This window comes from Colobus angolensis, unplaced genomic scaffold (genome assembly GCF_000951035.1).
Source record: "Colobus angolensis palliatus isolate OR3802 unplaced genomic scaffold, Cang.pa_1.0 Scaffold270, whole genome shotgun sequence".
In the NCBI taxonomy this organism is placed as follows: Eukaryota; Metazoa; Chordata; class Mammalia; order Primates; family Cercopithecidae; genus Colobus; species Colobus angolensis.
In genome coordinates this window covers 2231356-2295445 of record NW_012115933.1, presented here as the reverse complement: position 1 = coordinate 2295445, position 64090 = coordinate 2231356, and the positions used below count along the sequence as shown (strand labels likewise).

Sequence of the window (64090 nt, the reverse complement as noted above, 5' to 3'; positions counted from 1 at the left end):
AATAAAAAAAAAAAAAAAGAAAAGGCAACCTACATAATGGGAGAAAATATTTACAAACTATATACCTAAAAAGGATTTAACAACCAAAATACATAAGGAGCTCCTATAACTGAATATCAACAAATAAAATAAAATAAAAATTCATCAATTAAAAAATAGGCAGAGGACAAAACTAAAAATTACTGATTAAAAAACAGGCCAAGGACTTGAATAGCCTTTTCTCTAAAGACAAACAAATGGCCACTAAACATACAAAAAGATGCTCAACATCACTAATCATCAAGAAATGACAAATTAGGACCATAATGAGATATTACCTCACATCTGTTAGGATGGCTAATATTAAAAAAAAAAAAAAAAAAAAAAAAAAACAAGTATTGGTGAGAATGTAAAGCAAAGGAGACCTTTTCACATTGTTAGTAGCAATGTAAAGTGGTACACTGTTACGGAAAACAACATGAAGGTTCTTGAAGAAACGGAAAATAGAACCACCATATGATCTAGCTTGTGAATATATATCCAAAAGAATTGAAGTTAGTATGTCAATGAGATACCTGCATTTCTGTATTTATTGCAGCATTATTCACAATAGCCAAGATGTGAAAACAACCTAAAAGTCCATTGACAGATAAATAAAGGATGGATGGATTGGATAGATAGATAGATAGAGAGATAGATAGATACATACATACATACATACATAGATGTGATAGATGATAGATATATGATAGATAGATAGATAGATAGATAGATAGATAGATAGATAGATAGATAGATAGATAGATAGATAGAGCAACACTATTTAGCCTTAAAAAATAAGGGAATCCTATCATGTGTGACAACATGGATGAACCTGGAGGACATTATGCAAAGTGGAATAAGCAGTTACAGAGGGACAAATGTGCATAATTCCACTTATAGGAGGTACTTAAAATAGTCAAACTCATAGAAACAGAAAATAGAATAGTAGTTGCCAGGGACTGGGGGCAGGGGTAAATTGAGAGTTACTGTTTAATGGAGGAAAAGATCTGGTGCACAACATTGTACCTATAGTTAACAATACCATATTGTGCACTAGGTGTGCTCATTGGTACTGGAGTGTCAGTTCTTCTAGGACCACTCAGCTGATAAAGCAAGTAAATATATGTGTGCATTCTAATTTGAGTGTGTGCCTGTCTCTATATGCAATAATTTCCATCTACGTTAACTAAACATCACTTCATACTGGATGTCTCCCACTCAAAACTATTAACACATGGCTCATTCTAGCTTTCTTCCCTTGCTTGTCTAAACTCCCACTCTAACAGTGAGAAACCAGACTCCCACCGTTCACTATTTGTATTAGTTTCCTATTGCTGCTATAACAAGTTACCATAAACTTGGTGGCTTAATACAGCAAAAACTTTTGGTCTCACAGCTCTGGAGGTCAGAAGCCCAAAACCTGTTTCACTGGGCCAAAATCAAAACATCTGGCTGGACACACTCACTCTGGAGGCTCTAAGGGAGAACCTGCTCCTTGCCTTTTCCAGCTTTGGGTGGTGGCCAGTATTACTTGACTTTCTGTCACATTACTCCAATTCTGCTTCCACGGTCACACTGCCTTTTCTTCATGTGTATGTAATCTGTCTCTCCTTCTCTCTTATAAGGATACCCACAATTACTACATTGGTTTTCCCTGGATAATACAAGATAATCTCCTCATGGCAATATCCTTAATTTGATCATACCTATGAACAGACTTTTTCCAAATAAGGTAACATTTACAGTATTAAGTATTAAGGCCTGATATCTTTGGGAGCCATTGTTCAGCCTACTGTACCATTCATTTATTTGATTATTAATTTTTACTGTACATGTGTCAGTGACAAACAAAGCCAGAAACTAATTAAGTTTTTAAGACAGATTTATTCAGTCATAACTATTGCAATAAGGAAGAGAGTCCAGCTTGAACTGAACTCAACTTCGATTTGTGCAGAGGTGATTGGGCATTTTTTAAATATACTTTATGTTCTAGGGTACATGTGCACAACGTGCAGGTTTGTTACATATATATACATGTGCCATGTTGGTGTGCTGCACCCAGTAACTCATCATTTACATTAGATATATCTCCTAATGCTATCCCTCCCCCCTCTCCCCACCCCACAACAGGCCCTGGTGTGTGATGTTCCCCTTCCTGGGTCCAAGTGATCTCATTGTTCAATTCCCAACTATGAGTGAGAATATGCAGTTTAGTTTTCTGTCCTTGCGATAGTTTGCTGAGAATGATGGCTTCCAGCTGCATCCACATGCCTACAAAGGACATGAACTCATCCTTTTTTATGGTTGCATAGTATTCCATGGTGTATATATGCCACATTTTCTTAATCCAGTGTTTTGGGTTGGTTCCAAGTCTTTGCTATTGTGAATAGTGCCACAATAAACATACGTGTGCAAGTGTCTTTATAGCAGGATGATTTATAATCCTTTGGGTATATACCTAGTAATGGGATGGCTGGGTCAAATGGTATTTCTGGTTCTAGATCCTTGAGGAATCTCCACCCTGTCTTCCACAATGGTTGAACTAGTTTACAGTCCCACCAACAGTGTAAAAGTGTTCCTATTTCTCCACATCCTCTCCAGCATTTGTTGTTTCCTGATTTTTTAATGATTGCCATTCTAACTGGTGTGAGATGGTATCTCGTTGTGGTTTTGATTTGCATTTCTCTGATGGCGAGTGATGATGAGCATTTTTTCATGTGTCTGTTGTCTGCATAAATGTCTTCTTTTGAGAAGTGTCTGTTCATGTCCTTTAGATTGGGCATTTTAAAGGGAATAACCGAGGATATAGGGAGGGAAAATGAGCAGGCCTCCCGTAGAATCCGTGGAACAGAAATTTTTTAAAAGCAGGAATGAGAGGTTGGTCATGTGATTAGGCCATCTGGGTTTGCTAACTGGCCCTTGTTAAAGTTAGACTTCTTCTTTCTCGCTGAGATTGGCCTTATCTTTAAGTACTAGATAAAACAAACAATACATTGTTTTGACAGCCTTGATTTTTCCCAGACAAGAACTAAAGGGGGCCAAAGTCATAATCCTAGGGACACAGACTTGACCTATTAGAAATTATGCTAGTGTTTGTTTACATCTCTCAGTGGGGAGAAGAAGGAGGTGGATTAAGTAATTTGAGCTGAAAGTCTGCATATTTTATAGGCCTAGTTGAGAATAGGGCTCCCAGGAGCTTGAGTAAAATGTGATTAGGAGAGAGTCTTTGTCATACATATAATAACATTGGAAATGCTAACCTGTACCCTCATGGGAAACAACTTTACTAATAAGAGTACATTGCATATGCTTATTTTTGCACTTGGTTTTACAGATTCTATCATTTCCAGTATTAGTTAGGTGTATCTTTTCCCTTTCACCACCTTCAGTGAGGTTGTTTCATATATTTGTTATAGTTAATTTCTCTTGTTACAGTCTGCATTCTCATCTAAGATTCTCAGTCTCCTAAATGATTTTTGCTTAGTTGAATTCATTAAAGTTCACTCTTTGGGCTATAGGGTTCTATTGGCTTTGAGTGATATATACTTGATATATTTATCATTACATTATAACATAGCACAGTTTCATCACAGAAAAAAATGCCTTGTGCATCACCATAACTCTCCTCTACTTCCCTGACCTCCCGGCAACCATGCCTAGATCCCATTACTATTTCTAGAGTTTTGGCTTTTCCGGAAAGTCGTATTGGAATAATATAGTAAATATAGTATGTAGTGACTTTTCAGAGTCACTGCTTGACTTAGATGTAGGAATTTAAGTGCTCTCCATGCCTAATGTGGTTTGGCTGTGTCCCCACCCAAATCTCACCTTGAATTGTAATAATCCACACAGATCAAGGGCAGGGCCAGGTGGAGATAATTGAATCATGGAGGTGGTTTTCCTCATACTGTTCTGGTGGTAGTGAAATAAGTCTTACAAGATCTCATGGTTTTATAAATGGGAGTTCTCCTCCACAAGGTCTCTTGCCTGCTGCCATGTAAGATGTGACTTTGACTTTGCTCCTCATTTGTCTTCAGCCATGATTGTGAGACCTCCCTGGCCAAGTGGAACTCTGAGTCAATTAAACCTCTTTCCTTTATAAATTACCCAGTCTTGGATATGTCTTTATTGGCAGCATGAGAACAGCCTAATACAATGCCTTTTCCTAGCTTGGTAGCTCATTTATTTTTTCACTGAATAAAATTTCACTATATGGTTCTACTCCCATTTTTTACTAGATTCATTGGAAGGACATCTCAGTTGCCTCCAATTTTGGTGACCACGAATAAAACAACTATAAATATGTGTAGGTTTTTGTGCATATATACATTTTCAAGCCAGGAATGTAATTGCTGGATGGTGCGGTGGGTTTATGTTTAACTTTGTAAGAAAGTGCTGAAATGTCTTCCAAACTGGCTGTGCCATTTTGTATTCTCATCAATGAGAATAAGAGTTCCTGTTCCTCTGCACCCTCCCCAGCAACCATCACTCTCGGGTTTTTTCATTTTTGTTTGTTCAGATTATATTCTAGCCATTCTGATAGGTGGGTAGTGGTATATATGATTGTTGTTTTAATTTGAGATTTCAAATAATGAATCTTTTCACTTGCCATATGTATATTTTCTTTAGTCAGGCATCTGTTGGATCTTTCGGCAATTTTTTTAATTGGATAATTTGTTTTCTTATTTTTGAGTTTTAAGAGTTCTTTGTATATTTTGGATACAAATTCTTTATCAGATATGCATTTTAAAATATTTTCTACTAATCTGTAGCCTGTGCTTTATTCTTATAACAGTGTCCTTCACAGAGAAGAAGTTCTTCATTTTAATGAAGTTTGACTTACTAATTTTATCCTTTATGGATTACTCTTTTGGTGTTGTATCTAAAAACTCATGGCCAAACCCAAGATTACCTAGATTTTTGCCTATGTTATCTTCTAGAAGTTTTATAGTTTCTCAATTAATATTTGGGCTGGTGATCATTTTGAGTTACTTTTTGGAAAGGAGTAAGGCCTGAGTCTAGATTCTACTTTTTTCATGTAGGTGTCCAGTTGTTCTAGTACCATTTTTGAAAAGACTTTCCTTTATTGAATTGCCTTTGCTCCTTTGTTGGAAACCAGTTTACTATATTTTGTGAACCAATTTCTGGGCTTCCTACTCTGTTTATTTACCTATGCGATTCTTTTACCAATACCACACTGTCTTGATTACTATAGCTTGAATGTAAGTCTTGAAACTGGGTAGTGTGAGTCCTCAGATTTTATTTTTCTTCTTCAGTATTGTGATGGCTATTCTAGGTCATGTGACTTTCCACACAAACTTTTGAATCAGTGTGTCAATGTCTACAAAGTAGCTTGCTGAAATTTTGATTAAAATTTTATTAAATCTACATATCTAGTTGGAAATAATTGATATCTTAATGATAGAATCTTCCAATCCATGAAAACAGAATAATTCATCATTAATTCAAATTTTTTTATTCCTTTCATCAGTCATAATTTTCTGCATGTTTTGTTAGATTTATTGCTAAGTATTTCTTTTTGTTGTTGCTTTCATAAATGGTATTTTAAATTTTTAAATCCAGTTGTTTATCACTGTTGTACAGGAAAGCAACTAACTTTTGCATATTGAAGAAAGTTCAACATCTCTGATCATTAGAGAAATGCAAATCAAAACCATAATGAGATACCATCTAACATCAGTCAGAATGGCTTTTTTTGTTTGTTTGTTTGTTTTGAGAAAGAGTCTCACTGTGTCGCCCAGACTGGAGTGCAGTGGTGTGATCTCGGCTCACTGCAACCTCCGCCTCCCAGGTTCAAGTGATTCTCCTACCTCAGCCTCCCAAGTGGCTGGGACTACAGGTGCCCGCCACCATGCCTGGTTGATTTTTTTTTTTTGTATTTTTAGTAGAGATGCGGTTTCACTGTGTTGTCCAGGCTGGTCCAGAATGGCTATTATTAAAACATAACAAAATAAGAGATAATGGCAGGTTGTAGAGGAAAAGGAAAAACTATACACTGTTGATATGAGTGTAAATTAGTTAGTTACATCATTGTGGAAGGCAGTGTGGTGATTCTTCAAAGACCTGAAGAGAGAAATATTATTTGAACCAGTAATCCCATTACTGGGTATATACCCAAAGGAGTATAAATCATTCTGTTATAAAGCCAGATGCATGCATATGTTCATTGTAGCACTATTGACAATTGAAAGTCATGGAATCAAACTAAATGACCATCAATGATAGACTGAATAAAGAAAATGTGGTATGTGTACACTGTGGAATACTATGCAGCCATAAAAAAGAATGCAATGATGTCCTTTGCAGGGACATAGATAGAGCTGGAGGCCATTATCTTTAGCAAACTAACACAGGAACAGAAAATGAAATGCTGTATGTCCTCACTTATAAGTGGGAGCTAACTGTTGAGAACACAGGGACACATACAGGGGAACAACACACACTGGTGCCTTTTGGAGGGTGAAAGGTAGGAGAAGGGAGAGGATCAGGAAACATAACTAATGGGTACTAGGCTTAATACCTGGGTGATGAACTAATCTGTACAAAAATCACCCTTGACTCAAGTTTACCTGTATAACAAACCTGCATTTGTACCTGTGAACTTAAAAGTTAAAAAATAACCTTTTGCGTATTAACCTTGTAACCTGTGGCCTTGCTAATCTCACTTTATTTTTCCAGGTTTTGTTTGTTTCCTTGGGCTTTCCACACAGGCAATCATGCCTTCTGTAATAAAAGAGAATTTTATTTTTTGCTTCCCAATATGTATATTTGTCTTTCTTTTTGTTGTCTTATTGTTCTAGTTAGCACTTCCAGCACAATTGAAGTAAGAATGGTGGGAGGAAACATCCTGTCTTGGTCCCGCTTGTAGGGGGAAAGCATCCAATTTCTCACCACTAAATATGATGTTAGCTATAGGACTTTTGTAGATCATCTTCTCTTTTTAAATTTTGTTTTCCAAACTTATTTGACCATGGGACCCTTTGTTTAAAGTACATTTATTAATACTTCAATGAATAATAGTGTTCTATAAAACAGGAAAATCTTCATCATGGTAATACTTGTTCAGGAGTAACAGATCAAGTATGTCCTCAAAGAAAAATGATATTAATTCTAGGGAAACATGAGGAAAAACATTGGAATGATGTCACCTCCTGGTTGCCAAAACAATTTGAGCTGGTACATAAATATCAGGTGTTTTATACCCACGGTTTCTAACCTTTATGTTCACTTGGTTCATTCTTTCATAAAATACTTGTTTTTTGTTGTCAGGATTAATGTGAGCTACAGGGTTATAAAGATAATAAGGCATAATTCTTGCGGTGGAGGATTGCACAGTCTAGTGGAGAAATGGAAATTGATTAGTACCCAAGCAGTAAACTCCCTTGTATGAAAAAAATAAGCACCTGAAAATGTCCTCTCAGGGAGAACTTTTCAGGATAAGCATCTCTATGAGTCTAATGCAAGAATCACTTAGCTTTTACTGGGGCTTTTTTGGTCAAAAACATTTTATAAATAGAAAAAACATTTTAAAAAAATAAATCACCCATCATCTACCACTTAAGAAATAAAAGATGACCAACATTCTTGAAGCCCATGTGTACACCCCACAAATGTATTCAAATTCCTCGCCCTCACTGCAGGTAACTATTATTTGAGTTGGGTATTAATCTTTTCCATGAATGTCTCTATACTGTACTACATGACCGTGTATTCCTAAATAATATATAGTATTTTGGCACAATTTTTAAATTTTATATAAATGATACCATAATGGATAGAGCTTTCTACCACTTATTTTATTCACTCTGTATTTGCAACATCCATATTGAAAATAGTTCTAACTCATTGTCCCCACTGAGTAAAGTTCTGCTGTATTAATATAGCACAATAAATGAGAATAAATCCATTCTCCCCAGATGAAATTTAGGTTCTTTCCACTTCACTGATAATTCAAAAAATACTGTCATGAACATTATTACACATGCCTCCTGGGCATATGTGCCAGCGTTTCACTCAGGTATATGCCTAGAAGCAGAACTGCTGCCTGGAAGGGGACATGCAACTTTATCTTTACTAATTTTTGTCAAATTGCTCTCCAGAGTGGTTGCTTGGTTTTTATTTCTATTAGCATTGGACAAGTTCCCATATCTTCGTGTTTTTGCCAACACTTTGCCAACTCAATAGCTGCAAAGTGCTACATGTTGTAGACCTGATTATTAGAAAGTTGAGCATATTTTCACGTATGTGTAAGCCATGTAGTTTTCCTCTTCTGTGAACGTCCAGTTTGTAATCTTTGCCAGTTCCTCCTTTGGGGTTATTTATCCAACTATCCTAGATGCTAATTAATCCCTTGATAAATAGACCCCAGATATGTTTCCCAGTCTATATTTAACTTTTTGCTTTGCTTATTTATATGTTTTGATACAGAAAAGCATTTAATATTGTGTCATCATGCATTACTCTTTTCCTCTGTGGTTTATTCTTTGCCTTGGTTAAAAAATCATTTTCTTCACTTAGTTCATAAAGATATAAAATAGTCACTATTTAAATATAACCTTATATTTAAATATAATTTCATATTTAAAGCTGCTAAACGATGTTTTCAATTTTAGGTTTTATTTCACCTGAAATTGATTTTTTGGGGTATGGCTTATTTTGAGACATAATTATATTTTATTCTAGGGGTTAGCTTATTTTCTCAGGGCACTTTATTAAGATTTCCATTTTATCCTAACTGATTTTCCAAAAAGAACTATGTCATATTGTCATATATCAATTTTTCATATATGTGTATATTTATTTTGGCTTTAAAAGACGCAAAAAATATTATTTATTAAGTGATAATTTTATAGCTGTCCTTTTGTGGCTCTGTAGTTTAAAAAAAATCCAAATAACATTATCATTCTCCTTTTGTTCTTTTAAGAAAAATATGAACAAATGAGTGAGGGCCAACATGAATTGCTCCAGAAATTCCCCAAGTCCAGGAAACTTACTTTACTTCTTTACTAATCTCAATATTTTTGTAACAAAATGTTCTATGTTTCAAGAATTTCTTCACATATCCAGACAAAAAATATCAGTATGCGTATATCAGTCTGTGTTCACTCAGGGAAACAGAGTCATTGTGATACAGAATAAGGGGGTTAGTATAGTGATTACGACTTACCCAGATTTGAGTGTTGCTAAGGGAGTGAAGGTCTTAGAAGGAAATGAAGCTCTGGCACAGGTGAAAAGCCAGAGCTTATGGAAAAGCCTAAGAAATTCCATGCATTTGGCTACCAAAGTGAGAATGCAATGTGGGGGGTTGTAAAGAGGTCAGCAAAGCTGCCATGTCTGTCAAAGCCACTGAGTCTGACCCCATCTGACTGCCATGACCTACCGAGAATAATGATGCCTGCTTTACTTCTGCCTCCCAAATCTCATACATCTCTCTCTGATTGAAGGAGACATGGGGAAGCATAGTCTGTAGCACCAAACAAGAAGAGAGATTGGTGCTGGTGACAATCCAGAAAAATGGGCACAAGTCACCTTTGCAGAGTGGTCATTAGTATGAAACATTTCATTCTTCTGCAAATACAACCAACTCAACATATATTTTTTGCCAAAAAGTTTACCACAAATAAGACCCTTTGACTTACCTTATTTCACAAAATGTGCTCAGTCTCAAGATATTATTAACAATACCAATAAAGAATGTAAAGTATACAGAAATAACTCCAATAATAAATGCATAAAACCTTTCAGAGAAAATGTTCTAACTATATTAAAGAACATAAAAGAAAATTTGAATAAATTGGGCATTATGCCATGTTTATGCATGGGATAGTTAATATGGGATAGAGGTCAATTCTCTCCCAAATGTATCTGTCAATTCAACAAAATAGTAATAGAAAGTACAGCTGGAGGCATTTAAAAACTCATTCTAAAGTTTATATGGAAGAAAAGCCAAAGTACAGCTAAGTCAGGCCAGGCACGGTAGTTCCTGCCTATAATACCAGGACTTTGGGAGGCTGAGGCAGGTAGATAGCTCGAGCTCAGGATTTCGAGACCAACCTGGGCAAGATGGTGAAACCCTATCTCTACTAAAAAGCACAAAAATTAGCCGGATGTGGTGGCGCATGTCTGTATTCCCAGCTACTCAGGAGTCTGAGGTGGGAGGATCACTTGAGCCTGGGAGGCAGAGGTTGCAGTGAGCAGAGATTACACCACTGCACTCCATCCTGGGCGACAGAACAAGACTATGTCTTGGGGGAAAAAAAAAAAAAGTATAGTTAAGTCAATTTTTAAAAAGAAGACTAAGACAAGGAACTAACCCTACTAGAAATTAACATATATTACTAAACTATAGCAATTTTAAAAAGAGATATGATGTCAATACAGAAACCGAAAAATGGATTTAGACTAATAGGTTAATAAAATGTAATAGAAGAAATAGAAATAATTCCTGCACATGTGAAAACTTTGATATATGATAAAGATAGTCCCACAAAGCAATGATGAAGTAATGGATTGTTCAGTTGACAATGTTATGACAGATTAGATATGAAGAAAAATAGAACTGGACTTTTACGTTTTAATGGCACACCAAGTGAGAAATAAATGAATTAAAAACCAAACGTAAATACAAAACCACCAAAAAACAGAAGAACATGTAAAATAACACATTTTTGATCAAATTTGTAGGTACATATTCTGAAATAATTATTCAAAAGGCTATAAGTTTTAAACATGGATTTGACTACATTAAAACCAAGGATTTCCTAAAGTACATAATAAAATAATGGGTAGATTGGAAGACTGGGAGAAGATATTTGCAACCTTTAAAACTAATAAGAAAATAACACTTAGATTATAAAAATAGATATCTTGGCAATAAAGAAAAAATAAACACAATAGAAAACTATAAGAAGCTCACCTAACAAGGCCAGAAAAGATGCTCAAAAACACAATTAGTAGAAAAAATGCTAGTTAAGTCAACAATGAAAAAAATCAAAGTGTATTTATTGGAATGGCAAAAATCAGGAAGATGTGTAATATCTAATGTTGGGAAACTGTGGACCTGAACACTGGTGCACTGCAAATGGAAACAATAATTAACTGATCCTGCTGGGCCAGAAAGAAGTATGACAGTGTTCATAAAAATTAAGTATATGTATGTTTTATGACTCAGTGATCCCACTGCTGCATATCTATATCCCAGGAAAGTTCTCTCAGAGATTCGTAAGGGCATACACTCAAGTATGTTCATTATGACATTGTTTATGGTGATGGAAATAAAGGGTATGTTCAATATTTATTTTTAGGGTGAAAGATTTGTAAAATGGAATTGTATACCAGGAGTACTATGCAGCTCTAACAAGCAACAAGGTAGATGCACACACAATAATGTTGATAGATCTTAAAAACATTGTAAGAAGTGAGCAGAATGTGACTTATAGTGCAAAATCATTATGTAAATTAAGAACAAATCAATACCACATATTTTACAAGAATATTTAAGAACACATATAAAGCAAACACATTAGATAGAAAAAATTAAAATAAAAAGTCATAAAGCTTTTCATGAAACCATTATAATGTGACATGTACTGAAGACTATTATGAGTTCCATTCTCTGCCCCAATGTCAATAGTTTAAAAAAAGGAAAAAAGAAAAAAAATTTTTTTTTGAGACGGTGTTTTGTACTGTCGCCCACGCTGGAGTGCAATGGGCGATCTCAGCTCACTGCAATCTCTGATTCCTGGGTTCAAACAATTTTCCTGCTTCAGCCTCCCCAGTAGCTAGAATTACAGGCACCTGCCACCACACCCAGCTAATTTTTGTATTTTTAATAGAGATGGGATTTTGCCATGTTGGTCAGGCTGGTCTTGAACTCCTGACCTCAGGTGATCCACCCACTTCAGCCTCCCAAAGTGCTGGGATTACAAGTGTGAGCCCCTATGCCCAGAAAAAAAATAAAATAAATAAAAAATAATTAAGTGCATACGTATACCTTAATCCTGTGGGCTCTCTGGGACGTACTACACAATGACAAATATCTTCTGGTGCAAAGTTAGAGACTAGAACACAGGACTGGATCTAATCTAACAATATTTATCTCATGTTGGTATGATTTATTATTTACAACAGACCAATATTTTAGAGAATTAATTTCCCCATATTCAAGGTTTATAGGCTGCTTTAATTCAGTTACAGTTCTTTGAAGCATAACAGAGGCAAAGATGGATTTGCTAATTCAACATAATTGAACAGTACTGTTTAGTAGAGTTCAATAAAGGCTATCTACTGTGAGATATACAACACTATTCATCCCCATATGGATAAGATTATCTAATAAAATATAATTCATAGGTGCCTCCTTTTATTCTGATGTTTGGTCATATCCTGACAATATTTTTATTCTTTCCTGGTCTATTGTATCCAATAACTGGCTGCTGAAGGTCTGAATGATGAAATTAGTGATTAGTGTCATCTTAAAGAAACTCATCGCTGACTTCTCCCTATCAGTCCTTCTTACTCACTTCTAGTAGGGAAAACCCAGGCAGAAAAAAAATGGCAGAGATTGGTTGTACGACTGACTTACAAAGTTAGATTTTCTTTAATGGTTTTGTGTTCAATGAAGACAGTCTCTTCTAAAAATAATTGCCACTAAAACTTAAAAAAAAGAATATTGACTCAGCCAGAAGAAAAAAAAAAGTAATGAAAGTTCCATTCTATCACTCACCAGTCAGAAGACAACTGGAAGAACTTCGCTCATTTCTTGAAGTCAATTTTTAAAAACAACTTATTCAAAGTGCTATTTATACAAACAAAAATGAACATGATGGTATTGAGAATGGAAACCAAATCAGGAGTTAAGGCGTTGGTACCGGGGAAGAAGACTTCTAACATTTAGGAGTGAACAGTTTTAAAAATGTAGGTGTGTGGGTTCTGACCCTACCAGGGTCTCCAAAGGTCTGTCCCATTTACAAATCTCACATATTCTCTAATAAAAATGGGTTTGTTTCAGTCATGGTGGCTTGCAAGGAAGATTTAGTTGTCAGATTAGATGCTGTACTGACACCTTACAGATCCCTGCAGCTTTGACTTTCAGGGCATCTGGGGAAATGTTTTTAATGTGTAAAGGGAAATGAAGATGTTCTCTTCCGTGAAAGGCATACGCGCTGAATTTTCAAATCACCGCTTTCTCATGGTTCCAGGTGGAATTAAATAAAAAGGAGCTTTCACCATCATTCTGGATCATTTTATTGCTAGCTTGACTCTGTTGGACACATATTACTAAGACTTTAATATCTGCAAAAACCCAAGAACATAATGTCAGAATGAGTCACTACTTGTTTGTGACAGAGGCTGCTGCTGAAAGCCCCAATTGGAAGTGGTATTTTCAAAGCGGGGGTTGTGGTTGAACAATGTTCAGAGTGTCTTTCTAAAATTGTTTGCTCCCCTACCCTTTTTTATTTTTGTTTTTTTGGAAGTGATCTGAGAGACTGTCTATAGCACCTTGAGATTGGAGCTTAAGTACTCCAGTCATTCCAAGTGAGTGACCCATGCTTTTGAATAAAAAACATGAATACAACTATATGCCTGATGAAAAGACCATGCCATTTGCTAACTGGTTTATTCATACTGAATACATATGAGGTGGAAGACAAGATTTATGTTAGTGACAAAACCACAGAGAGACAAGAGAAGTACTGTTTCTAGATGCCTTTCAAGAAGAGGTTGCTCTGAAACGCAAAGTCTGTTTGCACAACCATTATCAAAGACAGAAGCTCTGAGGGCATTTTTCAAACCCGGAGGGAGAGCAACGGTCCCAGGCACTGTTAACCTGAAGCCCAGTGGAACTTATAAGCCTAGCTTGCAAGGTCCTTTCATCTATGCCAAACCATTTGCAGGGCTCAGCTTTTAATCTGGCACCTCTCTAAATGTATTTAATTAATTGTCAAGGTTGAAAGTATTCAATTTGTCAGTTTTTATGAGCAGTCAACCAAGGAAGCAGCTGTTGGTTTCCTTATATGTGCCAGGCAACAACTCAGCAACGGTGGTCTCCATCCTTTTGCTAATAGAACACCTTTATTACTAAAACAATAAATAAGTATTCTAAAACATAGAAACCAGTAGACCTTTACTTACGCATTCATCTGTGGGAAGACGTAAGGCAGCAGGAACAGAGAATTCCCCATTCAGGTACTACCCAAGCCAGAAAACGTTTCTGTTTTTCTCGGTTGTGTAATGGAACAGTGGTTCTCTTTATAAATAGCATTATCCCCTAGGGAACATTTTAGAAATCTGTAGGGGAGGTTTTCTTTTTAATTGTCACCATGATTAAGACATCCTAAAACTGTTTATAAGTCTGGATCTGCAATGAGTTGTACAGTCTCACACACTGAAGAATCATAGCCTGCTCAAATTTTTAATGTTTCATAGGGATTTATTATGGTTGTGAAAAGCTTAATAATAACCCAAGCCAAGAAACATATTGCATTATATGCATATAAACAAAGTATAAACAAAGTATATTTTATATCGTTTTAATATATACTGAAATTTTTAGGAATTCAACTACCACGAAAACAAAGGGAAGAGAATTCTGTACTTGGTTTTGTTCAGAGCCTTGCAGTGGTTCTCTGCTTCAGAAAATCATGACAAAGGCAGCAACATCATGACAAGGACAGTACTGGTATCATTCTGAATGACACCTGTCATATCCAAAATGATTCTACCTTTAATTATAAGCATCTGACTACTTCATTTAGGCATTGTAATATGTGTTTTATGTTAAATTATTTTACAGTTTAGGCATTATGTTGTTTGGGGATACAATTATTTTGTCAGGTGAATGTATTGCATATATTTTCTCCAAATTTTGGGCTTATCTTTTTCTCTTTTAAAAAAGTCTTTCTATGCTATTTTTTAAGCATGTGCACGTAGTATTGTTTCCTTTCTTTTATTTATTTACTTATTTTATTTCAATAGGTTTTTGGGGTACAAGTGGTGTTTGGTTACATAAGTTCTTTAGTGGTGATTTCTGAAATTTTGGTGCACCCATCACCCGAGTAGTGTACACTGTACCCAATGTGCAGTCTTTTATCCCTCACCCTTCTTCTACCCTTTTCAAAAACCAAGTCCCCAAAGTTCATTGTATCATGCTATGCCTTTGCATCTTCATATCTTAGCTCACACATATGAGTGAGAATATACAATGTTTGGCTTTCCATTCCTGAGTTACTTCACTTAGAATAATAGTCTCCAACTCCATCCAGGTTGCTGCAAATGCCATTATTTCATTCCTTTTTTATGGCTGAGTGGTATTCCATGGTGTGTATTTATATATATTAATCACATTTTCTTTATCCACTTGCTGTTAATGGGCATTTAGGCTGGTTCTATGTTTTTGCAACTTCAAATTGTGCTGCTTTAAACATGCACATGCAGTGTCTTAAGTGTCTTATGTCATAGAATGCCTTCTTTTCCTTCGGGTAGATACCCAGTAGTGGGATTGCTGGATCAAATGGTAGTTCCACTTTTAGTTCTTTAAGGAATCTCCACACTGTTTTCCATAGTGGTTATAGTAGTTTACATTCCCACCAGCAGTGTAAAAGTGTTCCCTTTTCACCAAATCCACACCAACATCTATTGTTTTTAAATTATTTATTTATTTATTTTATTATGGCCATTCTTGCAAGAGTCAGGTGGTATCACATTGTGGTTTCGATGTGGATTTTTCTGATCATAGGTGATGTTGAGCATTTTTTCATATATTTGTTGGCCATTTGTCTATCTTCTTTTGAGAATTGTCTATTCATGTCCTTAGCCCACTTTTACAGGGGATTGTTTGTTTTTTCCTTGCTGGTTTGTTTGTAGATTCCGGATATTGGTCCTGTGTCAGATGTATATATTGTGGAGATTCTCTCCCACTCTGTGGGATGTCAGTTTACTTTGCTGATTGTTTCTTGCGTTGTGCAGAAGCCTGTTAGTTTAATTAAGTCCCATCTATTTATCTTTGTTTTCATTGCATTTGCTTTTAGGTTCTTGGTCATGAAGTGTTTGCCTAAGCTAATGTCTAGAAGGATTTTCCCAATATTATCTTCTAGAATTTTTATGGTTTTGGGTCTTAGATTTAAGTCTTTGATCCATCTTGAGTTGATTTTTTATAAGGTAAGAGATTAGGATCCAGCTTCATTCTTCTAAATGTGGCTTGCCAATTATCCCAGCACCATTTGTTGAATAGGGTGTCCTTTCCCCACGTTATGTTTTTGTTTATGTTTTGTTTGTTTGGTCAAAGATCAGTTGGCTGTAAGTATTTGGCTTTATTTCTGGGTTCTCTATTCTGTTCCATTGGTCTATGTGCCTATGGTGGGTGCAGGATTAGGCATGTCTGAACTCAGACTCTCTTTGGGTGGGGCTTGCTGGGGCTACTGTGCGGGATAGAGGTGTGGTTCTCAGACCAATGGAGTTATGTTCACAGGGGAGTTATGACTGCATCTGCTGTCATACAGGTCTCCAGGGAAGTGGGGAAAAGCCAGCAGTTACAGGCCTCACCCCACTCCCATGCAGCCCAAAAGGCTAGTCTCATTCCTACTGCCCCACCCAACAGCACTGAGTTTATCTCCAGGCAGTTTATCTGCAGGACTGAGAATCTGGCCCAGGTTACCAGTCTCCTGGCTGAGAAAGCAAGCAGGGCTTTCAAGTTTCATGCCTCCTTGTGTCTGCTGCAACTTCTGTGCTGTGCCTGCACGGGCTATCCACCCCCCCCCCCCAGGTTCTGTCCAGGAAACTTCACGTTCTGTCAACATTGTAACAAAATAGGGCTAGAAGTTTTCTTCTGTGTTTTTTTTCCCAGTTTCTCTGTCAGTCCTCCCCAAGGACCCCTGTGAGACAAAGTTGGAAATAGCTTCCCTGGGGACCAAGAGTGCCCACAGGGCTCTTCCCGCTGCTTCTTCTACCTCTGGATGTTGCTTGGCTCTTTAAGTTTCTCTCAACTCCAGGTAAGGTCACATCATACTCCTGTGATCTGGACTTTGGGGTTCCCCAGTGAGGGTGTGTGTTCCGGGGCAGACGACTTCTGTTTCATGCTTTCACCCTTTTCATACTCACAATGTTTTGGCTGTCTCCAGGGGCCTACAGCAGCAATCCGCTTCCTTTGAAGGGTCTGTGGATCCTCTCAGCTTTCCTGGTATGTTCCTGCAGTAGTTTTTGGAGCCAAAGTTCACAGTGTGAGTCTCCACACACTGCTCCGTCTGTCCAAGTGGGAGCTGCAAGTTAACCCTGCCTCCCATTTGCCATTTTTTCCTCTTTTTATTTTCTTAACAATTCCTTTTGATGGGCAGGTGATTTGAATTTTAGTAGAAGAGCCTAAATTATATTTCTAATATTTAGTGCTTTTATGTTCTGTCAATAATTATGGCTACCCAGAGTTCACAAAGCTAGTCTCCTGTTTTCTTCTGGAATTCTTGTTGTTTCCACTCCTATGTTTAGGTTTGTAATATATTTCAAATTAATTTTTATATGGCATAAAATAGAGATTGTGAGGGGTTTTGCATGTGGATGTCCAGTTGTTTCAGTACTATTTATTAAAAATACAAAGCTTTAGCAAAAGCTAATTTAATAGCATTAAATTACCTTGAAACTTGTTAAAAACCAATTGATTGCATATGTGTCTCTATTTGTAGGCTTTCAAAAAACGTTGTTGCTGTTTCTCCTTACACAAATATCATATTGTCTACTATGGCTTTATATTGTACTATTAGGTGGTAAGATTCGTCTAACTTTATTCTTTTTCAAAATTGTTTTTGCTAATCTAAGACTTTTGCATTTCCATATAAGTTTATGAATCATCTTGTCAATTTCTACAAAAAAGCATGTTGGGAGTTTGATTAAGATGGCTGAGAAAGACAGCAAATCTACAGGGTGAGTAACATGGCTCTGGACTCAGGGTGCCTGGATTCAAATGGCTACTCAGCTGCTTACTATCTATGTGCCCTAGAACATCTGTAATCAAGATATTAATTACATGCCCCCTCTGTGATCAGAATAATTATAAAACATACCTCCTATGGTTGTTGAAAGGATTAAATAATTTGCATATACAACTGCCTACTGGAAATCTCTAATTAGATACATTATAAACATTTCAAATTTGAAATATACAAAACCAAACTCCTGATTTCCCCCCTTTCCTAAACTGCTCCGTCTACTGACTTCCTCATCTCAGTATACTAAAATTCCATTTTACCTGTCCTCAAGACAAAAGCCTTATGGTTTCTTATGCCAGACGCCTTGAAATCATCCTTAACACGTTGCTATTTCTCATATCAAATATCCAAAATGTCAGCAAATCTTGTAGTTTCTACCTTTAAAGATATGAACCTGGCCACATTTTACAACCTCATTGCAACCACCCTGACACTCTAATCTGGATTCTTGCAATTATTTCCTAACTGATCTCTGAGCTTCCACCTATGTATCCAAAAAATCTATTATCAGCACAGCATTCATTGCATTACTGTGAAGACTTAAGTCAGATCATGACACTTCTCTGTTCAAAACCCTCTTCAAATAGAAATACCTTCAAAATCTGTTCATCATCTCCCCCCAACTCCCATCATTATTTGACCCCTTCCTCTATGACCTTATTTCCTATGATACTATCCTAATACTCTTGCTGCTGCAGCCACACTAGTCTCCCCACTATTTCTTAACCATACAGCACAGTTCTTCCTGTGGATTTTTGCAGTTGCTTTTCCCTTTGCCTGGAAGTCTCTTCCCCCAGATGTTTGCTTGGCTTGCTTCCTTACCTCCTTCAGCCTTTGATTCCAATGTCAACTTCTCAATCAGGACTTCCCTAGCCACCATATTTAAAATTATGTGTATATATTGACATATGCAATATTTCCTAACTTTCAAATTCTAATTTCTTCAAGTATTTGCCATCACTTTATGTATTATATAACTTAGAAATATATTTCTTGTATGTCCCTCTTCACCCTTATATTAATGGGTACTTGACTTGGGTATAAAGTCAAGTAAAAAAAGGGATTTCTTGTATTTTGTTCATTCCTATGTTCTAAGTGTCAAAAGTGTGCCTGGCATGTACCTGTTGAATAAATATTGAATAAATATGAATGAATACATAAATGAAACGAGATAATACACAAAAGGAATTTAGCACAGTTCCAAGAGCTCAGAAAATTCTTGATAAATGTCAGCAATTAAAATTTTAACATTTACACCTGTGTTCAGTTTCCCAGCTTTCCATAGCATTAAAGCATGTTCTAAGTCTTGGAAGAAGGAGGAGAACTCTTTTATCTCTTTATCATTGACAGTAACACTACTTGTGTTTAGTTGGGCAGAAATGACAGAATGCTCTGGAATTCCTCAGGCTGAGAGTTAGCTATACCTGTCCAGACTATTGCCTACCCAAGGACATAGTCAAAGATAAAAATTTGATTTACTATTCCCCTATCTTGAATAAAAGCTCACTTTCAAATCCCATCAGCACCTCCAAAATCCTTTCTAATCACTCATTTATCCAACGCCCCTTACCCTTACCTGTATGATGCTCCCACACCCATGTCACAGTCTGGTGCTTTCTATGACTCCCTTTCATCAAGTAAATCTATTTCTTCAAGTCAGGGAATAAAGAACCCAAGACACACCTCCAAAACAGGCACTTGTGGAAGCAGTAGTTGAGCAACAGCCTTAAAATGTTTTTCAGCGGCAGAAAATCAACTAAGTAAAAAAATAGGTAGACTCTTCATTGAGCCAAAAATTTTTTGGGGGAAGGAGTTGAACCTAATAGATTGACATAACTTTTTGCTATTGATTTCCTTTTATTATTTATATACTTCTGTGAAAATTGTAAATAAGACCAAATTAAACATTTTTTCCTAATATAAATCTCCCCAAATTGAAATCTAAGTACATAAATTATTTTCAGACAATTGTGTTACCTCCAGAACTCAGAACTACAGAAATTCAGACTTATTATTAATGAAATCAGAGTATAAAGTTCTCGCAGACCATATGAGAACTTCACTCCTACAATAGTTCTAAAGCTATAAAATATTATATTCAGAGATCACCTGCACCACCTTCCCCACTTTACATAAGAGGAATCCAGTTCTCCAAGAAGTAAAAGGCCTTGACCAGAGTGACAGAGTGAGCTAGCAGCAGAACAAAGACTAGAAATGGGGGCTTTTAGCTTCATGCCTGCACTGCTCCCTCATGACCTAGCACCCGTTCAAACCAGGTACTTTCCTTATTGTGAGTCCTGAATATTGAACACTGTAATTGCACAAGGATATCTGAGTTCATACAGGTCACAAAGACTTAAGCAATTTAATTCAATTTGATGAAAGAGTTGCAATGACTTTCCACCCTATGCAAAGCCAGAGAGAGAACCCATAGACAAAAGAACATGCCCTGGATTTGTTTGAAAGGCCTCCACAAATCTAAAGCAGCCCATCACTTAGAACATTACTAGCTGCAACAAAGGAAGTGTCTTCTTTTGATTATTTTAAGAGAGCAGGATCTAATCCACATCATACCTGTGATGATAAAGCACTTATTCAGATAAAGAAAGAATAGTACTTCATGCCAGATTCATTTTATCAGGATAGAGTACAAACAATTCCACAGAACCTGACATATAGTTCTCATTATGTTAACCTGATGGCTCTTGATATAGAAATATTTTAAGTTATAAAATCGTTATGACATACTACAGTGCTTCATAATGGAGAGCTATCTGGTATCTAATAGCAATTTTAAGGGGCTTATATTTTAGGTAGCAAGATCATAATCCAGAATCCAGGAACAAACAATAATAATTTCGCATGCTCTCCCATAAGAGCTCTTGTATGCTGTCCTCTACCAGAGTTTTTGGAAGCAGGCCAAGAATGGCTTTCCCAGCAGAGGAAAAAGTGATTGCTACGCTATGATTTATGGCAACAACACAACTGAATTTCAGTAGCATATACCATCAAGAATGAGTTTTTTCTTCTGTATAATTCTGTAAGCAAAGTATTCTATCTGTATTAATTCCCCATAATAATTATGATTACTTGAGCTGCTAAAAACAATTAGGAGGATTATTCTTATATGTGATTGAGGTAACCAAACTTATGTATTAAAGGAAAAGGAAGAATAAATGTAGTGTACACTTTTTCAGGTGTGGGTCTAAATTACATCTGGGGACCCAAAAATGAATAAAACACAGTTCTCACTCCTAAGGAATTCAAGCCTAGTTGAGGGACATTGGTGTGTAAATAACAAGTGCTATACTCTACTGGGGAAAGCTCAGGGTCTACAGTCATACAGATCTGGAATTGAATTCTTGAAGAAACAGACTCACCTAGAAGTCAGCATGGACCCCAAAGACAGAGTTATTTTATGCTTGTGTCATCCTGAACTATCATGCAATGACTTTTTAAAAATAAACTTTTAGAGCAGTTTTAGATTTACAGAAAAATTGCAAAGAAAGAGAATTCCTGAATACCCACCACCAAGTTTTCCCTAATGTTAACATCTTACATTAGGATGGTGTTAATTGCCACCCTAAAGAAACAGGATGAATCCCTGCCCAAAATTTGATTTGGATGTCAAGACCAATGATGTCACACATGCATGCACACACACACACCCCGCCCCCCAAGAGGTTATGAAAATATTTTCTATAATGAGGTGTTTTTTTCAAAGAGCAAGGGATCCTTCCCAAAATAGTTCCAAATGGTTTAAATAGCCAGGAAAGGAGACAGGCTTGAGATTTTTCAAACTGATACATAATAATTGCATATGTATATGGGATACATCTGACATTTTGATACATGTCTACAGTGTGTAATAATCAAATAAGAGCAGGTGGCATAACCATCACCTCAAATATTTATCATGTCTTTGTGCTCAGAACATTCAAGATCCTCTCTTCTAGCTGTATTAAAATATACAATAAATTATGGTTAACTATAGTCACCCGCCTATACTACAGAACATTATAACTTATCTAACTATAATTTTGTACCCATTAACCAACTTCTTCCCAACCTTTCCCCCTACCCTTCCCAGCCTCTAGTGACCACTATTCTACTCTCTACTTCTATGGGATCTACTTTTTTAGCTCTAACATATGAGTGACAACATGGGATACTTATCTTCTGTGCTGGCCTATTTCAATTAACATAATGTCCTCCAGGCTCATTGCAAATGACAGAATTTCATTCTTTTTATAGCCAAATAATATTTCATTATGTATATGTACTAGATTATAAAAATTCATTTACCTGTCGATGGATAGTTACATTGTTTCCATATCTTGGCTATTGTGAGTAGTGCTGCAGTAGCCACAAATAAAGATCCTGCACAAAGCCTTAGTGTTCTGAAAATATCCAGAAATGAAGCCAATTGACCATATTCAAATTACACCACAGTTAAGGGCACATCACCAGATAAGAAAGAAAAGGCACAAGAACTTTGACAATTCAAAAACCCAGTGTGTCTCCTTACTCCTTATGACCACAATAGCTCCCCAACAATGGTTTCTAGCCAAACAAAAATGGCTAAAAAGACAGACAAGAATTCAAAATCTCAATGGTAATGAAGTTCATCAAGATTCAGGAGAAAGTTGAAACCCGAATTAAGGAATCTAGGGAACCCAAGAAAATGATTCAAGAGCTGAAATAATGTAATTGAAAATATTAACAGCAGAATAGGCAAAGCTGAGGAAAGAGTTTCAGAGCTCAAAGACCAGTTATTCAAATCAACTCAGACAAAAATGAAGAAAACAGAATAGAAAAGAATGAAGAAAACCTTTAAGAAATAAGGGATTATGTAAAGAGACCAAACCTGCCATTCATTTGTGTCCCTGAAAGAGACAGAGAGAGAGCAAGTAACATGAAAAGCATATTTGAGGATAATGTTTACGAACATTTTCTCAACATCACTAGAAAAATCAAAATTCAAATTTAGGAAATTCAGAGAACCTCTGCAAGGTATTATACAAGATGGCCATCCCCAAGACAAACAGTCATCAGATTCTCCAGGGTCCAGGTCCCATAGAAGTAGAGAGTAGAAAGAAATATATTAAAGGCAGCTAGAGAAAAGGGACAGGTCATCTACAAAGAGAACTTCATTGGGCTAACAGTGGACCTTTCAGCAGAAACCCTACAAACTAGAAGAGAATGATATTCAGGATTCAGGATCTTTACAAAAAGAAATTATAACCAAGAATTTTATATCCAGCCAAACTAAGTTTCATAAGTAAAAGGACAAATAATTTTTTTTTAGACAAGCAAATGCTAAGGAAATTTGTTACCTCCAAATATCCCTTACAAGTGGTCCTAAAGCAGTGCTAAACATGGAAACGAAAAACATTACCAGCCACTACAAAACATACATAAGTACAGAGATCATTGACACTACAAAGCAACTACACAATCAAGTCTACGTAACAATTAGCTAACAACATAATGACAGGATCAAATCTGCACATGTACATATTAACCTTGAACATAAATGGGCTAAACATCCCACTTAAAAGACACATAGAGGCAGGCTGGAAAAAGAAGCAAGACTTAACTGTACAATGTCTTCAAGAGACCGATCTCACATGCAATAACACTCATAGACTCAAAGTAAAGGGATGGAGAAAGCTCTATCAAGCAAATAGAAAAGAAAAAAGAAAGCAGGGGTTGCTATTCTAATTTCAGACAAAACTGACTTTAAACCAATGGTCATCAAAAAGGACAAAGAATGGCATTACATAATGATAAAGGGTTCAACTCAACAAGAAGACTTTACTATCCTAAATATACTTGCACAGAACACTGGAGCACCAAAATTTATAAAACAAGTTCTTAGAGACAAATGAAGAAAGTTTACAAACCACGAAATAATAGGAGACTTCAATGCCCTACTGACAGTATTAGACAGACTGTCGAGGCAGAAAACTATAAAATATTTTTGGGACCTAAACTTGAGACCTGACTAAATGGACCTAACAGCCATCTACAGAGCACTCCCCTAGACAACTTAGCATACATTCTTTTCATTTGCACATGGCACATACTGTAAAATCAAGCACATGCTCAGTCGTAAAGCAATTCTCAATAATGTTTAAAACAAATACTAGAATCATGGCAACCGCACTCTCAGAATGCAACACAATAAAAATATAATTGAATACCAAGAAGATTCCTCAAAACCATACAATTAAATGCAAATTAAATAATCTGCTCCTGAATGACTTTTGGGTAAACAATAAAATTAAGACAGGAATCAATAAATTCTTTGAAACTAATGAAAACAGAGATAGAATGTATCAGAATCTCTGGGACACAGTTAAAGCAGTGTTATAGGAAAACTTATACAACTAAACTCCCACATAAAAATGTTAGAAAGATCTCAAATTCACAGCATAACATCATACCTAGAGGAACTAGGAAAACAAGAGCAACCCAATTCTGAAACTAGCAGAAGAAAATAAAAACAAAATTAGAGCTGAAATAAACAAAATTGATGTGCAAAACCATAGAGAAGATCAATAAAATAAAAAAGTGGTTCTTCAAAACCATAAATAACATTGATAGGCCACTAGCTAGATTAATCAAGAACAAAAAGAACATTTAGATAAACATTATCAAAAATTACAAAGGAGACATCACCACCAACACCACAGAAATACAAAAAGCCATTGGAGACTATTACAAACACATCAATGCACACAGGCTAGAAGATCAACAAAGAAATGGATAAAATCCTGGAAACATATCACCTCCCAAGATTGAATCAGGAAGATATTTAAACCCTGAACAGATCAGTAATGAATTCTGAAATTTAATCAGTTATAAGAAGCCTACCTACCAGAAAAAGCCCTGGATCAAACAGATTCACAGTCAGATTCTGCCAGACATATGAAGAAGAGCTGGTACCAATCCTAAAACTATTCAAAAACACTAAGGAAGAGGGACTCCTCCGTAACTCATTCTGTGAGGCCAGCATCATTCTGATACCAAAACCTGGCAGAGAGACAACAGTAACAAAAAAAGGAAATTTCATGCCAACATCTCTGATAAACATACATGCAAAAATTCTCAAAAAAAAACATCCTAGCAAACCAAATCAAGGAGCATATTGAAAAGCTAGTCCACCATGATGAAGTAGGCTTCATTCCTGAGATGCAAGGTGGTTCAACATACGCCAATCAACAAATGTGATTTGCCACATACATAAAACTAAAAACAAAACTACATGATCATCTCAATAGATGCAGAAAAGACTGGCAATAGATGCAGAAAAGACTGGCAATAAAATTCAATTTTTTTTTTTTTTTTTTGAGACGGAGTCTCGCTCTGTCGCCCAGGCTGGAATAAAAGTAGTGAAAGTTTTGTTTTCTCCACTTTTGTTTCTCTCCAGCTCTTAGAGGAGAGGCTTTCAACTTTCTCCAGGTAGGCTGATGTTAGTTGTAGGTATTTCGTATTTGGCCTTCTTGTGTTGAGGTGTGTTTGTTTTATATCTAATTCACTGAGAGTTTTCATCATGAAGAGAGGTTGGATTTTATCAAATGCTTTTTCTTCATTGATTGATTATTTGGGTATTGTCCTTCATTCTGTTGATGTGATTTGTCACATTTATTGATTTACATTAAATCATCCATACATCCCTGGGACAAATTGTATTTGATCATTGTATATAATATTTTTAATGTGCTGTTGGATTCTGTTTGCTAGTATTTTGTTGAGGATTTTTGTGTCTGCATCCATCAGGGATAGTGACCTGCAGTTTTCTTTTCTTGTTATGACTTATCTGGTTTTGTTATCAGGGTAATGATGGCCTTGTAGAATTAATGTGGAAGAATTCTCTCCTTCAATTTCATTGAATAGTTTAAGAAAAATTAGTCTAGCTAATTTGGTAGTCTAGCTAAAGATTTGTCAATTTTATTTATTTTTTCAAAACACAAACTCTTGGTTTTATTGATGTTTGGTATTTTTGTCTCAATTTTATTTATTTCTGCTCTGATCTTTATTATTTCTTTCCTTCCACTAATTTGGGGTTAGTTTTATGTTTTTCTAGTTCATTGAGGTGCATCATTAGGTTGCTTATTTGAAATATCACTACTTTTTTATGTAGGTATTTTTGTTACATAATTCCCTGCTTTTGCTGTATACCATAGGATTTGGTATGTTTTGTGTTCATTTATATTTGTTTTAAAATTTTTTAAAATTTCCATCTTAATTTCTTCGTTGAGCCATTGATCATTTAGTAGCATGTTGTTTGCTTTCCACGTATTCACAGAGTTCACAAAGTTCTTCTAATTGTTGATTTCTAATTTTAGCTCACTGTGGTCAGAAAATTGATATTATTTTAATTTTTAAAACTTTGCTATGACTTATTTTGTGCCATAACATACGGTTACCTTTGAGGATGTTCCATGTGCGAATGGGAAGAATGTGTATTCTGTGGCTGTTTGATCAAATGTTTTGCAAATATCAGAGGACCATTTGACTTAGAGTATAGTCTAACGCTGATGTTACTTTGTTGATCATATATCTAAAGTATTTTCCCATTTTTGAAAGTGGAATGAAGAAGTCCCCTACTATAATTGGATTATAGTCTACCTTTCCCTTTATATCTAATAATACATGCTTTATATATTTGCTGTTCCAGTATTGGTGCATATATGTTTACAATTATTATATCCTCTTGCTGAATTGACAATTTTATCATTACATAATGACATCGCTTTATAAAGCTTTTGACTTAAAGTCTATTTTATCTGATACAAATATAGCTATTCCGCCTTGTTCTTGGTTTTCAATTGCATGAAATATCTTTTCCCTCCCCTTCATAATTTGTCTGTGTGTGTCCTTATGGGTAAAGTGAGTCTCCTACAGGTAGCATATAATTAGGTCTTGTTTTTTAATCTATTCTACCACTTTATATCTTTTATTTGGAGAACCTAATTTATTTACACTCAAGGCTATTATTAATAGGTATAGACTTACTTCTGCAATTTTGTTAATTGTTTGTCCTAGTTGTTTTCTGTAATCTTTTGTTCACTTCTTCCTCTTTTGCATTCTTTGTGATTTGATAGTTTTCTGTACAGGTAGACTTTGGTCCTTTTCATTTATTTTTGTGTATCTACTATTAGTTTTTGCTTTGTGTTCACCGTGAGGCTTACATAAAAAATCTTATAACAAGTTAATTTAAACTGGTAAGAGCTTAATTTTGATGGCATATACAAACTCCTCTTTTACTCCATCTCTTCCCATGTTTTATGTTTTAGGTGTCACACTTTACATCTTTTCACAATATTAGCAAATTATTGTCACTTTAGTTGTTCTAAATAGTTTTGCCTATTGATCTTTATACTAGAAATATACTAATAATTGATTTTCCCACCACCATTACAGTATCAGAGTGCTTTGAATTTGATAATGTACTTTCTTAATTTTACCATGCATTTTGTATTTTATATGATTTTTATGTTACCAATTTTCATCCTCTTCCTTCAGCTTGAAAAACTTCAGCATTTTTTGTAATCCAGGTCTAGTGGTAATGGATTCTCTCAGCTTTTATTTGATACTTTTTCTTAACCCTTAATTTTTGAAAGGCAGGATTTCTGGGTATAGTATTCTTGGTTGACAATCTTTTTATTTCGGAATTTTGAATTTATCATCCCACTCCCTTTGACTTGCAAGGTTTCTCATGATAAATTGGTTGATAGCTTATGGAAGTTCCTCTATATGTAACAATTCACTTTTCCCTTGCTGCTTTCAATGCTGTCTCTTTGTTTTTAACTTTTGAAAATTTGACTATGATCTGTTATGGTGTTAGTCTCTTTGAATTCATCTTCTTGGTATCTTATGGGCTTAATGGATCTGGCTTTCTAATTCCTATCCCAGAATTCATTTCCCAGATGTGAGAAGTTTTCTGCAATTATTTCTTTGAATGTGTTTTCTGTTCTTTGCTCATTCTTCTTTTACTTCCACGCCAATAATGTATAAGCTGTTCCACTTGATGATATTCTATAGGTCTCTTAAGCTATCTTCACTCTTTTTAATTTCTTTTGTTCCTCATATTGGTTTATTTTCAGTGATCCTTTCTTCTGCTTCATAAAGTCTGATGTTAAATCCTCCTATTAAAATTTTTAGTTCAGTTATAGCATCCTTCGAATATATGATTTTCATTTGGTATTTCCTTTATGCTTTCTATCTCTTTTTCGAAGTTATCAACATCTTGCCTTATTGTCTTAACCTCTGTGAACATCTTTATACCATTATTTTGAATTCCCTGTCAGGTAAACTGCATACTCTACTTTATTTGAGTTGATTTCTGGAGACTTATCTTGCTCTTTTCTTTGGAACATATTCTCTTGTTTCTTCATATTCCTTGATTCTCTGTGTTGGTTTTTGTGCTTTAAATAATAAACCTACATCTCTCCAAGACTGGACTTGTATGAGAGAAAATTTTTTTAAATCCCTTTTTTTTTCCCTCTGGTGGACAATGACATGTGTACACTGGTCCCTTGGCACCCAGAGCTAAGAGATTTCAAATACTATTCCTTAGGTGAATGTTGTAGGATTTGAGACACTTGATGTGAGTGCAGACTCTTCCCAAACTAGAGGAGGATTAATAATTGACTGTCTCTTTAACTCCTCCATGGATGCAAGTTAGTTAGAATCCAGGCCGCCAGCCAGCTACTGGAAAGGTGTTTTGTAAACCCCTCTCAAGTGGACTTGGGGGGAAACAGAGAGCTGTGGGCTTTTTAAAGCTCCTTCTCTTTAGTGCTCCCAAGGGGATAAAGTCCTTAGCAGTGCTTATGCACATGTATAAACTTCCACTTCTCTTCCTACTGTCTAGAGGGGCATGGGCATGTCTAATCCCCTGCATTTCTAAAGTTTGTGAATCAATCACCATACCTTGGGGAAATTGAAGGTTTGGGTCCTCTATGTGAGGTCCAGATCTTCCTCTCTACACAAAGAAACTGGGTGTTGGGATTTCTTTCCTAGTATCAGGGAAAGTCAGAAGTTTCCTATTCCACCATGTTGGTGACATCACCCACCCATTCTTAGAATTTTTATTATGGTTAAAGTGTTGGGCCAAGGTGAGCATTCCTGTCTGGGGATGGGAGCTTACGTGATTTGAATCTACCACTAATACTAAAGAGGGGAACACCCAAGCTTTATTATTAACTTGCCCAGATTGGAGGCAGAAGGGGAAGATGGATAAGTAATGCTTAAAAGTTATCATCAGTCAAACCATCAACATATAGAGTCAGCTTTTTCATTATACATTGTCCTTTTTTTAACTATTAGTGAATCAATAGTCATATATTTTATTAGCTAAAGTCAGCATTTTATTTATATTTCCTTCATGTTCAGCTAATGTCCTTTTTCTGTTTGCATTATGTTTATTTATTTTTTTTAAATCTAGGACTCATTTATTTTCTTCATGTAAATAGCACAATAGTTGCCACAGGACAAGAAGGAATCAAATGACAAATTTATTTTGATTAATTATCAAGAAAGTAGAGAATATGATATTCCTTTCACTTTCTGAGGCAAGACCCAACTCGTGAGCCTGAGCATGCCGTTGCCCTGGGACCTCTGATGCATACTGTTTGGTGCCAATTATATATTTGCTTCTCTCTCTCACTGACACACCTTCCTGTCACCTTGCTCTCCTATCAACATGTCATTTTGTAGAAGGGGCAGCAGAAGATAGGAAGAACATAGATCTCAACCTGAGGTAACTTCTAGGGTGTCTAAATATTAACAGTTATTGTCTATTGTATATCAACAATTGTATTGGACCACCATCAAGATTTTGCCATACCCATATTTCTTCTCTGTTATGATTTACTTAATATTTTTCTCAAAATTCATTCACTTTTTTAATAGTTACATTTCTGAAAACACTGTCAAATTAAAACATAAAAAATGAAAGGAAAATTACTTTGCATTCCACCTAAAATCAACTCAAATGCTCCTAGTGGTATAGGTCTCACAGCATGGGAAATACTGCTCTATACTATTCATTTATCAATAAATAGGAATACTACATGATGTTTCTCTTACCCATTGAGCAGTTAAATTGTTTTCTATTATACTTTAAGTACTGGGGTACATGTGCAGAATGTGCAGGTTTGTTACATAGGTATACACGTGCCATGGTGGTTTGCTGCACCCATCAACCTGTCACCTACATTAGGTATTTCTCCAAATGCTATCCCTCCCCTAGCTCCCCACCCCCCAGTAGGCCCCAGTGTGTGATGTTCCCCTCCCTGTGTCCATGTGTTCTCATTGTTCAACTCCCACTTAGGAGTGAGAACATGTGGTGTTTGGTTTTCTGTTTTTGTGATAGTTTGCTGAGAACGATGGTTTCCAGCTTCATCCACGTCCCTGCAAAGGACATGAACTCATCCTTTTTTATGGCTGCATAGTATTCCATGGTGTATATGTGCCATAGTTTCTTTATCCAGACTATCATTGATGGACATTTGGTTTGGTTCCAAGTCTTTGCTATTGTGAATAGTGCCGCAATAAACATATATGTGCATGTGTCTTTATAGCAGCATGATTTATAATCCTTTGGGTATATACCCAGTAATTGGATTGCTGGGTCAAATGGTATTTCTGGATCTAGATCCTTGAGGAATTGCCACACTGTCTTCCACAATGGTTGGACTAATTTACATTCCCACCAACAGTGTAATAGCATTCCTATTTCTCCACATCCTCTCCAGCATCTGCTGTTTCCCGACTTTGAATGATCACCATCTAACTGGAGTGAGATGGTGTCTCATTGTGGTTTTGATTTGCATTTCTCTAATGTTCACTGATAATGAGCATGTTTTCACATGTCTGTTAGCTGCATAAATGCCTTCTTTTGAGAACTGTTCATATCCTTTGCCCACTTATTGATGGGGTTGTTTTTTCCTTGCAAATTTGTTTAAGTTCTTTCTAGATTCTGGATATTAGCCCTTTGTCAGATGGATAGATTGCAAAAGTTTTCTCCCATTCTGTAGGTTGCCTGTTCACTCTGCTGATAGTTTCTTTTGCTGTGCAGAAGCTCTTTAGTTAATTAGATCACATTTGTCAATTTTGGCTTTTGTTGCCATTGCTTTTGGTGTTTTAGACATGAAGTCCTTGCCCATGCCTATGTCCCGAATGGTATTACCCAGGTTTTCTTCTAGGATTTTTATGGTCCCAGGTCTTTGCTTTAAGTCTTTGATCCATCTTGATTTGATTTTCGTATAAGGTGTAAGGAACGGGTCCAGTTTCAGTTTTCTGCATATGGCTACCCAGTTTTCCCAACACCATTTATTAAATAGGGAATCTTTTCCTCATTGCTTGTTTTTGTCAGGTTTGTCAAAGATCAGATCATTGTCATGGCATGACAAGGATGACCTTTCCAGCCTACAATACCTGCTTGACCACTAAGACTGAACAGCTCAAATTAAAGGTAACAAATTCCGTAGGGGCAATTGTTCAACACAGGAAAAAGAAACCACTTTAAGAATTTTAAACTAGAAGAGATTTTACATAAGGTGTTTTAAACAAAACCATTGGATGACCTGGAGTAACAGTGTCAGAAACTCAGCTGAGCTGGATAGAGAACTGAGCTGCCCGTTGTTGGAGAAGTTGATTAAAGCAGCAGGCCAAGATCGAAGTAACAATCAAGCCTTTAATCACTTACTGCAATAGTATAAGCAAGAGGCCAAAACCAAAGAAACTGCCAACTCACTCAGGCCTTCTAAATTCCCCAGAAAGGTGCACTGGTGGAGGGTCAGTGAATGAGGACCGACATGGGGGTCAGCTCACTATTGAGGAAGCCCCAAACAAAAATCTCCAGTAGTATTACGAACCCTGGAGCAGGAGGTTGGAGTGGGAGGGGGAGAGCTAGGAGTAGAAGAGTATGGAGTCAGAGGAGGGAACGGTTTCTTAAGGTTTCCTCCCACTCCACTCATAAGAAAGCTTAAGCAGAAGCACCCGAAGAAAGCTCCAGCAGGAAGCCCTCAGATAAAGAAACTTCTGAATGAAGACACCTGGGTTAGGAAGGCAACTATGTTTAAGAACATGAGCCATTAGGAGGATCTGAGTTCCTGAATGCAATTCTCTTTAAAGATTGGATTGCACTGGGTTTGCCCCAAGTCTGGGAAGGGCAACTTTCCTCGGAGGGGTTTGCCCGGTAAAGCCTTTGTCATTGCCTGTGGTTGAGCCTGAAATATCAAACATAGATTTTTGGCCAGGACTCCTCAGCAGGATCTAGTCAGGGCCTTCACAAAGTACATTCAGAATGACAGTTGACCCACCAGAAAGCCATCATGCCACCACTTGGTATTTTAAATGAAAGGACCCACCAATATATCTGATATCCATATCTGATACCCAGTAGAATTGGAATGCTGCTATCACCACTGTCGCTATTGTCACTACCACACCTGCCTCTAGACGCCTAGCAACCTAGAGGATGGACCCTGGAGAACGTTGCAGGCAAACCTCATTTCTCTACTGTACTTTCCACCAACAGTCAATTAAAGGAAGACGAAGATCGAGTGTGTGTGGATGATACAGCAAATACACCTTCTAGTTCTTAAAGGTTATGGTTTTCAGTGTTTAGTGAACAACAATGTTCATCTTTAAAGGACAGAAAAAATGCAGGAGGCATCTTGTATCCATGAAGGTACTAAAACACTGATTTTCTCAGGAAACTGATCACTCAAACATCCACGATCTTAGTAGACTGCCCTTATAGGCATATTGCACAATGTGTGATCTGCCATCTACTGATGGCTCATTTTTCCCTCTCCTCTCTCGTCCAAGATTGGTGATAGTTTCAAATTTTTCTCCCACTATTATGTAGAATAATTTCCAGACTTGACACTCAATTGAATCACAATATCCAGGAAAATAGGTAAAATAAATAGGACTTCATATACCAGAAGTCATAGTCCTTTTAATACAATCAGGGTCATAAATGGCACTTACTTGTACAACATAAAGTGCTATTATAATTATATACATGATTTTTTAAATAATTAACGTGGGACCAGTTTCTGTTGCAATAATTATAAGAAGCAAAGACCTCCAACTGAATGAATCCCTCTGAAATCTTTTAACAAACTCTGAGGAGTACTATTTGTCAAGCAAAGAAACACTGAATTAAGGTAAATGCCAGCTTAGGATGAAAAGAACAGCAACAGTCCCTACCTTCATTATCAAAGCCTCTCCCTGGCTAAGATAATCACTTAACCTTTTATGCCTTTGCTAAAATCTCATTAGTAAAAAGGAGACCTGCCTACTAAGCATAAGGGTAAGGCTTTAATGGACTTTAGAAATCATTTACATTTATGACTCAAAGCACTGAAGTGCAAATTCTTTTTATTTGAATATTTCAGGGCATTAAATGAGCATTTTTAATGGACTTCAATTGTCAAGATAAACAAAAGTTCTCAAGGGGAACGTGAATTTTAACAAACATTAAAATCAAAGAAGTAAAAAGATGAAAAAACGGAGAAAAAGTATTATAGTAACATCAATTTTTGCTAATCTAATTTTGTAACAAAAATTTTTTTTTTTTTTTTTTGAGATGGAGTCTCACGCTGTCGCCCAGGCTGGAGTGCAGTGGCGCAATCTGGGCTCCCTGCAAGCTCCGCCTCCTGGGTTCACGCCATTCTCCTGCCTCAGCCTCCTGAGTAGCTGGGACTGCAGACACCCGCCACTACACCCGGCTAATTTTTGTGTATTTTTAGTAGAGGTGGGGTTTCACCATGTTAGCAAGGATGGTCTCGATCTCCTGACCTCGTGATCCTCCCTTCTCGGCCTCCCAAAGTGCTGGGATTACAGGTGTGAGCCACCGCGCCCGGCCACAAAAACTTTTAAGTCTATTTTTGGCCAGGCATGGTGGCTCACCCCTGTAATCCAGCACTTTGGGAGGCTGAGGCAGGCGGATCACTTGAGGCCAGGAGTTCGAGACCAGCCTGACCAACATGGGGAAACCCTGTCTCTACTAAAAATACAAAACTTAGCCAGGCATGGTGGTGGGCACCAGTAATGGCAGCTACTCGGGAGGCTGAGGCAGGAGAATCATTTGAACCTGGGAGGTGCAGGTTACAGTAAGCACCACTACACTCCAGCCTGGGTGACACAGCAATACACCATCTCAAATTAAGTATATTTATTTAGCTTTAAAACTGACTTTGAAAATCTCTTTACCTGGAGAAGTTATTTCCTGAAACTATTTTCTACTGCCTTTTAGAAACACTGCCTTCCTGGTTTTGTTTCTTCTTTGTATGTTGGCTTTGTATGGTTAGGTTATGTTTGTTTGGAAAAAACAACAACAACAACCTGAAGTGAGTCTTGAAGTCTTTTTAAGTGAGCACATTTTAATTTGAAATAACACTGGATTTCGCTTGGTGAAAAGAGAGACTAGATACTGAATAATTAGTGGTATCTAATAAGATGTTTACATGGAGAAGTGTAGACTCACCATGTACAAATCAACTATGATGGTGTTTGCCCACCTCTTCACCTACCTAAGGCCTATTCATCTGACATTTATCATCCAGATTTCACTTCCTCTAGCAAGCTTCCTGGATGCCTCCAAACAAGGTCAAAAGCACTATCTACACGCTTCTTAGCAATCTGTAGCTCTAACATCAACATTTTATTCCGATTTTGCATTTACCTTCTTTCCTGCATTAGAATATGTGCCAGACTAAGTCTTGCTAAACATCATTAAAAAGCACTAGTATACTGCTGGTACAGAATAAGACAACCAACAAATATTGAATGAATGAATGAATGAATGAATGAACCCAGAGTTAAGTCTCTGCTCACTTGGTGGTTGGATTGGTTTCAGGTGGAAAGTCCATAGACTGACATCAGTTTGACTGATACCAGTAAGAAGGGAAGTGTAAGATACACAGGCATCAGTTTCCCGAGGGTCTTAGATGAATGCTAAGTAGTCTGGACTTATTGCAGTTGTTAGCCCTAGATATGAGGGACAGGCAGAAGATCACTCTGAAGCAGGGTGGAGCACATTTTAGTGGGCATTTATTGGTTACCTTCTCAGTAAATTATCTAGTCTCTGTTATCCCAGAAATACCCCAAATTGCCAAACCACTTAGCAGAAGAAATTTAATCTTTACACTTTGCTCCTATTTAATCTACCTTTTTGCTACTACCAGCTTTCCCTGGCCATGGTGACTGATTCAAGGACAGACTCATAATCTAAGGCAAAGCAATAAGTCATCAGGAGACTTATCTGCGTATTTCTCAACCATTGGAAAAAGTGAATATTCTTTGTATCTGGATGTGACAAGAAAGTATACAACCCCAGGAGCTGCTAGAACCCATCTTGAGTTTAAAGAGTTTGCCTTATAATAAAACCAATATCAACAAAGTCGGGTCTAATATGGGGAGGTACAAGTTTTTAGTGATATTGTTTGAGTCTTGGATAAAGATTCACTTAAAGCTAGAATCTGCCCTCCACATTCGTTTATAAACCTTAATGACACATGAAACTGAGCGTGTTACCTCTCAAAAGTATTCCTACAACAGTAGTCACAAACCTGCCATAACAGTCATACTACATTGAAATAATTTGTTTATATGTGCATTCCCCTATACTGTGAGCCCTCAGGGCATCAGATATGTCTTGTCACCTAGGATGGTGTCTGGCACATATTTAGTGCTCTATAAATCTTTGTAGAATTAACAAATGAATGGATGGATAAGAGTTGCAATAGAGGTAAATTATATTTCCAATTTTTTTTACTTCAGACAAATCATATTCCTGTATTTTTTCTCTATATTTCAAAGGTAATTAGATGTCAACGCTTTTTACTTTCATTTTTCTGAAGGTTTTATAAGGAAACTATGTACAGGATATCAGTTTTTTTGAGAATGACTCCCACATTGGCTATTCTAGCTTATTCCCACAGGAATTCCTAAAACCAAGCAAATGATTTCAAATTTGTTGAGATCGCATAATTTACTATAGAGTAAAGAGATCTTGTCACCTTTCTTCTAAAGGAAGTGTCTGCTACAGGCATTCCCTGTGGGAATGTATAATTGGAAAATTAAAAAGCATATTTAAAGGCAATGCTGTGCTATAAAAAATGTTGGCAATGCTCCAAGGTGGACTGTGTATGCTATTAGATATTTTTGAGAATTTACTCTGCCTGTGCTAAGAATTTTCAATAATTCTCTTCTTGGGTAAAATTAGGGCATCCACAGAGAAGTAAACTCCCTAATGTAAGCAGCAAGTTTCCATTTTTCACCATAATGTGTTCCTAAAAACTATGTTGGGAAGCAAAATGATTAAAAATAGAACATTTTTGCTTTTATACAATTTTCATTAAGTTTAAAACTGAAGTTATTTATTCACACAAGCAAGTAATATTTATATAATGGTTAGGTGAAATATTGATTGTGGCTTTCCTCTGCAGCCAAGAGAGAATAAGACAAGTGGACAATGTAAGATGACTATGTCTCTCAGAAAGTAATACAGTAGAAAGCCTAGTTCAAAGTAAGAAACACATGGTATATATAACACGACTGTTCATTCCAGAGCCTGTGGAAGGTAGGGCTGTTTGCTCACGTCATCCTTTCATTATTTATCTATATTAAACCTTAGAATCTTTCTTAATACCAAACTTGCAGTGTCACTAGCATTCATTTGAAATTGTTACTACCTTTGACAGGTTTAATACCCTATACTTAAGGTGACTGCTTACATGCCTACAGCCAGGGAAATATTCTCACCTGGTGGCAACATTTTGATTTGCAGTCGTAGCCCCAGGAGAAAGACTCCAACATTTTAAGTCTAATTCAGCAAAGCCAGGTCTACAAATAGTGGCAAACATAATTTAAGCAATTATCTTTAAAATGATAGCTTTTACTACGCTTCGTGAATTTCTAGAAGCCCCCTGCCCATGCTATCATGGGGTATTTCAATAATAATCAAATTGTTACGTAGATATGCCAAATCATTCTGTTCAGCCAGACCCATTTAATTCAGCAGGAATTTGTTGATATCCTGTTATATGCATAGTTCATTAGTGGATTTTTTTAGGAGTTTGAAAAAAATATGCCTCAACATCTGTGCTTTAAAAATTTATACTATTGTAATGTCACAAATATATGTGCAGAGTTCTGCTTCCACTAATGATGGAGTAGCTCATATTGGATTAAATTTGCCAAAGACTAGAATTATAAATCAGGACAAAATATTAAAACAAAAAACCCCCCAACTATTTAAAGATACAAGACAGTGGTCAAATGCAAGCAAAAAATGAAATTTCCTTTTGAAATAAGGAAACTACAGTAGGTGAAATTTGTGTGTATGTGACTTTGTGCATATGGACACTCCCAAACCAATGGGATATCTAGAACTCAATTTTAAAGCTAAAGTCTCACTACCTTTAAGAGTCAGGGGATAAATTTCAGGGCTGAAAATTTTTCTGAAAAGTGAGGGATGAGACCATAAGGGAGGAAGCCACATCCAGTAATTCATTTATATATATAAAACATACACACACACCCACATACACACATATCACACTACCATCACCACTGCCACATCACCAAAATTTCTTGGCTAGCCCCTGAACAGCACATGTGTGGAAAATTCCAAGGAGCCTGACAGAAAGCAATAGGTTCAAGGCCAGTGAAACTAAGCATAAATTGCAGATCCAAACTCCACAGGATGTGGAGTTTGGAGTTTGAGGTTAACCAAATAAACAGCCCAATGGATCCAAAATTAATACTCCTCAGAAGATGATAAAACTCAGAGTCCCTACAACGTATCACTCTAAATATTCATTATACAATCAAAGATTACTATCTATGTGAATAGGAAAATTTTACTCATAGTCAAGAGCAATATCAAATAACCCTGAAATGATTCAGATGTTGGAGTTTGCAGACAATAACTTAAAAGCACTTATAAATATATTTAAAAATGTAAAATAAAATATCATGATAAAAATGAAGAGACATGGAAAATCAACAAAAAATTTAAAACTAGCAAATAATCAAATCAAAAATTTAGGACTAAAAAGTACAATATCTGAAATAAAAATTTCACTGGCTGAGCTAAACATGAATAAATCATGGCCAAGGATTCCCCACATACAGAAAAGAATGTAAACCTTTAGATCCTTGAAGTTCAGTGGACCAAAATGGAAACAAATGAAAGGAAAACCACATTTAGGTACATCCAAGTCAAACTGGTGAAAACAAAGGATAAAAAGGAAATTTCAGGGAAGCCAGAGAACTCATTACATAGAGGCAAAATAAATACAGACAGTCTATGACTTACAATGGTTTGACTTATAATTTTCCAATGTGTGAAAGCAATACACATTCAATAAAAACTTTACTTTGAATATCCACGCAACCATCCTGTTTTTCACTTTTAATACAGTATTCAATAAATTGCATGAGATATTCAACATTTTATTATAAAACAGGCTTTGTGTTAGATGATTTTGCCCAATTACAGGCTAATGTAAGTGTTCTGAGCACTTTTAAGGTAGGATAGGCTAATCTATAATGTTAGGTAGGGAGGTATATTAAATGCATTTCTGACGTGATATTTTATTGGGTTTATTGGGATGTAACTCTATTGAAATTTGATCATATGTATATGAATGCTGGCTAATGTCCCATAAGAAATAATGGAATCCAAAAGGCAGTGGAAAGAAAAAATACTGTCAGCATAGAATTATTATTTTAAAATAAAGGAAAAATAAAGACAATAAAAAGTGAGATAACTGATTTATAGCAGATTATACTAAATTAAATGCTACAGGAAGTTATTCAGCTAAAATAAATCATAATATATACATTCCTTCAGATCTACAAGAAGGAATAAAGAGCATCAGAAATGCAAATAAGTGAATAAATATATTATCCATTTTTTCACTGAATTTCTTTAAAATCCCTTGCATATTTGAAGAAAACATTGTAACTTTTATTGTTAGGTCTACAATATATGTACATGTAATATATATAATATTAATAGCACAAAGGATGGGGTAGGAGGTTAAATGGATCTATGCTGTCTAGAAGCCTGTACATTTTACAAAAAAAAAAGGTACAATATTAACCTACAACAACTGTGATGAATAAAAGATACATATTATAACACCTATGGCAACCAATAAATGTAAATCCAAAGAGGTATAACTTAGAAGTTAATAGAGATATTAGGGTTAAAATTTTGTCCCTCTAAAATTTATATATATTTGAGTTCTAATCCCAGTACTTCAAAATGTGAGTTTATTTGGAGATACGGTTTTTACAGAGGTAATCAAGTTAAAATGAGGTAATTTGGGTAGCCCCTAATTTAATAGGATTTGTGTCCTTTTAAGTGGTAAAATCTGGAGACAGACACACATACAAGGAGAAAGCCAGGTGAACAAAGAGATGGCCATCTACAGGCCAAGGAAGAGAAGCTGGAACAAATTCCTCTCTCATGGTCCTCAGAAGGAACCAACCATGCCAACACCTTGATTTTAGACTTCTAGTCTTATAAGCTGATCCAACCTGCCTTATTTTGTTGTTGTTGTTATTGTTGCTATTGTATTGTTTTGTTTTGTTTTAGGCTTTTAGCAGCCTAAAGCCATGGTTTTTCATTTCTGTCTCCGGTGATAAGCGGAAAAGAGGCATGAGGAAGTGGCTTTACTAGCCCAACCCAAGACAGAAACTAAGACCCCACAACTGTATTCTCTCCCTTCGACACCCCTGCACACTGAGACAAAGACATTTGTTTAAACTATGTATAGTGTGGTATTTTGTTACAGTAGAGACAGCACATTAATATAAGAGGATTTAAAATAAAATTTTAACAAATATTTGATTAAAAGAAAAGTAGAAAAAGAGGAACAGGAACAACCAAAAGAGAAAAAAAAAAAGGAAGGATAATGGAGAAAAAATAATAAAAGGTTAAACATAAACCCAATCACGTCAATTAAATGTAAATAAATGAAATACCTTATGTGAAAAACAAAGGATGTCAGACTGAATTTAAGAAAGCAAGATCTAAATATATGCTATTTGCACATTAAACATAAAGACACAGCAAGATAGTCAGTAGAAGGATAGTGAAAGGCATTCCATGAAAGGATTAAGCATAAGAAAGGTGAATCAATGTGTTCATAAATATTATTGTATATGTTATATTAGTATCAAATTATCTTTGTAAATATTCATGTAATATAAATGTTTTATGATGAGCTGTACTATAAATAACAAAGGACATTTTACAATTCTAAAAGTCTCTATTAGGAGGATGAAACAATCATAAATGTGTATAATCTAATAACAGTTTCAAAATACACGGGGTGAAAGTCTAACAGAACTAAAAGGAGTAAAAAACAGACCCACAAATTAAGTAGAAATTTTAATAGCACTCTCAAAATAATTAAAAGAATAACTAGATGAAATTCATCAGTAGACTATAAAATAGCTAAACAACGACATCAACTGCTTTGTTTCAATTGACATTTAGGGAAAAATATATACTGCAAAATGCACGTACTTTAATGCCAGTAGATAGTCATTGAAGTACACTATATGCTGTCATAAAACAAATCTGAATAAATTGCTAAGGACTGAAATTTTACAAAGTATGTTCAGTAGGGAAGTATATTTAATGCATTTCTGACTTATGATATTTTATTGGGTTTATTGGAATAAATGGCTCTACCATTCTGGGGTCTGGAAGGTGGTGGCACTCTTCCCAAGCTCCACTAGGCAGTGCCCCAGTGGAGACTCTTTGTCAAGGCTCCAATCCCATATTTCTCCTTGGCACTTCTGCAGTAGAATCTCTCTGCAGTGGCACAGAACCTGCAGCAGGCTTCTTCCTGGGCACCCAGCCTTTCCCATACATACTCTGAATTCTAGGTGGAAACTTCCAAGCCTCCTTTACTCTTGTAGTTTGAAAGCCTGAAGAAGTAACACCACATGAAAACCACCATGGTGTAGGGCTTGTGCCTTCCAGAGTAGCAGCCTGAACTGTATATGGGTCCCTTTGAGCCATGGCTGGAGCTCAAACATCAGGGGATGCAGGGAGCAGTGTGCAAGCTTGCACAGAGCAACAGGGTCCAGAGCCTGGTCCCTGACCTCATTCTTTGCTCCTAGACCTCTGGGCCTGTGATGGAAGGGGCTCCCTCAAAGATCTCTGAAATGCCTTCAAGACCTTTTTCCCATTGTCTTGGCTATTAGCACTTGGCTCCCTTTTAGTCATATAAATCTTTCTAGCAAGTGCTTGCTTCCTACCCACTTCAATTCCTCTCCTTAGGACATTCTTGCCTGCTCTACCACATGGCCAAGCTGCAAAATTTCCAAACTTTTATTCTCTGCTTCCCTTTTAATTATAAGTTTCAACTTTAAGTCATTCCTTTGCTCTCATATCTCCTACAAGCAGCCATGCCACACCTTGGACACTTTGTTGCTTAGAAATTTCTTCTGCCAGATGCTCTAGGTTATAATTCATAAGCTAAAACTTCCACAAATCCCTAAGACATGGACACAATGCAGCTAAGTTATTTGCTAGGGTATAGTGTGGGTGACCTTCACTCCAGTTCTCAATAACTTCCTCATTTCCATCTGAGGCTTCATCAGCCTGGCCTTTGCATATTTCTATCAGCATTTTTGTGATAATTACTTGACAAGTCTCTAAGAAGTTCCAAACTTTCCCCCATCTTCCTGTCTTCTGAGCCCTCCAAACTCTTCCTACTTCTGCCTACTGCACGGTTCCAAAACTGCTTCCTCATTTTCAGGCATCTTCATAGCAACACTGCACTCTCAATACCAATTTTCTGTCTTCATCCATTTTGCATTGCTATAAAGAAAAACCTGAGACTATGTAGTTTATTATCAAAAAGAGGTTTATGTAGCTTATGGTTCCACAGAATGTGCAAACATGGCACCCATGTCTGCTCAGCTTCTGATAAGGTCTCAGGAAGCTTACAATTATGATGGAAGGTGAAAGGGAACAAGTATGTCACACAGCGTAAAAGAGCAAGAGAGAAGGGGGAGATCCCAGACAATTTTAAACAACCATATCTTGCATGAACTCATCGATGAGAACTCTCTCATTACCATGAAGACAGCACCAAGTGATTCATGAGGAATCTACCCCCATGACCCAAATACCTTCCAAAAAGCCCTAACTGCAACACTGGTGATCACATTTCAACATGAGTTTTGGAGGAGACAAAACGTTTAAACTGTATCACAATCTTAACAAATTTTAAGAAATTAAAACCAGCTCTTTGTAAATAATTATAACCAAATGAACTTTACCCGAAACTATATCATTGATTTAAAATCTAAAATCAATCAATACATTCACCACATTATCAGAATAAGTAAAAAACAAAATACAAAAAGACTGTAACTATCAAAAAATCAAAAAAATATAAACATTGATCATTTTGGTGCCATTTGATTGAATTATTTGATACAATTCAATACTCATTGAGCTAAGAACTCTCAGCAAACTAGAAACAGAAGAGAATGTCCTCATCCATAAAAGGCATCTGAGAAAAATCTACAGAGGACGTCATACTTAATGATGAAACATTTAATGACTTCTTACTGGGATCAAGAACAGACGTTTACTATTACTCCTGCTATTCAACATTGCACTGTATAATCTAACTAGTACAATAGTGCAAAACATAGATTAAAGAAACAAATATTGAACAGATAGGAGTGAAATTATGTTTATTCACAGATGATATTGTTGTCTATATGGAAAATCCTTAGTAATCTAGGAAGCAACTATGGTAACTAATGTTTGAATTTAGCAAGGTTTCAGGACACAAAAATCATTAAACTAAAGTGAATTGCATTTCTGTATTCTACCGTTAAAATTGAAAATAACATTTAAAAGACTATTACACTTAAAACAACCTAAAAAATATTTCATAGTTCTTAGAAATAAATTCAACTAAAAGTGTGTAATACCTCCATACCAAAAACCACATAACATTGCTGAAAAACATTTTTAAAGACCTAAACAAACATAGAATTGCAGCATGTTCATGAATCAGAACAGTCAGTATTTCTAAGGTGTCTATTATTTCCCAAATCTATAAATTCAATGCAATCCCATAATCAAAGATAGTCATTTTCTAGAAATTGTCAAACTGATACTATAATTTACATGAAAATTCAAAAGACATAGAATAGCCCAAATATTCTTGGAAAAAAAGAACAAAACTGATGGACTTTCATCATCTCACTTCAAGTCTTAGCATAAAGCTTCAATAATAAAGGTAGTGTGCTTTTGGCTTAATGACAGTCAAAGATATCAATGGAATAGAGTTCAGAAACAGACCAATTCTTATATGGTCAAATAATTTTCCACAAAATGACCAAAGTTATTTAATAGGGAAAAGGGAGTCTTTCTTTAAAAATGATGCTACAGCAACTGAATATTCACATGAAAAAAATAAAAATAAACCATGAACTCTTCTGTTAGTCTGTTCATGTTACTATAAATTAATACCCGAGGCTGGGTAATTTATAAAGAAAATAGGTTTATTTGGCTCACAGGTCTACAGGCTGTATGATAAGGACAGTGCCAACATCTGTTTCCCAGGAGGGCCTCAGGTTGCTTACCCTCATGATGGAAGGCAAAGGGGTAACAACATGTACAGAGATCATATGGTAAGAGAGGAGCAAGAGAGCAAGTATAGAGATGCCAGGCTCTTTTCAACAACCAGTTCTTGTGGGAATTAAGAGAGTGAGAAGCCATTCACCCCCTTAAGGAAAGGCATTAATCTATTGATGAGCAATCTACGCTCACAACCCAGATACCTCTCATTAGGCCTCATTTCCAACACTGGGCCTCAAATTTCAATCTGAGATATGAAGAGGACAAATATCCAACCTATAACAACTCTGTACCATAAACAAAAATTGTTTTGAGATGAACGATAAACCTAAATGTAAGTGTTGAAAGTATAAAGTCCCTAGAATAAAACATAGAACGTTACTTTTGTAGCCTGGAATCAGGCAAACATTTCTTAAATACAACACAGAAAGCAATAACCATCAAAAACCAAAAATTTATACACTAGATTCATCAAAATTTAAAGTATCTGCTCATCAAAAATAATTAAGAAAAATAATAGGTAAGCTTCATACTGGTAGAAAATGTTTGTGATACAATGTTTTTGACAAAGGTTTTATTTTCATAACATGTAAATAACTCCTACAGTTCAATAGCAAGAGGGCAAACAATTCTATAAAAATGAGAAAAACTTGAAGAGAAAACAGCATCTCAAGGAAAAACATAGAAATGGTCACAAGCCCATGAATAAAGCATTCAACATAATTAGCTCTCAGAAAAATGCAAGTTAAAACCATCAGAAGATACCAGTACCCACTTACTAAAAAAGCAAAAATACCCACAAGTCAATCACTGGGGGACATGGAGCAATCAGAACTCCCATACACTACACTGAAACTGTAAAATACTACAACCACATTGAAAAACAGTTTGTTTCATATTAAGTCAAACATACACCCACCCTATGATCCATTATTTTCACACCTAGGTATTCTTCCAAAAAGAATGGAAACAAATGTCCACAAAAAAACTTGCTAAAGAATGTTCATAGTATATCTATTCATAATAGCAAAAAGCTTGTAAGCAACCCAGATGTCCATCAACAGGAGAATTAATAAATAAATTGTGGTATATTAATAAAAGGAGTCCTACTCAGCAATAAAAATAAATGTATTACCGATACATACAACAACATGGAGTTATGTCGAGCAAAAAAGTCAGGCATTAAAGAGTACACATACTATGTGAGTCTATTAGAAATTCTAAAACAAGCAAGACTATAGTGGAAAATTCATAAAAGTGTTGCCTTTTGAGTGCAGAGGTCATTGACTGAGAAAGAATTTTCTAGGTTGACAAAAATGTTCTATATCTTGATGAGTATTATGATCTGAATGTTGGTGTACCCCACTCCCAAATTTATATGTTGAAATTTATTCCCCAATGCATGAGTATTAGGATGTTAGGGCTTTGGGAGGTAACTAGGCCATGAGAGAAGAGCACTCATCAATGGATTATGCTCTTATAAAAGAGGTTAAAGAGGGAGAGTCCTAGCCTCTTGGGTCCTTTCGGTCACATGAGAACACAGCAAGAGGTGCCATCTATGAAGCAGAGAGCGAACTTTCACCAGACATCAGTTCCACTGGTGACTTGATCTTGGACTTCCCAGCCTCCAGAACTGTGAGAAATAAATTCCTATTATTTATAAATTACTCAATCTAAGGTATTTTGTTATAGCAGCCTGAATGGACTAAGATAATAGGGATGGTGGTTACACTGGTGTATGTATCTGGGAAAACATTGAATGGCACATTTAAGATTTGTGTATTTTAATATATATAAATTTTAAATTAAAACTGAAAACAAAAGCAATATTGGAAATAAAAAAGTTTCACAGAGAAAAAGATGTAAACACATGCCACAGACCTAAAAACAAAAACTATCAATACAAGAAGGAATATAAAAAAGAATTCTACATATAATTTAATAAAAATCCCTGTCTGAAAGTTAAGGTAAGGAATTGGATTTTGATACATAAGTTCTTAAAGATAAGTTTGAGTATCATTTATGACAAAAGATTTCATACTATTTTTATAAGAGATATATGGGTCTTTTCATAGTATATTGTATTGAAACAAATTCTAGGTATTCACAGATGTATAGTCATTGCACTAAGATATTCAAGAAAACAATTTATTCCAATTATATCTTGCTAATTTGCCAACAAAAATGACTAATTTTTCAATCTGGTGTTTCCCAAGGGAGGTCTAACATGGCTGTAAATTTTTAAATTTTATTTTATTATTCTGCTGGCTGCTCCTGGACTTCACTGTGAAAGGTATTTGCTTGCAAACATATTAAAATATGAAAAATATCCAGAGACAGTAGCCTAATATATTTTCACACATTTACCTATTATCTCAAGAAATAGCATCTGCTTCAGTTATGCTAATAAAATGATTCTGTAACTCATTTATGCTTATTGAAAATAAAAACATAGCAAATTATGTTAATTTCAAACAAATTTGCAACCAATGTCTCATTTATGAAAAGAGCAGCTAGCTACCTTGTTCACTGATACAGGCAGTATCTTTCTCACTTGCTCTCACCATTCTTCTAATGATTTCAGGGCTAAGGAAAATGATTAGAATACTACCCAGAAAATAGTCATAGGGATATTGTTACACATAGTACACCTTGAATGGTAAAATAACCAAAAATTTTCTACTTTATTAATAGAATTACCTACTTCTACATGACCAAACTTCTGCTTGACCTTGTTTTACATAGTTGTCTAATATACTATTTTCTTCACTTATTTCTCCCAGACATCAGCAAAGACATCTGCAAAGGCTTGAAGCCATTCTCCTTTGCCTTAGGAAATTGGTCAGAAATGATTCAATGTGCCAGCCCTCTCTCATTGCTACAGTTATATACGGGTCTTTTCTGTGAGCCATGCCAAGCATAAATCCAAAACCACAGGTCTCACCATAGATTTTACATTACTTATGCTGACTTTCTAGTAGCCATTGGGAATACCATAAAAACTAATATGCCTAAGTGGGTTTAATCTCTCAAGAAAAGCTTCTCTGCATTTTCCTGCAACAAGGCCTCCAGGCTACTCTGAGTTTAATTCAGTTCAATTACTGATTCTCCAGCTCCACGGAGATTCCTGGCCAACCCCAATAAACACATTTTCTCAGGTTGCCTCACACCCAAGCCCTGTAGTCTCTTTGCTCACAGTTACATAAAAATTGTGTTGTTGTATATAACCATCAATCACCGTGAGCAAAATAAATAAATTGGAGGAGCGTTCTTGGGACTGTAAAAGAATAGTGAGCCTTAGGGAGAAGAGAATTGGTTGAGTCTATTACTGCCTCAGATTTCAACTAAAATCCATTACATCACCAGAGGTTCGTTCCATGTTGGTGCCTGCCTACCTGTGCAAGATATTACTGCAAAGTAATATCTTTATAATTCTTTTTCTCACATTAAATTTCAGCCAAGTTGAACATCTTTGGCTTCTTCTAGAATATAGTGTACTTTCTTGAATCTGTGCCTTTGTTCTACTACTCTCTTTTACAACTGTTTCTCCCCACATACATCCACACACTTACGTTCCCCTATTTTACTGAAACATTTCCTATCTATACCTCGATCTCACATTAGTTCCTTTTTCATTTTTTTTTTATAATTTTCAATTTTTGTGGATACATAGTAGATACATATATTTTATGAGGTACCTGAGATGGTTTGATATAGGCATATAATGCATAATATTCACATCATGGTAAATGGGGTATCCATCACCTCAAGCATTTATCCTTTCTTAGCATTATAAACAATTCAATTATACTCATTTATTTTATATATTTTTAACTTTTATTTTAAGTTGAGGGGTGCATGTGCAATTTTGTTATACAGATAAACTTGTGTCATAGGGGTTTGCTGTACAGATTGTTTCATCACCCAGGTATTAAGCCTAATAGCCATTAGTTATTTTTCCTGATCCTCTCCCTCCTCCCACTCTTTACCCTTTGATTGGGTCCAGTGTCTGTTGTTCCTCTCTATGTGTCCATGTGTTGTCATCATTTAGCTCCTACTTATAAGTGAGAACATGTAGTATTTTGGTTTCTGTTCCTGCATTAGTTGGCTAAGGGTAATGGCCTCCAACTCCATCCATGTTCCTACAAAGTACATGATCTTGTTCTTTTTTCTGGCTGTATAGTATTCCATGGTGTATGTGTACCACATTTTCTTTATCCAGTCTACCATTGACAGGTATTTAGGTTGATTCCATATCTTTGCTATTATGAATAGTGCTGTAATTAACACATGTGTGCATGTCTCTATGGCAGAATTGACTTATATTCCTTTAGGTATGTAACCAGTAATGGGATTGCTGGGTCAAATGATATTTCTGTTTTTAGGTCTTTGAGGAATCACCACACTGTTTTCCATAATGGTTTAACTAATTTACACTCCCACCAACAGTATTTAAGTGTTCCTTTTTCTCCACAACCTCACCAGTATCTGTTATATTTTTACTTTCAATAGCCATTCTGACTGGTGTAACATGGTATCTCATTGTAGTTTTCATTTACATTTCTCTAATAATCAGTGATGTTGAGCTTCATTTCATATGTCTGTTGGTCATATGTATGTCTTCTTTTGAAAAGTGTCTGTTCAGGTCCTTTGCCCACTTTTTTAATGCGGTTTTTCTCTTGTAAATTTGTTTATGTTCCTTACAGATACCAGATATTATACCTTTATCAAACACATAGTTTGCAAAAATTTGCCCCCATTCTGTAGGTTGTCAGTCTATTCTGTTGACAGTTTCTTTTGCTGTGCAGAAGTTCTTTAGTTTAATTAGATCCCATTTGTCAATTTTTGCTTTTGTTGCAAATACTTTTGGTATCTTTTATCATGAAATTTTTGCCCATTTCTACGTCCAGAATAGTATTTCCTAAGTTGTCTTCTGGGGTTTTTATACTTTTGGATGTTACATTTAAGTCTCTAATCCATCGTGAGTTAATTTTTGTATATGGTGTAAGGAAGGGGTCCGGTTTCGATCTTCTGCATATGGCTAGTCAGTTATCCGAGCACCATTTATTGAACAGGGAGTGCTTTCCCCTTGCTTGTTTTTGTCAGCTTTGTCAAAGATCAGATAGTTGTAGATGTGCAGCATTATTTCTGGGCTCTCTATTCTGTTCCATTGGTCTACATGTCTCTTTTTGTTCCAGTACCGTGCTGTCATGCTGTTTTGTTTACTGCAGCCCAGTAGTGTAGCTTGAAGCGGGGTAGTGTGATGCCTATAACTTTGATCTTTTTGCTTAAGACTGACTTGACTATTTAGGCTCTTTTTTGGTTCCATATGAATATTAAAACAGTTTTTTCTAGTTATTGGTAGTTTATTAGGAAGAGCATTGAATCTATAAATTGCTTTGGGCATTGTGGCCATTTTAATGGTACTGATTCTTCCTATCCATAAGCATGGAATGTTTTTCCATTTGTTTGTGTCTTCTCTGATTTCTTTCAGTAGTGTTTTTCAGTTCTCCTTGTAGAGATATTTCACCTCCCTGGTTAGCTGCATTCCTAAGTGTTTCACTCTTTTGTGTGATGATTGTGAATGGGATTGCATTTCTGATTTGGCTCTTGGCTGGACTGTTTTTGGTGTATAGGAATGTTAGTAATTTTTTTTGTGTTGATTTTGTATCCTGATACTTTTCTGAAGTTATTTATCAGCCTAAGGAGCTTTTGAGGCCAGACTAAAAAGTTTTCTAGATATATCTGCAAACAGGGATAGTTTGACTTCTGCTTTTCCTATTTGAGTACCCTTTATTTCTTTCTCTTGTCTGATTGCTCTGGCCAGAACTTTCAGTACTATATTGAATAGGAGTAGTGACAGAGGGCATCCTTTTTTGTGTGCCAGTTTTCAAGGGGGAATGCTTCCAGATTTTGTTCATTCAGTATGATGTTGGTTGTGAGTTTGTTACAGATGGCTCTCATCATTTTGAGGTGTGTTCCTTTAATGCCTAGTTTATTAAGAGTTTTTAACATGAAAGGGTGTTAAATTTTAACAAAAGCCTTTTCTGCATCTATTGAGATAATCATGTGTTTTTTGTCTTTAGTTCTGTTTATGTGATGAATCTCATTTGTTGATTTGCACATGTTGAACCAATGTTACATCCCAGGGATAAAGCCTACGTGATCATGGAGGATAAGGTTTTTGATTTGCTGCTGGATTTGATTTGCCAGTATTTTGTTGAGGATTTTTGTGTTGATGTTCATCAAGGGTATAGGCCTGAAGTTTTGTGGGGATTTCTTGCTGTGTCTCTGCCAAGTTTTGGTGTCAGGATGATGCTGGTCACATAGAAAGAGTTATAGAGTCCTACTCCTCAATTTTTTGGAAAGTTTCAGCAGGAATGGTACCAGCTCCTCTTTGTCTATCTCATCCTGAGCTTTTTCTGTTTGGTAGGCTATATATTTGGTAAGCTGATTCAATTTTGAAGCTCATTATTGCTATGTTCAGGGATTCAATTTCTTCTCGGCTCAGGCTTGGGAGAGTGTATGTGTCCAGGATTTTATTCATTTCTTCTAGATTTTCTAGTTTATGTGCATAAGGGTATTCATAATATTCTCTGATGATTATTTGTATTTCTTTTGGGTCAGTGGTAATATCTCCTTTGTAATTTCCAATAGTGTTTATTTGGTTTTTCTCTTTTTTCTTCTTTATTACTCTATCTAGCAGTCTATTTTATTAATTTTCTCAAAAAACAAACTTCTGAATTTGTTGACCTTTTGAATGGTTTTTCATGTCTCAATCTCCTCAGTTCTACTTTTAGTTATTTCTTGTCTTCTGCTAGCTTTGGGATTTGTTTGCACCTGGTTCTCTAGTTCTTTTAGTTGTGATGTTAGATTAACTTGAGATTTTTCTAATTTTTTTTTACTGTGGGCATGTACTGCTACAAAAATCCTCTTAACACTGCTGTAGTTGCATCCCAGAGATGCTGGTATGTTGTATCTTCGTTCTTATTAGTTTCAGAGAACTTCTTGATTTTGTCTTAATTTCATTATTTACCCAAAACTCATTTGGAGATTATTCAATTTCCATTTAATTGTATGGTTTTGAGTGAATTTCTTAGTCTTGATTTTTAAGACTAAGAAATTTGATTGCTCTATGGTTTGACAGACTGCTTGTTATAATTTCAGTTATTTTGTATTTGCTGAGGAGTGTTTTATATGTAGTTATGTGATTGACCTTAGAGTGTGTGCTATGTGGTATTTTGAAGAATGTATATTCTATTGTTTTAGGACAGAGAGTTCTGTAGTTGTCTATTACGCTCATTTGATCCAGTGTTGAGTTCAGGTCCTGAATATCTTTCTTAATTTACTGCCTTGATGATCTGTCTAATACTGTCGGTTGAGTGTTAAAGTCTCCCAGTACTTTTGTATGGGAGTCAAAGCTTTATAAATCCGGGGTGCTCCTGTGTTGAGTGCATATTTATTTAGGATAATTAGGTCTTCTTGTTGAATTGAACTCTTTACCATTATGAAATGCCCTTCTTTGTCTTTTTTGATCTTTGTTTAAAATCTGTCTTATCTGAAATTAGGATTGCAACTGTTTTCCATCTTATTTCTCCTTTGCTTATGGACCTTGGTCTGATTGGATATGAAATTCTTGGTTGTAATTTCTTTCTTTAAAGTATGTTAAATATTGGCCCCCAGTATCTTCTGGCTTGCAGGGTTTCTGCTGAGAGATCTGCTATTGGTCTGATGGCCGTCTCTTTGTAGGTAACCTGCCCTTTGTCTCTAGCTGCCTTATCATTTTTTCATTCATTTCGACCTTAGAGAATCTGAAGATTATGTGTATTGAGGATGATCTTCTCATGAAGTATCTTACTGGGGTTCTCTGAATTTCCTGAATTTGAATGTTGACCTCTCCAGCTAGGTTAGGGAAGTTCTCATGGATGATAAACTGAAATATTTTTTTTCTTATGAAGTTTTTTTTTTTTCCCCTATGTAAGTAGTTGTTTTCTACGTAAATGTCTTTGTGGAGGGGATAATTGGTGGAGACTTCTGTCATCTTGCTCCAACTCTCCTCATTTGCTTATTTTAAAATTTACAATCAATAATTGTTGACTGTATTCACCCTCTTGTGCTATCAAATACTAGAGGTTATAAGTTCTACCTAATATATATGTTTTTATCCATTAATTATGTCTGCTTTCCTCCACTACCTTTCCCAGTCTCTGGTAACCATCATTCTACTCTCCATCTCCATGAGTTCAATTATTTTAATTTTAGCTCCCATGAATAAATAAGAACATGTGAAGTTTCTCTTTCTGTGCCTGGCTCATTTCACTTAACACAATGACCTACAGTTCTATCCATGTTGTGCAAATGTCAGGATCTCATTCTTTTTTATGGATGAATAGTACACCATTCTGTATATATATTTCACATTCTCTTTATCTGTTTGTCTGTTGGTGGACATTTAGGTTGCTTCCAAATCTTGGCTACTGTGAATAGTGCTACAATAAACATGGGAGTGCAGATATCTCTTTAACGTACTGATTTTCTTACTTTTGAGTATACACCTAGCAGTGAGACTGCTGGATAATATGATAGATCTACTTTTAGTCTTTTGTTAAACCACCAAATTGTTTTCCACAGTGGTTGTACTAATTTACATTTCTACCAACAGTGTATGAAGATTTCTTTTTCTCTACATCCTCACCAGCATTTGTTATTTCCTGTCATTTGGATATAAGCCATTTTAACTGGGGTGTTCTTGGTGCCTTTGTCAAAAATAAGGTCACTGTAGGGGTGTGGATTGCTTTCTGGTCCTCTATTCTCTTTCATTGTACTATGCATCTATTTTATGCCAGTACCATGCTTTTTTGGTTACTATAACTCTATAGTATAATTTGAAGTAAGACAATGGGATTCCTCCAGTTTTATTCTTTCTGCTCAAGAAAGTTTTGGCTATTCTAAATATTTTGTGGTTTTATATAAATCTTAAGATTGGGTTTTTTCATGTTGGTATAAAAATGTCATTGGCATTTTGATAGGGACTACATTGACTCTGTAAGTTGTTTCAGGCAGTATGGACATTTTAACAATATTGATTCTTCCAATCTGTGAACATTAAACATCTTTCCTTTTTGTGTGTCCACTTCCATTTCTTTAATCAATGTTTTACAGTTTTTATTGGAAAGATCTTTCACTTCTTTGGTGAAGTTTAGTTCTAGCTATTTTATTTTATTTGTACATATTGTAAACAGGATTACTTTCTTGATTTCTTTTTCAGATTGTTCACTTTTGCCATATGAAAGTGTTGCTAATTTTCTATGTTGATTTTGTATCCTGCAACTTTACTGAATTTGCTTATCAGTTCTAATAGTCTTTTTTTTTAGAAAGAGTCTCACTCTGTTGCCCAGGCTGAAGTGTAGTGGCACGATCTCGGCTCATTGCAAGCTCCACCTCCTGGGTTCATGCCATTCTCCAGCCTCAGCCTCCTGAGTAGCTGGGACTACAGGTGTCCACCACCATGCCCAGCTAATTTTTTGTATTTTTAGTAAAGACGGGGTTTCACTGTGTTAGCCAGGATGGTCTTGATCTCCTGACCTTGTGAGCTACCCACCTCCGCCTCCCAAAGTGCTGGGATTACAGGCATGAGCCACAGTGCCTGGCCATAGTGGGGTTTTTTTGTTTGTTTGTTTTGGTTTTTGAGTCTTTATGTTTTTCCAATTATAAGATTATATTATCTGCAAACAAGAATGCCTTTGACTTCTTTATTTCCAAATGGTTGCCCTTTATTTTTTCCCTTTGTCTGATTGCTCCAGCTAGGACTTCAAATACTATATTGAAGAGCAATGGTGAAAGTGGACATCCTTGTTATGTTCCAGATCTTAGATAAAAGGATTTCAGTTTTTCCCTATTCAGTAATACTAACTGTTTGTCTGCCAAAGATGGCTTTTATTTAGTTGAGATACAGACCTTTTATATCAAGTTTTTTTAGGGGTTTTATCTTGTAGGAATATCGAACTTTATCAAATATTTTTTCAGCCTCAATTGAAATGATTATATGATATTTATCCTTCGTTCTGATGTGATATATCACATTGATTGATTTGCACATGTTGAACCATCATTGCATCCCAGGGATAAATCTCACTTGGTTATAATGAATGATATATATATATATTTTTTTTCTTTTTGAGACAGGGTCTTCTCTGTTACCTAGGTTGGAGTGCAGGACACAATTACAACTCACTGAAGCTTCAACCTTTTGAGCGCAAGTGATCTCCTTCCTCAGCAAAGGCACATAACACCATGCCCAGCTAATTTTTTTTTTTTTTAAGTAAAAGCAGGGTCTCAGTTTGTTGCCCAGGCTGGTCTTGAACTCCCGGGCTCAAGCAATCCTCTAGCCTTGGACTCCCAAAGTGGTAGGACTACAGTCATGAGCCACCTTGCCTGGCCAAATAATCTTTCTAATGGGTTGTTGAATTCAGTTTGCTAACATTTTCATGAGTACTTCTGCATCAATGTTCATTAAGCAAATTTGTCTGTAGCTGTTTGTTTGTTTTGTTTTGTTTGTTTGTTTGTTGATGTGTCTTTGGTTCTGGTATCAGGGTAATACTGGCCTCATAGAATTAGTTTGGAAGTATTCCCTCCTCCTCTATTTATCAGAAGTTTGAGTAAGATTGCTGTTAGTTCTTCTTTAAATGTTTAGTAAAATTCAGCAGTGAAGCCAGTAGGTCTGAGCTTTTCTTTGCTGGGAGACTTTTTGTTATGGCTTTAATCTAATTACTTGTTATTGGTCTGTTCAGGTTTTGGACATTTTCATGGTAAAATCTTGATAGGCTTTATATAGGAATTTACCCATTTTTTTTCTAGGTATTCCAATTTATTGGCATATAGTTGCTCATAGCAGCCTCTAATAAAATTTCTGTAGTAACAGTTGTAGTGTCTCTTTTTTATCCCTGATTTTATTTATTTGAGTCTTTTCTTGTTTTTTCTTAGTATACTAAAGGTTTGTTAGTTTTATTTATCTTTTCAAAAATCCAACTTTTGTTTTATTGATCTTTTGTACTGGTTTCTCCACTTCAATTTGATTTATTTCTGCTCTGACCTTGTGTTATTTCTTTTCTTCTACAAATTTTGGGTTTAGTTTGCTCTTGATTTTTTAGTTCTTTAAGATCCAACATTAAGTTGTTTATTTGACATTTTTCTACATTTTTGATCTAGGTGCTTTAGCTATAAACTTCCCTCTTAGTGCTGCTTTCACTGTATCCATTGGTTTTGGTATGTTGTATTTCACTGTCATTTGTTTCAAGAGCATATTGTTTAACTTCAGCATGTTTGTGTAGTTTCCCAAATTTCTCTTGTTATTAATTTATAGGTTTATTCCATTGTGTTCAGAGAATATACTTGAAATAATTTTAATTTTTTTTTAATTTTTAAGAAAATTTTGTGGCCCAACATGGTCTCTCCTTGGAAATGACCCACGCAATGAAGAGAAGAATGTATATTCTTCAGCCGTCAGATGAAATGTTTTATAAATATTTATTAGGTCCATTTGGTCTCTAGTGCTGATAAAGTCTAATATTTCTTTGTTGATTTTCTATCTCAATGGTGTGGCCAGTGCTGAAAGTGGCCAGCTACTATTGTATTGGGGTATATCTGTCTCTTTAGCTCTAATAATAATTGTTTTATATATCTTTGCACTCCATTGTTGGCATATATATTTATAATTATAAAATCCCCTTGGTGAATTAACTCTTTTATCTTTACATAATGACTTTATTTTTTGCTTTTAGAGGTTTTGTCTGATATAAATATCACTACTCCTGCTCTTTTTCATTTTCCATTTGCATAGAATGTCTTTTTCCATTCCTTTATTTTTAGTCTTTGTGTGTCTTTGTAGGGGAAGTGTGTTTCTTGTATGGAACAGATCACTGGGTTCTTTTTTTTTTTTTCTTTTTTTAATCCATTCAGCCACTCTGTGTCTTTTGATTGGAAAGTTTAGTCCATTTACATTCAACGTTATTATTGATAAATAAGGACTCACTCCTGTCATTCTGCGATGTGTTTCCTGGTTATTTTGTGGTCTTATTTTGTTTCCTTCCTTCCTATATTTCTTTTAGTGAAGGTGATTTTCTCTGGTGGTGTCTTTTAATTTCTTGGGGTTTTTTTGTAGCTGTTGTATGCTTTTAGATTTGAGGTTACCATAAGACTTGCAATACTATCTTATAACCTATTATTTTAAACTGATGACTTAACGCTGATTACATAAACAAACATGCAAAATGAAAACTAATAAATACTCTACACTTTATCCTCTCACTTTTTAATTTTTTGTTGTTTCTGTTTATGTCTGGTCCTGTCTATATCTTGAAAAGTTGTAGTTATTATCTTCATTGGTTCATCTTTTAGTCTTTCTACTCAAAATGTGAGTAGTTTGCACACCACAATTACAATGTTATACTATTCTGTGTTTTTCTGTTTACTGTTACCAGTGAGTTTTTCACTTCAGATGATTTTTTATTGCTCATTAACATCCTTTTCTTTCAGACTGAAGAACTTCCTTTAGTATATCTTGTACGATAGACCTGATGTTGATAAAAATCCCTCCATTTTTGTTTGTCTGGGAAAGTCTTTATTCCTCCTTCATGTTAGAAGGATATTTTTACTGGATATACTATTCTAGGGTGAACATTCTTCACCTTCAGCACTTGAAATATGTCATGCCATTCTCTCCTGGCCTGTAAGGTTTCCACTGAAAAGTCTGCTGCCAGACATATTGGCGCTCATTGTATGTTATTTGTTTCTTTTATCTTACTGCTTTTGGGATCGTTTCTTTATCCTTAAATTTTGAGATTTTGATTATTACATGTCACAAAGTAGTTTTTATTTGGGTTAAAGCTGCTTTGGGGTTCCATAACCTTCTCTTGTACTTGAATATCAATACCTTTTTCTAGGTTTGAGAAGTTCTCTGTTATTATTCCTTTGAATACTGCTTCTACACCTGTCTCTTTCTCTTACCTCCTCTCTAAGACCCATAACTCTTAGATTTGCCCTTTTGAGGCTATTTTTTAGATCTTATTCATGTGCTTCATTGTATCTTTTGCTTGTTTGTTTGTTTTGTCTCCTCTGTGTATTTTCAAATAGGCTGTCTTCAAGCTCACTGTTTCTTTCTTCTGCTTGATCAATTTTGCTATTAAAGGACTCTGACGCACTTATCGATAGTGAAATTGCATTTTTCCACTCCAGAATTTCTGCTTGGTTCTTCCAAATTATTATAATCTCTTTGTTAAATTTAGCTAATAGGATTATAAATTCCTTCTCTGTGTTATCTTGAATTTTGTTGTGTTTCCTCAATATAGTTATTTTGAATTATCTGTCTAAAACATCACCTGTCTCTGTCTCTCCAGAACTGGTACCCCCTAAATAAGGTACCATAGCTGGTTACATAAACATATACCATAGCTGGTACCTTATTTAGTTTATTTGATGAGGTCATGTTTTCCTGGGTGGTCTTGATGCTTGTGGATGTTTGCCAGTGTCTGGGCATTGAAGAGTTAAATATTTATTGTAGTCTTCACAGTTAGGCCTTTCTGTACCTGTCCTTGGGAAGACTTTCCAAATATTCAGAGGGACTTGGGTATTTTAATCTAAGTTTTGGTATCTTCAGTCATATCTGTATTGTAGGGTACACCAAGCTCAGTAATGCTGTGGCTCCTGCAGACTTGTAGAGTTATGGTCTTAAACAACTTCCAGAATAATTCTCTGAATTACTAGGCAGAGAATCTTGTTCTCTTCCCTTACTGTTCTCCAAACAAATCGAGTATCTCTTTCTCTCTCTCTCTCTGTGTGTGTGTGTGTGTGTGTGTGTGTGTGTGTGTGTGTGTGTGTGTGTGTGTGTGTGTGTGTTGAGCTGTCTAGAGCTGGGAGAGGGATGACACAAGCACCTCTGTGATTACTGTGACTGGGACTAGGTCTGACTTGAAGCTAGCACAGTACTGGGTGTCACCACTGCCTGGCTATTGCTTATGTTCATTCCAGTTCCTAGGGCTCTACAATTAGCATGTGACAAAGCCAGCCAGGCTTATGTCCTTCTCTTCAGGGCAGTGAGTTGCCCTGATTCTAGGTGGTTCCAGAAATGCCATCCAGGAACCAGGGCCCGGAGTCAGAAACCTTAGTAATCTATCTAGTGCTCTATTCTACTGAATCCCAGCTGGCACCCAAGTCACTGGACAAAGGCTTTCCAAATATTCCCTCCACTTCAAGGAGGAAAGGAGTCTCTGTCAATAGCCATCACTGCCCCAGGGCCATGGCAAATATTGCCTGGCTAGCCGACGTTCACTCAATGTCCAAGAGTTCTTTAGTCAGCTTATGGTGAGTGCTGCCAGACCTGGGGCTCTCCCTTCATGGAAGTAGGCTCCTCTTTAGCCCAAGGCAGATCCAGAAATGCCACCCAAGACTCAAGTCCTGGAATAGGGGACCCCAAGAGCCTGCTTGGTGCTCTACCCCACTGTGGCCAATCTGGTACCTAAGCTGCAAAGCAAATTTCCCTTTGCTCTTCCCTCTCCTTTCCTCAAGCAGAAGTCTCTCTATGTAGCCACCACTGCTGGGAATACGCTGGGTCACACCTGAAGCTAGCACATCTCTGAGTCTCACCTAAGGCCCATGGTGAATACTGCCTGGGTATCACTGCTGGTTATTCAGGGCTCAAGGAACTCTTTAGTCAGCAGGTGATGGATTCTTCCATGTCTGGGTCCTTCCCTTCAAGGCAGGATGTTCCCTTCTGGCCCAGGGTGTGTCTAGAAATGTCATCCAGGAGCTGGGTCCTGAAGTGGAGGCTTCATGACTCTTCTCAGTACCCTATCCTATTATGGCTGAGCTGGTATCTAAGTTGCAAGGCAAAGTCCTCCTTAGTCTTCCCTCTCATCTCTTCAAGTGGAGAGGTATCTGTACCAGAGCTGTAAGCTGTGCTGCCTGGGGCTATGGGCGGGCTGGAGCAAACACTCCCTTGACCACTCCAGATGGTTTCTCACTAGGTCATATGTCCCTCAAGTCCACAAGCTCAGAGCCCAGCACAGCACCAGAACTTGCCCCAAAATTTTAGTCCTTGTGGCCTAGATTGTCTTACAAGTTTATTTAGGACCCCAGAGCCCTTAAGCCTACAGTGGAGGGGCTTGCCAGAACTCAGGTTCCAACCACTGGGATAGGCAATTCCCCTCTGGCTAGAGCTGTTCTAAATGCTCCCTCAGTGGGTGCCAGCTGAATTCTGCCAAGTGTTGCTTTCTGCTGTGACAAGGCAGCACTGATTTTCAATGCACAGTCCCACAGATCCTATAGTCTCCCTCCCTGAAGCACACAGATTCTTTCTCCACACCATGTGGCTGCTGCTGGGAGCTGAGGGGGTGGGGGGTGGTCTTAGCAATTTAAGACTGTCTTTCCTACCCTCTTCAGTACCTCTTTCAGTGATATGAAGTTAAAATCAGGTACTATGATCACTCATCTGATTTTTAGTTCTTATGAAGCTGTTTCTTGTGTGGATAGTTGTTCAATTTGGTGTTCCAGCAGGAAGGATAATGAATGAAGGCTTCTAATCAACCATCTTCTTCCTTCTCCTGTCTCATTGCAATTTTTCAAATAATTATTCCTTAATGTTCCCAGATTCTCCTTAAGTGACATTTCTAGGGGCTCCCATAGTCCCTCTACTCCTCCAAAAATTAATAAATAAATGAAGCCCTGGGAGGAAAAAAAAACAGACAATACAAAATATTTTATATATATACAGTAAACATGAAATAGAACCATTATAATCTAAAGTCAGCTTATAATATTATAAAAACAGGATGAATCCATGCTAACAATGTTAGGTCTGTTCTACATGGTTTAAAAATCGAGAGATATCAAATAAAAACACAGATTTCTGGCTTCTCTTTAAAAATATTTCTGGCAATACCATGCCTACGTTTTAACATGCCAAAAATTATCTGGGGCTGGGGAGCAGCTAATCCCTTTGAGAGAGTCTGTGGGCTCCGGTTCACCACTCCTGGTCACTGCCTGCAACACTTACATGTGTTGCCTGCTACACCTCTGTCAGCGTGTGAATTTATAGCCTTGTATAGACGAAGGTTGAAATTTTAATCTCTATGTTTATGTTGATAATATGAGGTCAAAGATGAAACAAAAAGGAAGAAGGATTTGTGTTCTGAGATTTTTAAAAGCAGAAGAAAAAGAAGAATATAAGAAAGAATATATATCCAGTTTTTCTGTTTCAGTAGCTTTAGTTAAGAGTAGTTTGCAAATGGCTTTGTCATGATCAGATAGGAAAGGAATGTGAAATGGTTAATAACATGCATTAAATTAAAACTCTTTGTTTATCTAGGTAGCCTGGTACCTGACTGCAGATGGTAACTGAATAACAATGTCGTAGAGCTAAATTTCCAATGCAAAGACATCATTCAAAGATGTGCTTCAGGTGCTACAGTTTGATGCGCTACACTACCCTGTCAACAAAATGGGTGGTTCATTTATGCTCAGGCAAATAGGAACACATGAGCCCTGTGTGGAAATCCAAAAGGAATGGTCCATAAGAAAGCAATTCCTGTATTTGATCATAGACTGTTGTCCCTTTCAAAGCCAGTGTATTCTTTAGCGTATGATCTCATCTCTGGAGACTAGTAAAAATACATCATTTCTAGTAAATGCAAATTTTTACTTTAGTATTATAAGAAAATGGGGACACTTTAGACCATAAAAAAGGGACATTTTAGACCATTTTATGCTTTGGGGAAAAAGACTTTTAAACATGACATGTCATCCAAAAAAATAAATAGCTTCATAAAACTGCCCTAGGGAACATGAAAAAGTTGTAAGAACAAAATCTTCTGAGACATTAAATGACCCACAAAATGCAGTTATTGACTATAATATTTTGTTCTTCATAATACTTATAGAACCTCTAAAATATCCCTTTTAATACAGGTGAACAAAGCTACTAACACATCATATTAGCTTCCTAATGCCACTGTAACAAATTACCAGAAACTTCATGGCTTAAAACAACACACATTTATTATCTACAACTCTGGAGGTCAGAAGTCCTAAAACTGCGGTGTTTTCAAGGCTGTGTTCCTTCTGGACACCCCAGAAGAAAATCCATTATCTTCTTCCACCCAGCTGCTAGGGGCCATTTACATGCCTTAGCTCATGGCCTCTTCTTCCATCTTCAAAGCCAGCACCGTAGCATCTTCAAATCTCTCTCAGACTCTGACTCTCCCCTATCCCTCTTATAGTGTCTTGTGGTTACATTGGGCACCCCTAAAGATTCCCCAGATAACATCTCATCTCAAAGTTCTTAATTTAATTTCATCTGAAAAGTCCCTTTGTCATTGAAGGGAACATATTCACAGCTTCTGGGGGTTAGGAAATTGATATCTTTGGACAGCCATTACTCTGCTTACAAGACACATTGGTCTTGATTGGACTTGGAATATAAACCATGACAGCAACAAATGTAATGAGAGTAAACAAAGTGCATTTAGGTAACTCTCAAAGTTGTTTCGGACAAAACTCAATCACGTAAAAACAGAACATTCTATTTTGCTGCAATATTTTTACCTTTAATCTACTAATGTATATTTGAAATGACTGTTTTTAGAAATATCTTTCTTTGAATGTTGCAGATGTGAATGAGATGAAATGAAAAGAATGAATACACACTTATTGATCATTGTACTAAGGTCATTGAACAACATAATCTCATCAAATAGTTAAGTATTTTAAATAATATAAAACACACGGGAGCTTTACCCAAGAAGAGACAGTGATCTTATTTAATATGCTGTGCAGCTAAATGAAACCCTGATGAGAGAAAGGGGCCTTCAGATATAGTAAAGATTGCACAGTGTGTGTGTGTGTGTGTGTGTGTGTGTGTGTGTGTGTATGCATGCATAGTAACATAACATTCAGTAAGCACACACTATGTTCCAGGAACTTTTCTTAGCACTCTGTATGTATTACTTGTTTAATCCTCACAATAACCCAATGGAGCAATTCCTACAATTATCTTTTAACAGATTATTAAACTGAGGCACAAAGAAATGACCTACCCCAAATTTCAAACCTAGTAAGCAATGAAGCTTGGATTTAAACCCAGGTGTTCTGCCGTCAGAACTAAAAGTTAGAAAAGCCTAAAAGTTTCTTTTATCCATTTTAAGGAAATAAGTTTCTAGAAGGAAAGAAACTAGAAGAAAAGTAGAACTGTGGAAGTTCTCTCTGCAGATCGACAAGGTATATAGACTTTTACTAATTTTCTTCATATGAACCCACAAACCCAGAAGCAAGCATTATTATCTAGATTTGGAACTCTTCTACTTTGAAATTGATAGAGTTGGCCATGCACAGATTAATAATAATACTAATAATAATATTTTCTACATTTGCTGTTGAAATACAGATAAATGAAGAATGATTCTGGAAAAGAACTTTACAGACACACACACACACACACACACACAGCACAGAGTCCACAAGGTCACTGTCTTATTGAACTACATAGCATGTTAAATACAATTACTACCTTCCTTGGGCAAAGGCTCCATTTCTCCATATTATTTAAAATGCCTAAGTATATGATGAGATTATGTTGGTCAAACAGCACAGGACAATATTCAGTGTTTATTCATTTAAAAAATTTTATCTCATTCACCTATGGAAGGTTCAAAGAAAGATGTTTCTGAGAACAGTTATTAAACATTTAAAAAGTAAGAGTAAAACAAAACTATTTATGTCTGAGAAAAAAATGTTGTCCATGAAATGCTTCCCACTAAAACCATTTGTTTCGTGTTCTCCCACTTATCTCAAGGATCCCATGACCAAGACACCTCATGCCTTCCAGAAGCTGAAGGTGAAAGCTCACTAAGATTAAACGACTGGGAAATGTTAAATGAAAAAGTATCAGGGCTGAGACAAAGTTCCTTGACCTCAGCATGTTTGTCAGAGTGCCCAGCTGATATACTTCCCTTCTGTGCCCCCACCCAACTCTCATCTTGAATCATAATCCTTAAAATCTCCACATGTCAAGGGAGGGATCTGGTGGGAGGTGATTGGATCATGGGGGACATTTCCCTCATGCTGTTTTCATGATAGTGAGTGAGTTGTTGTGAGTTTTGATGGTTCCATGTGTTCGACAGTTACTCCTTCACACACCCTCTCTCTCCTGCCACCTTATGAAGAAGGTGCCTGCTTCCCCTTCACATTCCATCATGATTCTAAGTTTCCTGAGGCGCCCCCAGCCATGTGGAACTGTGAGTCAATTGAACTTCTTTCCTTTATAATTACCCAGTCTCAAGCATTTCTTTATAATAGTGTATAGGCCGGGCACGGTGGCTCACACCTGTAATCCCAGCACTTTGGGAGGCCGAGGCAATCGGATCACGAGGTCAGGAGATGGAGACCATCCTGGCTAACACGGTGAAGCTCTGTCTCTACTAAAAATACAAAAAAATTAACCGGGTGTGGTGGCGGGCACCTGTAGTCCCAGCTACTCTGGAGGCTGAGGCAGGAGAATGGTGTGAACCTGGTGGCGGAGCTTACAGTGAGCTGAGATGGTGCCACTGCACTCCAGCCTGGGCGACAGAGCGAGACTCTCTCAAAAAACAATAGTATGTAAATGGACTAATAAACCATCTATCACTTTCCACACAAACTTTCCTACCTGTACTTTGTATCCAAACCTTTGTCTTTTTAATCTCCTGAAAGAATAAGGAATCGTTGTTTCCAATAGAGTGGCTTCTTCAGACAACGTTTGTGGTTAAAATTGATATTCTATGGTTGGTTATTGATAGCCCCATACCTTTCTGTCTAAGACAAAGGATGAACACATGCATGCACATCCATATGTATCTGCCCAATGAGTTCACCTTGTCTATTGCCTAGACAGAGCCCATTTATCAAGACAGGGGAATTGCAATACAGAAAGAGTAATTCACACAGAGCAGGCTGTATGGGAGACTGGGAGTTTTATTGTCACTCAAATCAGTCTCCCTGGGCATGCAGGGATCAGAGTTTTTAAAGATAATTTGGTGGGTAGGGGCTTGGGAAGTGGGGAGTACTGATTGGTCAGGTTGGAGATGGAATCATAGCGGGTCGAAGTTAGGCTTTCTTAATGTCTTCTGTTCCTGGGTGCAATGGCAGAACTGCTTGAGCCAAATTACCGGTCTAGGTGGTGTCAGCTGATCCGTCAAGTGTAAGGTCTGCAAAATCTCTCAAGCACTGATTTTAGGTGTTACAATAGTGATGTTATCCCCAGGAGCAATTTGGGGATGTTCAGACTCTTGGAGCCAGAGGCTGCTGCACGACCCCTAAATTGTACTTGCTACTCTTGTAGCTAATTTGTTAGTCCTGCAAATGCAGACTGGACCCCAGGAAAGAAGGT

The 64090-nt window shown here is 36.4% G+C and overlaps 1 long non-coding RNA gene across 1 annotated transcript; it reads left to right on the top strand.

Annotated features, from left to right (window-relative positions):
* Positions 1 to 17896: 17896 nt before the first annotated feature.
* Positions 17897 to 33562, top strand: LOC105515906. The gene is made up of 2 exons (XR_001002412.1): positions 17897 to 17952; positions 31405 to 33562. It is a non-coding gene; the product is annotated as an uncharacterized LOC105515906 (long non-coding RNA).
* Positions 33563 to 64090: the final 30528 nt, after the last annotated feature.